This window comes from Pristiophorus japonicus, chromosome X (assembly GCF_044704955.1).
Source record: "Pristiophorus japonicus isolate sPriJap1 chromosome X, sPriJap1.hap1, whole genome shotgun sequence".
NCBI classification, from domain to species: domain Eukaryota; kingdom Metazoa; phylum Chordata; class Chondrichthyes; family Pristiophoridae; genus Pristiophorus; species Pristiophorus japonicus.
The window spans coordinates 2388667-2446077 of NC_092010.1; the positions used below are offsets into that span (position 1 = coordinate 2388667).

Sequence of the window (57411 nt, forward strand, 5' to 3'; positions counted from 1 at the left end):
CGCGGGGTCAAGCCCGCAATTGCAGGAGTCAGCAGCGAGGAAGGACTTCAATTTGTTATGTTGGAGTTCTGCGCATGCGCCACCCGGTGGCCAGGAATGGTTCTGGATAAGGGAGGTTCAAACTGTATCAGCAATGGTGAATGAAACGACTGGATTGTTGTTAAAAACCCATCTGGTTCACCACTGCCCCTTAGGGAGGGAAATCTGGCCTCTTAGTGACTCCAGACCCGCAGCAATGTGGGTTTCTCTGAACTGCCTTCCGAAATGGCCCAGCACTCAGTTGTACCAGACCGCTACGGAAATAGACCTTGACCCCACACGGACTGCAGGGTTTCAAGATGCCATCACATTCTCAAGGGCAATTAGGGATGTGCAATAAATGCCGGACTTGATAGCGATGCCCACATCCCGAGAATTAATTAAAAAGAAACTTGGTGGAATGGCAATTATATGAAACAAGAGTGAACCTATCAGAAAAATAACAAAGTAAGGGAACTGCACCGGTCTATGGAAAAATAACTTGTTAACACTAAAGTTATTGATAATGTCCATGTCAATTAAGTTGTATTTTAACGTATATTGGCATAATGCAGAATTGTGTGGATAGTCACATGGAGTGAGTGAGAGAAATGTATGCAACTGACAGTTTGTGATGAATCTTTGGTATTGTAAAAGCCTAAGATAGAGACCTCAGATCTCTCACACATTTCAAGCCCCAACCAAACTATCATCAAGATTTAAAGTCATTAGTCAAAGGGTTAGAGGGGTTTTGAGAATTTTTTTCACGCAGAGGACGGTGGGGATCTGAAGCTCGCTGCCTGAAAGGGTGGTAGAGGCAGAAACCCTCATCGCATTTAAAAAGTACTTGGATATGCACTTGAAGGGCCGTAACCTACAGGGCTACGGACCAACAGCTGGAAAAGCGGTTTAGGCTGGATAGCACTTTGTCGGACGGGACGGACACAACAGGTCGAATGGCCTTTCTAGTCCCATAAATTTCTATGATTCTAAGTGTGATAGTGAGTTTTATTTTTAAGTATGTTTAAGTAGCTGCGTACTTAATACATCCGTGACACCTGATGTTCATGGTATAAGAAGCTTATTACTCTTAATTATCCCTTTATTGAGCTTGAGTATAGAAGATTAAGGTGTGATGCAGTTGAGGTGGTTAAGATGATTAAAAGGAGTGGATAGGGTAGATGGAGAGAAACTGTTTCCTCTGGTGGGGATAGTCCAGAACAAAGGGGCAGAACCTTAAAATTAGAGACAGGCTATTCAGGGGTGATGTCAGGAAGCATTTGTTCACACAAAGGGGAGTGGAAATCTGGAACACTCTCCCCCAAAAAGCTATTGAGGCTGGGGGGGGTCAATTTCAAAGCTGAGATTGATAGGTTTTTGTTGGCTATGGGTATTAAGGGTTATGGAACCAAGGCGGGTAGATGGAGTTCCGATGCGAATCAGCCAAAATCGAAGTGAGTGGCGGAACAAGTTCGAGGGGCTGAATGACCCCTTTCCATTCCTATGATCCCATTGATTTGGGGAAGCAAATTATTGATCAGGACCCCGCCTCCTTAACAACTGTGAGTGCAGGAATGTGTTATGGCCGGATCGGGAACTGGCAGCACCAAGACGGGCCGAGATTGAAATGGGATCATAGTCTTAACTGCGATGCTGACCCCTGATGTGCAGATATTAATGAGGCATCCGTCCATTTCCTGAGGATCTCGGGCCACCTAAATTGAGGCTCCCCCCTGCCCGCAACATCTCCACACGAATTGGGTCCCACCATCACTGCGTGTCATACAACTACAACCAGGCTCGGCTTGGCTTTTAACAGGTTTATTTATGAGAATAAAAAGCATTTTATATTTCAATTCAGTGCAATTGATTCAGGGCAGACATGATTAAAAATAGTAGCACTCAACTTGCAAGGGCGCAGTGACTAAAAACAGTTTAATGGCTTCACCGGGTGACCTGAGGGAGGAGGTGTTATAACAGACCTATGATACGACGCAGGGATGGTGTGTATCGTAACCCAATGGTCACACAGTTCCACGCTTCACGTCTGAATGCTCCTTCCCTTGTGCACTTACATAGGAAGATAGGAACAGGAGTAGGCCATTCAGCCCCAAGAGCCTTTTCCAGCATTCAATGAGATAATGTCTGATCTGCGACCTAACTCCTTCTTGGCCTCGATCCCTTAATACCGTTGGGTAACACAAATCTGTCAATCTCCGATTTAAAATTAACAAGTGATCGAGCATCAATTGCAGTTTGCAGAAGAGAGTTCCAAACTTCTGCCTCTCTTTGTGTGTAGAAACGTTTCCAACTTCATCCTGAAAGGTCTGGCTCTTATTTTTAGACTGTGCCTCCTAGTCCTCGGTTCCCCAGCCAGTGGAAATAATTTCTCTCTCTCTCCCGTATCAATTCCACTTAATATCTTGAAATCTTCAATCAGATCACCCTTTAATCATCTAAATTACAGGGAATACAATCCTAGTTTGTGTAATCGCTCGTAGTAATTTAACCATTGGCGTCCAGGTATCATTCTGCATTTTACTCCACCTGGTGGATCCTCTCACCTACCGTCCTTCCTTGATTCATGTTCATGAGCTCACATGGTGAGTGACGCAGGGAGAGGGAAATGGATGTCGGGCAATTAATGGGCGATAGGCCTCACTGCCCGCCTTTGACCCCTTTCTCCCCCAGAACCCAACCCGATTTCACGGAGGAATGAGGAGGAGAATCCAGTCGAGAAGATGCCATTCAACTATTGAAAGAGCAGGGAGTGCTCCTGGAGTCCCGGCTAACATTCCTCTCACAACCAACACCTATCCAAACTGGTCATTTGTCTCATTGGTGTTTGTGGGAGCTTGCTGTACACAAATTGGCTGCCGCATTTCCTGCTTTACAACAGTGACTAAAATTTCAGACGTAATTCATCAGCTGCGAACTGCTTTGGGGTGTCCTTGTGCTGTGAATCAGTTTATCTGTTACCCACGCTCCCTCCTCCCTTTGTTGAAATCAAAACCTATGGGGTAGACCAGTCGTAGATCAGTGGGCAGCACCCTCACCTCTGAGTCAGAAGGTTGTGGGTTCAAGTCCCACTCCAGGAACTTGAGCACACAAATCTAGGCTGAAACTCCCAGTGCAGTACTGAGTTAGTGCTGCACTCTCGGAGGTGCCGTTTTTTAGGTGAGACTTGAAACCGAGACCCTGTCTGCTCTCTCAGGTGGACATAAAAGATCCCTTGGCACTATTTCAAAGAAGAGCAGGGGAGTTATGCCCGGTATCCTGGTCAATATTTATCCCTTAATCAACATGACTAAAACAGATTATCTGCTCATCCCTTAGATGGTACACACTGTGCCATGGTGCACCAGTATGGAGGGACTGGACGGTTAAGTGGTGGATAATCACATGGACTGCTATGGCGTGGGGCTTCTTGAGTGTTGTTGGAGCTGCACTCATCCAGGCAAGTGGAGAGTATTCCATCACACTCCTGATGTGTGCCTTGTAGATGTGGAAAGGTGGAAGTGTTGGATGATGTAAATCTCAAACAGTGAGAGGAATTAAAAAATCTAAAGGGGATGTAGAACTGCTCCAGTGATAATTAGTCCTGAACAGCCCAGCTTCACCTTCTGTCCTCCCCTATCTCTGTTAACTCAACCTGTCCCTTTCACGCACCGACTCACTTTCCCACAACTCTGTTTTTAAATTAACTTTTAGTTAGTTGTACGAGATGAGCAGAATCCCAGCTGGTTACTGCTGCCTAGACTCCACCCCCACCTCTGCGGGCAGCTTCTGGGTGAAACCGATGAGTTGACGAGTTCACCTTCGGTTTTAAGTCTTTGGTGAGCTTCAGAAACAGATGAATGGGTGTGTGATGGCTCGCCTCATCTCCTCCCTGAACTTAGCCTGGGTGAGAGCGTAAATGCAGGTGTTGGTGCAGGAGTTCAGGTACATCAGCATGTCGCCGACCTGCATGACCATGGGGCCTATGTGCAGCAACATCTCCTGGATCACAAAGACAACCACTCTGGTCATCCACAGCACGATGAAGCTGCCCGATATGGCGAAGAGCAGGATGATGGACCTTCTCCGGTTCTCCATCTCGGTGTCAACTTGCTTCCCATCGCCACCTTGACCCCGGAATGCCCTGCGGACCCGACTGGCCACGAGAACGTGCCTGACGGTGAGAACGTTGAGCAGCAAGATGCACACGTAGGGAATGAGAGGGGTTAAGACGGTACAGGCACAAAGGTATGCTGCCCAGGGGGTGTTTGTACAAAGTTAGCAGAGCCTGCAGACTGGGAACGGGCCGTGGGTGTCAACGGGTTCGTAGGTGAAGTAGCGCGGGATATTACGCAGGTAGCTCACTGTGCACACAGTCGTTATCACCCCGGTCGCTGTCCTCACCGTGCAGTATCTCGCTTTCCACTTCTGGAAACAAATGGCGACAAATCGATCAAGGGTGAAGGCCACGGTGAGCCAGACCGAGCAGTCCACCACCGCGGCATTCATGATGTTGTTCAGGCTGCATACGTGGTAATGGGTGAGCATCGAGAAGGGGAAGTAGAGAGATCCCAGATAGTTCAACATCACACAGAAGATGATGACCAGCAAGTTCACCGCTGCCATGGAGACCAGGTAACGGCCTGTGCATCTGGCGAGGCCACAGCTACCACGAGAGAGAATCACGATGGTCATTAAGTTAGCTGCCAGAGAGGGAAAGAGAGATGACAGTTAGTATAGGGCATGTTACATGAGGGAGAGATACCCTAGCCGAGCAACTGTTGAGAGTTCTCCCTTGCAACAGCCAGCATTCAAGATTGATTATGGCCATGGGATGTTGATAGTACTGCCTTAATAGTATGTTTAGATCATAACTTTTATGGTCACAACAACTCGGGCACTGCAGCTTATGTGAAAGGCTGTTGATGTTCGCATAATGTAGAGAAATGTAAACATGTGTGTGTAAGAATCAGCTGTGCATTGACCAGAGACTACCATGTAAAGATAATGAGTAGGAGACGGTGTGATGAAACATGGTTTCAACACAGTGAAGATGCAAAGAGGGAGTGAGGAAACTTGGTAGGAGTGGACATTTCTAAGTTATTTTAGAGACAGAGGTTGGAAAAAAGTAATGAGAGAATAATTGTCTATCAGTATAATAAATATTTATTAGATAGCCGTATAAACTATATGGATTCTATTTCCCTGCTAGCTCTCATTATCCAATGCTCACCGTACACGTAAAGAGCAGACATTGTCCATCACTCAGTGAAATACAATTGGTCCAACTCGGTCCATCGCTCAATCAGCACTCATTGTTCAACTCACTTCATGACTCAATGAGATCCCATTGTTCAACTCAGGCCCTCACTGAATGTGCTCTCATTGTTCAATTGTCTCCATCATTTAATGAACTCCTATTGTACAACTCTCGACCAGTCACTCAATGGACTTCCATTTTCCAACTCACTCCCTAACTCAGTGGCCTCCCATTGCCCAACTCTCTACCTTACCCAATGGTCTCCCAATATCCAATCACAACCAGTCACTCCATTAACCTCCCTTTTCCAACTCTCGACATCAGGGAGGGAAAACATCCTCTCTGCATCGACCCTGTCAAGCCCCCTCAGAATCTGATATATTTCAATAAGATCACCACTCATTCTTCTAAACTCCAAAGAGTATAGGCCCAACCTGCTCAACCTTTCTTCATAAGACAACCCCTTCATATCAGGAATCAACCTCTTGAACCTTCCTTGACCAGTACATTAATATCCTCCTGCAGTCCACAGCTTTCTTCTTCATTATCAACTGCACAGCTGATTTTAGCCTCATCTGCAAACTTCTTAATCCCTTAAATCTATTGTTATCAGCCTTGATTACACCCAATCACTGAGCATACACAGCACTCTGCGGTACAGAATTCCAAAGACTCACAACACTTTTGAGTGAAGTTTCTCCTCATCTCAGTCGTACATGGCCAACCAATTATCCTGAGGCTATGACCTCTAAATTCTCCAGTCAAACGAAATGGCCTCTCACCAATGACCCTGTCAAGCACTCTAATAATTATACAAATTTCAATTTGATCACCTCTCAATATTCTAAACTCTATAAAATATAGGACTCAATCTCTCATCCCAGGAATCAATCCAGTGAACAATCGTTACACCCCCAAGCATATCCTTACTTAGGTAAGGAGACCAAAACTGTACACTGTATTCCAGATGTGGTCTCACCAAATCCCTATATCATTGCAGCAAGACATTCTTATTCTTATACTCCAAGCCCTTTGCAATAAAAGTTTGCCTTCCTAATTGCTTGCTGTACCTCCATGTTAACTTTCTGTAATTTGTCTTCAAGGACATCCGAATCCCTTTGAATACCAACATTTCACAATTCTACTTTTCCATTCTACCTATAATTTCACATTTCCCCACATTATATTTCACCTGCCATCTTCTTGCTCACTCACTTCATCATTCCTATCCCCTTGTAGTCTCATTGCATCCTCCTCACAGCTTATTTCTCACCTAGCTTTGTATCAGCAGCAAACTTGGATATATTATGCTCAGTTCCCTCATCTAAGTCATTAACATAGATTGTAAATGGCTGAGGCCCCAGCACTGATCCTTGTCGCACTTCACTAGTTGTACCTTGCCATCCTGAAAATGACCTGTTTATTCCTACTCTCTATTATCTGTCCATTAACCAAGCCTCAGTCCATGCTACTCATATTACCCCCAACCCCATGAGCGCTAATCTTCGAAACATCGAAACATAGAAAATAGGTGCAGGAGTAGGCCATTCGGCCCTTCGAACCTGCACCGCCATTCAATGAGTTCATGGCTGAACATGCAACTTCAGTACCCCATTCCTGCTTTCTCGCCATACACCTTGATCCCCTAGTTGTAAGGACTACATCTAACTCCTTTTTGAATATATTAAGTGAATTGGCCTCAACAACTTTCTGTGGTCGAGAATTCCACAGGTTCACTACTCTCTGGGTGAAGAAGTTTCTCCTCATTTCAGTCCTAAATGGCTTGCACCTTATCCTTAGACTGTGACCCCTGGTTCTGGACTTCCCCACCTTTGGGAACATTTTTCTTGCATTTAACCTGCCTAAACCCGTCAGAATTTTAAACGTTTCTATGCGATCCCCTCTCATTCTTCTCAACTCAAGTGAATGCAAGCCCAGTTGATCCAGTCTTTCTTGATATGTCAGTCCCGCCATCCCGGGAGCACCAAGGCCCTGGATAACGGTAGCTACACCTCCCTGCCCCTGTACTCAAATCCCCTCACTATGAAGGCCAAAATGCCATTTGCTTTCTTAACCGCCTGCTGTACCTGCATGCCAACCTTCAATGACTGATGTAGCATGACACCCAGGTCTCGTTGCACCTCCCTTTTTCCTAATCTGTCACCATTCAGATAATAGTCTGTCTCTCTGTTTTTACCACCAAAGTGGATAACCACCCATTTATCCACATTATACTTCATCTGCCATGCATTTGCCCACTCACCTAACCTATCCAAGTCGCTCTGCAGCCTCATAGCATCTTCCTCGCAGCTCACACTGCCACCCAACTTCGTGTCATCCGCAAATTTGGAGATACTACATTTAATCCTCTCCTCTAAATCATTAATGTACAATGTAAACAGCTGGGGCCCAGCACAGAACCTTGCGGTACCCCACTAGCCACTGCCTGCCATTCTGAAAAGTACCCATTTACTCCTACTCTTTGCTTCCTGTCTGCCAACCAGTTCTCAATCCACGTCAGCACACTACCCCCAATCCCATGTGCTTTAACTTTGCACATTAACCTCTTGTGTGGGACCTTATCGAAAGCCTTCTGAAAGTCCAAATCCACTACATCAACTGGTTCTCCTTTGTCCACTCTGCTGGAAACATTCTTAAAAAATTCCAGAAGATTTGTCAAGCATGATTTCCTTTTCACAAGTCCATGCTGACTTGGACTTATCATGTCACCTCTTTCCAAATGCGCTGCTATGACATCCTTAATAATTGATTCCATCATTTTACCCACGACCGATGTCAGGCTGATCGGTCTATAATTCCCTGTTTTGTCTCTCCCTCCTTTTTTAAAAAGTGGGGTTACATTTGCTACCCTCGGAACTGATCCAGAGTCCATGGAATGTTGGAAAATACTGTCAATGCATCTGCTATTTCCAAGGCCACCTCCTTAAGTACTCTGGGATGCAGACAATCAGGCCCTGGGGATTTATTGGCCTTCAATCCCAACAATTTCATCAACACATTTTCCTTAATAAAAAGTATTTCCCTCAGTTCCTTCTTCTCACTAGACACTCTGACACTTTTCATATCCGGAAGGTTGTTTGTGTCCTCCTTAATGAATACCAACCAAAGTAATTGTTCAATTGATCTGCCATTTCTTTGTTCCCCGTTATAACTTCCCCTGATTCTGACTGCAGGGGACATACGTTTGTCTTTATTAACCTTTTTCTGTTTACATATCTATAGAAGCTTTTGCAGTCCGTCTTAATGTTTCCTGCAAGCTTCCTCTTGTACTCTATTTTCCCTGCCCTTATCAAACCCTTTGTCCTCCTCTGCTGAGTTCTAAATTTCTCCCAGTCCCCAGGTTGGCTGCTATTTCTGGCCAATTTGTATGCCACTTCCTTGGATTTAATACTGTCCCTGATTTGGCTTGATAGCCACGGTTGAGCCACCTTCCCTTTTTTATTTGTATGCCAGACACGGATGTACAATTATTGTAATTCATCCATGCGGTCTCTAAATGTCTGCCATTGCACATCCACTGTCAACCCCTAATGTATCATTCGCCAATCTACCCTCGCCAATTGAGACCTCATACCTTCACTGTTACCCTTTTTTATGTTCTGGACCATGGTCTCTGAATTAACTGTTTCATTCTCCATCCGAATGCAGAATTCCACCATATTATGGTCACTCTTCCCCAAGGGACCTCGCACAACTAGATTGGTAATTAATCCTCTGTCGTTACACATCATCCAGTCTAAGATGGCCTCCCCCCTAGTTGGTTCCTCGACATATTGGTCTAGAAAACCATACTTTATGCACTCCAGGAAATCCTCCTCCACCGTATTGCTTCCAGTTTGGTTAGCCCAATCTATATGCATATTAAAGTCACCCATGATAACTGCTGCACTTTTACTGCATGCACCACTAATTTCCTGTTTGATGCCCTCCCCAACATCACTACTACTGTTTGGAGGTCTGTAAACAACTCCCACTAACGTTTTTTGTCCTTTGGTGTTCTGCAGCTCGAACCATATACATTCCACATCAGGGATACAGATCCCTGACGGTAGCAGGCCAGGTAGATAAGGTGGTTAAGAAGACATATGGAATGCATGCCTTTATTCGCTGAGGCATAGAATATAAGATCCGGGGGGATATGCTTGAAGTGTACAAAACACTGGTTAGGCTACAGCTGGAGTACTGCATGCAGTTCTGGTCACCGCATTACAGGAAGGACATGATTGCGCTGGAGACCGTACAGAGGAGATTTACGAGGATGTTGCTGGGAGTGGAGAATCTTAGCTATGGGGACAGATTGGATAGGCTGGGTTTGTTCGGAGGATAAGGGGAGACCTCATTGAGGTGTATAAAATTATGAGGTGCCTAGATATAGTGGATATAAAGGGCCTATTTCCTTAAGCAGAGGAGTCAACAACCAGGGGGCATAAATTTAATGTAATTGGTAGAAGATTTAGAGGGGATTTGGGGGGAAGCTTCTTCACACAGAGGGTTGTGGAGGCCTGGCACTCGCTGCCTGAAAGGGTGGGAAAGGCAGAAACCCTCACCACATTTAAAAAGTACTTGGATGTGCACTTGAAGTGTTATAACCTGCAGGGTTACGGACCGAGAGCTGGAAAGTGGGATTAGGCTGGATAACCTCTTGTTGGCCGGAGCGGACACGATGGGCCAAAATGGCCTCCTTCCGTGCTGTAAATTTCTATGATTCTATGATTTTAATGGATCAAGGGATATGGGAATAGGGTGGGAAAGTCATTCAACCATGATCTTATTGAGTGGTGGAGCAGGCTCGAGGGGCCGTATTGCCTACTCCTGCTCCTATTTCTTATATTCTTCATTGACCAACTCACTCGATTACTCAGTGAGCTGCCATTGTCCAACTATCTATGGCACTCAATCAACTGCCACTGACCGGCTCCCACCAGCAATCATTCAGCTCCCACGTACAAGCTCTCCCAGTCACTGAATGGCACCCCCAGTATCCAATTCCCACCATAAATCAATGTTTCCAGTCTCCAATCTCCAACGGTCTCTGAATGAACCCCAATTTTCAAATTCCCACCAGTCAATCAATGTTCCAATTGCCCAACTCTTTCCCTCATTCCATGAGATCCCTGTATCTTTCTCACCACCTCACTCGGTGAGCACTGGTTGGCCAGCACTCTGCATCAGTCAATGGGCTCCCAATTGTCCAATTCTCTGCCCCTTAGGGAGGGAAATCTGGCCTGCAGTTGACTCAGACCCACAGCAATCTGGGTTTCTCTTAACTGCCCTCCGAAATGGCCCAGCACTTAGTTGTACCAAACCGCTACGGAAATAGACCTTGACCCCACACGGACTGCAGGGTTTCAAGATGCCGTCACATTCTCAAGGGCAATTAGGGATGTGCAATAAATGCCGGACTTCCCAGCGATGCCCACATCCCGAGAATTAATTAAAAAGAAACTTGGTGGAATGGCAATTATATGAAACAAGAGTGAACCTGTCAGAAAAATAACAAAGTAAGGGAACTGCACCGGTGTATGGAAAAATAACTTGTTAACACTAAAGTTATTGATAATGGACAAGTCAATTAAATTGTATTTGAACATATAATGGCATAATGCAGAATTGTGTGGATTGTCACATGGAGTGAGTGAGAGAAATGTATAAAACTGACAGTTTGTGATGAATCTTTGGTATTTTAAAAGCCTAAGATAGTGACCTCAGATCTCTCACACATTTCAATCCCCAACCAAACCATCATCAAGATTTAAAGTCATTAGTCGAAGGGTTAGAGGGAATTTGAGAATTATTTTCACGCAGAGGACGGTGGGGGTCTGAAACTCGCTGCCTGAAAGGGTGCTAGAGGCAGAAACCCGCATCACATTTAAAAAGTACTTGGATATGCACGTGAAGTTCCATAACCTACAGGGCTACGGACCAACAGCTGGAAAGTCGGTTGAGGCTGGATAGCTCTTTGTCGGACGGAACGGACACAACAGGTCGGATGGCCTTTCTGTCCCATAAATTTCTATGATTCAAAGTGTGATAGTAAGTTTTATTTTTAAGTATGTTTAAGTAGCAGCGTACTTAATACATCCGTGACACGTGATGTTCATGGTATAAGAAGCTTATTACTCTTAATTATCCCTTTATTGAGCTTGAGTATAGAAGATTAAGGAGTGATGCAGTTGAGGTGGTTAAGATGATTAAAAGGAGTGGATAGGGTAGATGGAGAGAAACTGTTTCCTCTGGTGGGGATAGTCCAGAACAAGAGGGCAGAACCTTAAAATTAGAGATAGTCTATTCAGGGGTGATGTCAGGAAGCATTTCTTCACACAAAGGGGAGTGGAAATCTGCAACACTCTCCCCCAAAAAGCTATTGAGGCTGGGGTGGTCAATTTCAAAGCTGAGATTGATAGGTTTTTGTTGGGTATGTGTATTAGGCGTTATGGAACCAAGGCGGATAGATGGAGTTCCGATACGAATCAGCCAAAATCGAAGTGAGTGGCGGAACAGGTTCGAGAGGCTGAATGACCCCCTTCCATTCCTATGTTCCTATTGATTTGGGGAAGCAAATTATTGATCAGGATCCCGCCTCTTTAACAACTGTGAGTGCAGGAATGTGTTATGGCCGGATCGGGAACTGGCAGCACCAAGACGGGCCGAGATTGAAATGGGATCAGGGATCTTAACTGCGATGCTGACCCCTGATGTGCAGATATTAATGAGGCATCCGTCCATTTCCTGAGGATCTCCGGCCACCTAAATTGAGGCTCCCCCCTGCCCGCAACATCTCCACACGAATTGGGTCCCACCATCACTGCGTGTCACACAACTACACCCAGGCTCGGCTTGGCTTTTAACAGGTTTATTTATGAGAATAAAAAGCATTTTATATTTCAATTCAGTGCAATTGATTCAGGGCAAACATGATTAAAAATAGTAGCACTCAACTTGCAAGGGCGCAGTGACAAAAAACAGTTTCATGGCTTCACCGGGTGACCTTAGGGAGGAGGTGTTATAACAGACCTATGATACGACGCAGGGATGGTGTGTATCGTAACCGAATGGTCACACAGTTCCACGCTGCACGTCTGAATGCTCCTTCCCTTGTGCGCTTACATAGGAAGATAGGAACAGGAGTAGTCCATTCAGCCCCAAGAGCCTTTTCCAGCATTCAATGAGATAATGTCTGATCTGCGATCTAACTCCTTCTTGGTCCCGATCCCTAAATACCGTTGGGTAACACAAATCTGTCAATCTCCGATTTAAAATTAACAATTGATCGAGCATCAATTGCTGTTTGCAGAAGAGAGTTCCAAACTCCTGCCCCTCTGTGTGTAGAAATGTTTCTAACTTCATCCTGAAAGGTTTGGCTCTTATTTTTAGACTGTGCCTCCTCGTCCTCGGCTCCCCAGCCAGTGGAAATAATTTCTCTCTCTCTCCCGTATCAATTCCCCTTAATATCTTGAAATATTCAATCAGATCACCCCTTAATCATCTAAATTACAGGGAATACAATCCTAGTTTGTGTAATCGCTCCTCGTACATCATTCTGCATTTTACTCCACCTGGTGGATCCTCTCACCTTCCGTCCTTCCTTGATTCATGTTCATGAGCTCACACGGTGAGTGACGCAGGGGGAGGGAAATGGATGTCGGGCAATTAATGGGCGAAAGGCCTCACTGCCCGCCTTTGACCCTTTTCTCTGCCAGAACCAAACCCGATTTCACGGAGGAATGAGGAGGAGAATCCAGTCCAGAAGATGCCATGCAACTATTGAAAGAGCAGGGAGTGCTCCTGGAGTCCCGGCTAACATTCCCCTCACAACCAACACCTATCCAAACTGGTCATTAGTCTCATTGGTGTTTGTGGGAGCTTGCCGTGCACAGATTGACTGCCGCATTTCCTGCTTTACAACAGTGACTACATTTCAGACATGATTCATCAGCTGCTAACTACTTTGGGATGTCCTTATGTTCTGAATCAGTTTATCTGTTACCCACGCTCCCTCCTCCCTTTGTTGAAATCAAAACCTATGGGTTAGACCAGTCATAGATCAGTGGGTAGCACCCTCCCCTTTGAGTCAGAAGGTTGTGGGTGCAAGTCTCACTCAAGTATCTTGAGCACACAAATCTAGGCTGAACCTCCCAGTGCAGTACTGAGGGAGTGCTGCATTATCGGAGGTGCCGTCTTTTGGGTGAGACTTTAAACTGAGGCCCTGTCTGCTCTCTCAGGTGGACATAAAATATCCCTTGGCACTATTTCGAAGAAGAGCAGGGGAGTTATGCCCGGTATCCTGGTCAATATTTATCCCTTAATCAACATGACTAAAACAGATTATCTGCTCATCCCTTAGATGGTACACACTGTGCCTTTTTATATCCGGAAGGTTGGTTGTGCCCTCCTCAGTGAACACCGAACCAAAATACTTGTTCAATTGCTCTGCCATTTCTTTGTTCCCCGTTATGACTTCCCCTGATTCTGACTGCACGAGATCTATGTTTGTCTTTATTAACCTTTTTCTCTTTACATATCTATAGAAGCTTTTGCAGTCCGTCTTACAGTTCCCTGCAAACTTCCTCTTGTACTCTATTTTCCCTGCCCTAATCAACCCCTTTGTCCTCCTCTGCTGAGTTCTAAATTTCTCCCAGTCCCTGGGTTCGCTGCTATTTCTGGCCAATTTGTATACCACTTCCTTGGAATTAATACTGACCCTGATTTAGCTTGATAGCCACGGTTGAGCCTCCTTCCCTTTTTTATTTTTATGCCAGACAGTGATGTACAATAGTTGTAATTCATCCATGCGGTCTCTAAATGTCTGCCATTGCCCATCCACTGTCAACCCCTAATGTATCATTCGCCAATCTATCCTCGCCAATTGACACCTCATACCTTCACTGTTACCCTTCTTTATGTTCTGGACCATGGTCTCTGAATTAACTGTTTCATACTCCATCCAAATGTAGAATTCCACCATATTATGGTCACTCTTCCCCAAGGGGCCTCGCACAACTAGATTGGTAATTAATCATCTCTCGTTACACATCATCCAGTCTAAGATGGCCTCCCCCCTAGTTGGTTCCTCGACATATTGGTCTGGAAAACCATACCTTATGCACTCCAGGAAATCCTCCTCCACCGTATTGCTTCCAGTTTGGTTAGCCCAATCTATATGCATATTAAAGTCACCCATGATAACTGCTGCACCTTTATTGCATGCACCCCTAATTTCCTGTTTGATGCCCTCCCCAACATCACTACTACTGTTTGGAGGTCTGTAAACAACTCCCACTAACGTTTTTTGTCCTTTGGTGTTCTGCAGCTCGAACCATATACATTCCACATCAGGGATACAGATCCCTGACGGTAGCAGGCCAGGTAGATAAGGTGGTTAAGAAGACATATGGAATGCATGCCTTTATTAGCTGATGCATAGAATATAAGAGCCGGGGGGATATGCTTGAACTGTACAAAACACTGGTTAGGCTACAGCTGGAGTACTGCATGCAGTTCTGGTAACCGCATTACAGGAAGGACATGATTGCGCTGGAGACCGTACAGAGGAGATTTATGAGGATGTTGCTGGGAGTGGAGAATCTTAGCTGTGGGGACAGATTGGATAGGCTGGGTTTGTTCGGAGGATGAGGGGAGACCTCATTGAGGTGTATACAATTATGAGGGGCCTAGATATAGTGGATATAAAGGGCCTATTTCCCTAAGCCGAGGAATCAACAACCAGGGGGCATAAATTTAATGTAATTGGTAGAAGATTTAGAGGGGATTTTGGGGGAGGTTTCTTCACACAGAGGGTTGTGGAGGCCTGGAACTCGCTGCCTGAAAGGGTGGGAAAGGCAGAAACCCTCACCACATTTAAAAAGTACTTGGATGTGCACTTAAAGTGTTATAACCTGCAGGGTTATGGACCTAGAGCTGGAAAGTGGGATTAGGCTGGATAACCTCTTGTTGGCCGGAGCGGACACGATGGGCCAAAATGGCCTCCTTCCGTGCTGTAAATTTCTATGATTCTATGATTTTAAAGGATCAAGGGATATGGGAATAGGGTGGGAAAGTCATTCAACCATGATCTTATTGAGTGGTGGAGCAGGCTCGAGGGGCCGTATTGCCTACTCCTACTCCTATTTCTTATATTCTTCATTGAAGAACTCACTCGATTACTCAGTGAGCTGCCATTGTCCAAATATCTATGGCACTCAATCAAATGCCACTGCCCGGCTCCCACCAGTAATCACTCAGCTCCCACGTACAAGCTCTCCCAGTCACTGAATGGCACCCCCAGTATCCAATTCCCACCATAAATCAATGTTTCCCGTCTCCAATTTCTAATGGTCTCTGAATGAGCCCCAATTTTCCAAATCCCACCGGTCAATCAATGTTCCAATTGCCCAACTCTCTCCCTCACTCCATGAGATCCCTTTGTCTTTCTCACCACCTCACTCGGTGAGCTCTGGTTGGCCAGCTCTCTGCATCAGTCAATGGGCTCCCATTTGTCCAATTCTCTGAGTCGTCCAATAAGCTCCCATTTTCGAACTCTCATCATCAATCAGAAATCAAGTTCCAACTCTCTTTACATCACTCAATCAGCCCCTATGAACGAGTTCCCGTTGTCCATCTCTCCCCTCACTCAATTATATTCCACTTACCAGCTCTCTCAGTCACTCACCGATCTCACATTTACTAACTTTCCTCACCAGTCAGAGCTCCAGTTGTCCAACTCTATCTTTCAGTCATTGGCGTTTCGTTGTCCAACTCTTTCCATCACACAATGAGCACCAAGTGTCCAGCTCTCCCCATCTCTCACTGAGCTCCCTCTGTCCAACACACACAAACAAGCACCCAAACTAGAATGCATTCACAAACACAGTTGCAAACACACACACACAGACACTGAAACAGGAACATACTCACGCAGTTGCACGCACGCACAATCACAGTAAAATACACAAACACTCGCATATACACACTCATAGACCAGTCAGCTTAACATCGGTAGTAGGAAAAATGATGGACAAATAATGGAATCCCTACTAAAGGAGAACATGGAAGAACATCTAGAAACCAAAAATGTAATAACGAATATTCAACCTGGATTTCAAAAGGGGAAGTCTTGGTTGACAACCTCATTTAATTTTTGTCGAGGTAACAGAGAGTAGACAATAGTGATGCAGTCGCTGTCATTTATCTAGATTTTCAAAAGGCCTTCGATGAGGTACCCCATAATCGACCAATGAACAAGGTCAGAGAATGCGGAGTCTGGGGACAAGTAGCAGTATAGATAGCTAGCTGGCTTCAAGACGGAAAGCAGAGAGTAAATGTAAAGGATAGCTATTCACAGTGGCAGAAGGTGGGTATAGGTGTTCCACATCGATCAGTGCTGGGACCACTGTTTTTCACAATTTGTATTTACGATTTAGACCTTGGAATCAAAAATACAATTTCTAAATTTGCTGATGACACCAAATAGAGGGGGCAGTCAATACTTAGGAGGACTGTAACAAATTACAGGAGAATGTTCATAAACTTGCAGAATGTGCATATAATATGGCAAATTATGTTCACACAGATAAATGTGGAAGGAAGAATAGGGAGGTCCCTAATGACTTGGAAGGCACAGGTCTAGGTGGGGTAGAGGAACAAAGGGATCTCGGAGTACAAATGCACAAATCGCTAAAGTATTGATACAGGTTAGCAAGGCCATTAAAAAAAGCAAACCAAGCCTGATTTCTCGAGGTGTAGAATGGAAAAGTAAGGAAGTTATGCTAAACCTGTATCGACTTTGGTTAGACCACACTTGGAGTACCGCATACAGTTCTGGTCGTCATATTATAAAAAGTATATCGAGTCACTGCAGAGAGTGTAGAGAAGATTTACAAGGATGATAAAGAACTGCAGGGGTAGACATATTAAGAAAGGATGAACAGGCTGGGTCTCTTTTCTCTTGAAAAAAAGGCTGAGAGGTGACCTGATAGAGGTCTTTAAAGCTATGAACGGTTTTGATAGGTTGGTACAGAGAGAACGTTTCCACTTGTGGGGAAGAGCATAACTGGAGGCCATCAATATAAGACAGTTACCAAGAAATCCAATGGGGAATTCAGAAGAAAATTATTTTCCCAAAGAGTGGTGGAACTCGCTACCACAGGGAGTGGTTCAGGCGAATAGTATCGATGCATTTAAGAGGAGGCTAGACAAGCATATGAGGAGAAGGGAAAAGAGGGTTTTGCCGCTACATTTAGATGAGGAAAGACAAGAGGAGGCTCGAGAGGAGCATAAACGTCGGCATGGACTGGTTGGGCTGAAAGGCCTGTTTCTGTGCCGTATATCCGATGTATTTTATCACCACACACTCACAAGACACAGACGGACACACGCAGGCACAAGTATACACACAGCCACATACATCTACACTTAGACTTTAAAACACACACACACTCACACAGTAGCTTGCATGCAGAAACACAATCATGTACACACACTAAACTGCACACGAGCACACACTCAGAAACACAGTCACACATATACTTACACGCATTCACACACTAGCATGCTCAAACAAATGCAGTCTCACACACACAGTCTCACACACATACACCCACGCAGCCACGCATTCACAGGTTGCCAGTCATTAAAGAGGAGTTCCCTCATTTGGTGACTATCTGCTACTCACATACCGGCCACACCGATGACTGCCAGGCAATGGTAGAACACGCCCTGCACTAGTAAGAATGCCAAGCTTCCCATCCTCGCAGAGAGTCCGTGACCTGTGTTGGAGCTGGAGACAGCAGCACACACTGACACACAAAGGCAGTGCTTTGGAAGTAGCCTCTATTATATACTCAGGCAAATCTCCCAGTGAGACATCAAACTCAGCGGGGGCCTGGTACCAGCTGCAGTCAATGCATCTGCACAATAGGTAAGGGACCTTAACTATCCTAATCCACGGGGAGAGCTTCCGTGGAGATTGCACTTTAATAACCTGAAACACACGCTGCAATAGCAGCGTCACCGAGTAATATTCAGAAGGTTCAGAGGCGGTTTCAACTAAATGGTATTATTTTGAGGCAGTTGCAGGAGAGTAGCAAGTCCTGGGCTGCATATTGACATATCCTTGAAGGTGGCAGGGCCACTTCATCAGGCTATTAAGAAAGTATATGAAGACTTGCTTTTATAAATAGGGACATTGGATTCTAAAACAAGGAAGGCTTGTTAACCCTCTACAAAAAACTGGTTAGGCCTCAGCTGGAGAATTGTGTCCAATTCTGGTCACCGTACTTTAGGAAGGGTGCAGAGGCGGTTTACAAGGATAACACCAGGGAGAGGAAGCTCAGTTACATTGAGAGATTTGAGAAGCTGGGATTGTTCTGCTTAGGGCAGAGAAGGTTAAGTACTGATTGAATAGCGGTATTGAAAGTTACGTAGCGTTTTGATAGAGCAACTAGGGAGAAAGGGCTTCCTCTGGCAAGAGGGCCAGGAACCATAGAACATAGATTAAATTAATTGTCAAAAGATTTAGAGAGGAAATGAGGAGACACATTTTAACACAGATGGTTGGTATGATCTTGAACACACTGCCTGAAAGGGTACTGGAATCAGATTCCATAAAACAAAATAAAAAGCAAGACTTGCATTTATATAGCGCCTTTCACAACCACTGCACGTCCCAAAGCGCTTTGCAGCCATTGAACTACTTTTGAAATGTAGTCACTGCTGTAATGTGGGAAACACGGGAGCCTATTTTTTGCACAGCAAGATCCCACAAGTAGCAATGTGATAATGACTGATAATCAGTTTCAGTGATGTTGATTGAGGGTTAAATATTGGCCAGGACACTGGGGAAAACTCTCCTGCTCTTCTTCGAAAGAGGACCACAAGATCTTTTACGTCAATCTTACAGCGCAGACAGGGCCTCGGTTTAACATCTGATCCTGAAAGACGACATTTTTGTGCTCAAGCCCCTGGAGTGGGATTTGAAGCTTGAACCCTCGGACCTTTCACAGTAACTTTCAAGCACGTAGAAAGCCTCTAAATTCCAGAGAAACAATCGAATACAATCACAACATCGCCAGCAGTAAAACCTTTCCTGTGTTTTTGCCGAGAGAAGCTGAGGGTCCCTTTGAAACACCGTCTCCCCACTTGCACTGCCCGTGGTGTGTGTGCAGGATCAGGAACTGGCAGCAATAACAAGGGCCGAGACAGAAATGGGGATTGGGGTCTTATCGTCATAGGCGGTCCATCGAATGAGGATGACTTGCTTCCACATGAGTTCATAGATGTTTCAATGAAGGACCCGATGTTCCCATCCTGAACTCCAATTGAGGGGGTGAAAGATTCCTGTGCATGGATTTTTTTAACGTGTGGTGACCATTGCACATTAGCCACCACCTGGGTTTGACAGAGCTCGGTCTTGGTCCAGTGGTAAGGGTTAACCAGGACGACTGGAGACCAGCTCTGCTGCATGGACCTAGTGTCGACACATGTCGCAGTGTGGGCCGACCCGTGCTACCCCTGGGCCCTCAGCTCTTCTGGGCCCCATACTCTAATTCGCCGCACCTGCAGCATGATCTCTTGCTGCTTCTCCACCGCAATCATTCGCCGCACCTCCGCCACAATTTATCGCCGCTCTTCCGTCATAAACATTCACCGCACCTCCGTACCAAACATTCACCAAACCTCCGGCACGATCACCCACCAAATCTCAACCATGATCCCTCATTGCTCCTCCACCCCGATTACTCGTCTCAAGTGTCATGTATGTATGCTTGGGTTTGCTAGCGACCAGGTGGTGCCACTGTTGGAGGTTATTCGGCTGTGGCCCAAATATAAAAAGCCAGCCATCTTGAAATGTAATCACTTTGGGCTTTAATAAAATAGAGGCAGGTGTGTACCTGTTTGGAGTTTACAGTATTCAGTCTATTGAGTTATTGCAGAAACAACATTTGGCGGCGAGGTAACAAGAACCTTCGCATGCAAAAATGAGTACAATTGGAATTCTGGAGCGATTTGTGTAGGGAGAAGATTGGGCAGACGTTGTAGCCTGCTTGAACCAGTACTTTGTGGCCAACAAAATGGAGAAAGAGGCAGACGCAGTTCAGCGCCGGGCGTTCCTCCTCATGGTTTGCGGTCGGAAAATCTATGGATGCATAAAGAATCTCCTCTCGCCCTTAAGTCCAACGGACAAGGATTATGAAACATTCTGTGCTTGGTACGTGACCATCTCAACCCAGAAGAAGCTGTCATCATGTATGTATGTAAATTTTATATAATCTGCACAGCCTCCAGAGTGTTCATGCCCTGGAGTCCCAAGGGATCCCATAATCCCTTTGGAGCACACGTATTTAATGAAGCCTCACAGGTTGGAGACCTGCAATGAAGGACTAAGGTCACACTTTACTTTGAGCTCAAAGTATCCAGTCAGACTCTTTCTTCATAAATAGCAACTGGCGACGAGATACAGATAGCGAACCCAAGGATGCAGACAACAGTGGGCATCCTGGAGAAATTCTCAGAGGGAGATGATTGAGAAACCTTTGTGCAGTGACTCGATCAATACTTTGTAGCCAACGAGCTGGAAGGAGAAGCGAACGATGCCAAACGAGGGGCGATTCTCCTCACCGTCTGCGAGACACCAACGTATGGCCTCATGAAAAATCTGCTTCCTCCAGCGAAAGCCACAGAGAAATCATACGACGTTTTGTGCACACTGGTCCGGGAGCATTTGAACCTGAAGGAAAGCGTTTTGATGGCGATGTACTGGTTCTACACCTACAAAAGGTCTGAAGGCCAGGAAGTGGCGATTTATGTCGCTGAGCTAAGACACCTTGCAGGACATTGCAAATATGCAGGACATTTGGAGCACATGCTCAGAGACATTTTCGTGCTTGTCATTGGCCATGAAACAATACTCCGCAAACTCTTGTCTGTAGAGACCCCAACTTTGATTTAGGCCTTAGCGATAGCCCAGGCGTTCATTGGCACCAGTGATAATACGAAGCAAATCTCTCAGCACACAAGTGCTACTACAAGAACTGTGAACAACGTGATGTTGTTTTCAAATCGCAATGTACAGGGCAGGCCCCCAAGCCTGCAGCTGCACATCTGCAGATGTCTCAGAGTCCGCCATCAAGGGTGATGAATGGAAGGCCATCAACACCTTGTTTGCGCTGTGGCGGTGATTATTGTTTCCATTCATGCCGCTTCAAAGTGTACGTTTGCAAGGGCTGTGGAACAATGAGACACCTCCAACGCATGTGCAGGTGAGCTGCAAGTCCTGTTATTCCTGCAAACCACCATGTTCCAGAGGAGGACAGATCCATGGTGGATCACGGCGAACCAGAGCCTCAGACCCAGGAGGCAGATGTACATGGGGTGTACACATTTACCACAAAGTGTCCCAAGATAACGCTGAATGTTGAACTAAATGGACTCCCGGTGTCAATGGAGCTGGACATGTGCGGGAGCCAGTATATCAACAGCAAAAAGACTTTCGAGAAATTGTGGTGCAGCAAGGTCTCAACGCTAGTCTTAACTCCAATTCACACAAAATTAAAAACTTATACAAATGAACTGATTCCCGTAATCAGCAGTGCCACTGTAAAGGTCTCCTACAATGGAGCGGTGCACAAGCTACCACTCTGGGTGGTACCGGGCGATGGTTCCATGCTGCTCGGCAGGAGCTGGCTGGGAAATATTCGCTGGAACTGGGACGATGTGTGAGTGCTCTCACCCGCTGATGATACTTCGTGTGCCCAGGTCTTAAACAAATTCCCCTCGCTGTTCGAACCAGGCATCGGGAAGTTCCAAGGAGCAAAAGTGCAGATCCACCTAATTCCAGCGGCGCAACCCATCCATCACAAGGCGAGAGCAGTACCGTACATGATGAGAGAAAGGGTAGAGATCGAGCTAGACTGGCTGCAAAGAGAGGGCATCATTTCACCGATCGAATTCATCGAGTGGGTCAGCCCAATCGTCCCAGTCCTCAAGGGAGACAGCACCGATGGAATCTGTGGCAATTACAAAGTAATTATCAATCGTTTCTCTCTGCAGGACCAATACCCACTACCAACGGCCGACGACCTCTTTGCAATGCTGGCGGGAGGAAAGACGTTCACGAAGCTGGACTTGACTTCAGCCTACATAACACAGGAGCTGGAGGAATCCTCGAAGGGCCACACCTGCATCACCACACACAAAGGTCTCTGAATTCCAAACGGGCATCTGTTATGAATGAAATCAGTGGCGGCGATATTCCAAAGAAACATGGAAAGCTTAATGAAGTTGGTTCCGTGCACGGTGGTCTTCCAGGACGACATCTTGGTCATAGGTCGGGACACAGTCGACCATCTGCAGAACCTGGAAGAGGTTCTTAGTCGACTCAACCGTGTGAGGCTCAGGTTAAAATGCTCGAAGTGCGTTTTCCTGGCGCCTGAACTGTAGTTCCTGGGGAGGAGGATCGCGGCGGACGGCATCAGGCCCATCAAAGGCAAAGGCAATCAAGAACGCACTGAAGCCACAGAACGTGATGGAGCTGCGGTCGTTTCTCGGAATCTTGAACTATTTTGGTAACTTCTTACAGCGTCTCAGCATACTGTTAGAACCACTGCACGGGACGGATGGGTATGGGGCAAAAACCAAGAACATGCCTGTGTAAATGCGAGAAAATTGTTATGCTCAAACAAATTGCTTGTGTTGTATGATCCATGTAAGCGTTTGGTACTAGCATGTGATGAGTCGTCATACGGTGCCGGGTGTGTTTTGCAACAAGCTTATGATTTTGGGATATTGCAACCGGTTGCTTATGCATCCAGGAGTCTGTCGAAGGCTGAGAGAGCCTACAGCATGATTGAAAAAGAAGCGTTAGCGTGTGTCAATGGGGTAAAGAAAATGCATCACTATCTGTTTGGGCTAAAATTTTAATTGGAAACTGACCATAAGCCACACATATCCCTGTTTTCCGAGAGTACACGGATAAATACAAACGCATCGGCCCGCATCCAGAGATGGATGCTCACGTTGTCTGCAAACAACTATGCCATCCACCACAGTCCAAGCACAGAAAACTGTGCCGATGCTCTCAGTAGGCTGCCACTGTCCACTACGGGGGTGGAAATGGCACAGCCCGCAGATTTAGTCATGTTTATGGAAGCATTTGAGAGTGAGTAATCACCCGTCACAGCCCGACAGATTAAAACCTTGACGAGCCAGGACCCTTTACTGTTCCTAGTTAAAAACTGTGTCCTTCACGGGAGCTGGTCCAGTGTCCCAGTGGAAATGCAGGAAGAGATAAAGCTGTTCCAGCGGCGTAAAGATGAATTATCTGTACAGGCAGACGGCCTTCTGAGGGGTAATCAGGTAGTGGTTCCCAAGAAGGGCAGAGAGACCTTCATCAATGACCTCCACAGTACACACCCAGGCATCGTAATGATGAAAGCGATAGCCTGATCCCATGTGTGGTGGCCCGTTATCGATGCGGACTTAGACTCCTGCATGCAAAGATGCAACACATGCTTGCACCTAAGCAATGTACCCAGGGAGGCGCAACTCAGTTTATGGTCTTGGCCCTACAAACCATGTCCATGTCGACTATGCAGGCCCATTCTTGGGTAAAATGTTCTTAGTGGTTCTAGATGCATACTCCATACTTCAAATGGATTGAATGTGAGATAATGTCGGCAAGCACGTCCGCTGCCACCACTGAAAGCCTGTGGGCCATGTTTGCGATGCACGGCCTGCCCGATGGCCTTGTGAGCAACAATGGGCCATGTTTTACCAGCTCAAAGAATTCATGACCAGCAACGGGATCAAACATGTTACATCTGCCCCATTTAAACCAGCATCCAATGGTCAGGCAGAGATAGCAGTGCAAAATGGGGATGGAAATGGTGCAGCCGCGAGATTGAAATCAATGATATTGTATTTGTATTGAATTATGGACAAGGTCCCAAATGGCTCCCGGCACTGTCGTGGCCAAAGAGGAGCGCAGGGTGTTTTGGGTCAAACTGTCAAATGGACTTATTCACCGGAAACACTTGGACCAAATCAGACTCAGATTCACCGACTATCCTGAGCAACCCACTTTTGACCTTACCTTCTTTGACCCACCAAAATACACACGAGTGGCAACCGACAACACGGTTGGCCATGAAGCAGAACCCATCATCCACAGCAACCCAGCAGAACTCACCACACCAGGCAGCCCAGCAAGGCCAGCTGCACAGCAGCCCAGCCCCAGCGAGGGACCAACAGACGACTCGTCAATACCAGCATTTGCCCCGAGTCGATCAACCAGGGCAAGAAGTGCCCCAGTTCGATTCACCTTGTAAATAGTTGCAATGTTGACTTTGGGGGGGGCGGTTACATTATATATGTAAACTTGAATATACTCTGTACAGCCACCAGAGGGCTCATCCCCTGGAGTCCCAAGGGATCCCATAATCCCTTTGGAGCACAGATATTTAAGGAGGCTTCACAGGCTGGAGAGGCACTCTGGAGACCTGCAATAAAGGACTAAGGTCACACTTTACTTTGAGCTCACAGTATCCAGTCAGACTCTTTCATCATACAAAACAATCATCTCATGATATCGATTCTACATGCACATTCGTTCTGAGGGCCAGGATGTATCAGAATTCGTTGCCGAATTAAGACGTCTAGCTGGACCGTGTAGGTTTGAAACTGCATTGGCAGACATGCTGCAGGACTTCTTCGTAGTCAGCATCAACCACGAGGTGATCCTGCGTAAGCTACTGGTGGCGGAGATGCTGGATTTGAGCAAGACCATCACGAATGCTCAATCATGCATGATGACAGACAAACGCTGAAAGCAGATATCATTGAAAAATGGGAACTCGGCAAGTACTATAAACAAGATAGTACCATCGTTTGCAGAGCTCCATATGGCAGGGCCTACCCGACTGCATATATGAAACCTGCGGCTGCTCAAAGTCCGTCAATGGGAATGAATCCGATATCACCATGTTGGCATCGTGGGGGAAATCATCGGTGTCATCTTTGTCGTTTTGAAGAGTATATTTTTAAAGGCTGTTCGAGAGTGGGGCTTATGTATCCACAACTGAGCAAGCGTGCTGCGATACATCACGTGGAGGATAGCGCGGATCCGGATATGCAATCTAAGATACCAGAGGAGGAAGTGTATGGACTTTATTCATTCCTAACAAAGAGCCAGCCGATAATGATGAATGTAAAACTTAATGGTGTGCCGGTACAAATGAAATTGGACGTGGGTGTGAGTCAATCAATAATGAGCCAGAGAACATTCGACAAGCTGTGAGATACGAAGGCTGTGAGGCCTAAGCTGAGTCAATGCCAGTCAATGCCAAGTTGCGTACGTACACTAACAAACTCATAACAGTGATTGGCAGTGCAGTAATCAAGATGCCGTATGATGGTGTGGTTCACAATGTACCATCATGGATTGTTCCAGGCAATCGTCCATCGCTCTTCGGCAGGAACTGGTTGGAAAAAATCAAATGGAACTGGAATCAGATCAAAGTGATGTTGTTGGAGGAGCATACTCCATGTGTTCAAGTGCTGAGCAACTCCCCTCGCTGTTAAAACCAGGCATCGGTAATTTCACAGGAGCCAAGATGCAGATCCACATGGACTCGGATGCAAGACCCGTCCATCATAAAGCTCGGGCAATTCCGTACACGATGAGGGAGAAAATCGAAATCGAACTGGACAGACTCGAGCTTGAAGGGAACCTATCACTCGTCAAATTTAACGGATGAGCCTTTCCCATTGTTCCCATGTTGAAAAGTGATGGCACTGTCAGGATTTGAGGAAATTACAAGGTTACGATCAATTGAGTTTCGAAACAGTATCAATACCCGTTACCGAAGGCTGATGACCTGTTTGCAACAGACTCGAGCGGCTGAATGACCTCCTCCTGTTCCAATGTTACGGACTCGAGGGGCTGAATGGCCTGCTCCTGTCCAACAGGCTCCAGGGGCTGCATGGGCATCCTCCTGTTCCTGTGCAACAGGCCGCAGGGGCTGAATGTGCCTCCCCCTGTTCCTGTTTAACTGACTCGAGGATCTCAATGGGCCATCTCCTGTTCCTGTGTAACAGGCTCCAGGGGCTGAATGGCCCTCCTCCTGTTCCTCTGCAACTGACTTGAGGATCTGAATGGGCCTTCTCCTGCCCCTATGCAACAGGCTAAAACTGCTGAATGAAATACTCCTGTTCCATTCCTGCAAGATGCGCTCTGCCCCTGTGACCCTGTCATCACTGTGAGGGTTAGTGCTCTCACACTGCACTGAGGGACAGATACCGTCTCTCTGCCCATCCCTGGCACCCCCCTGGCACTAGCTCAGGGAGCAGCTGTCACAATCCGAACGCATGAAACCAAAGGATCCCAGGGATGGCTGAAGGAGCTCCTGCAACTTAATTCAACCCAGAGAAATAATCCGTCTCACCGGGCCTGGAGGTGCTGATCAGCAGAGGTAGAAAGTCACTCCTTGCCTTCAAATATCTGTCAAGTAACAACTCGAATCCTCAACATTCTCACTTTAACCCCTCAACCTTAACTCTTCTTAACTCCCTCACCTTAATTCACAGAATCATAGCATGGCTACAGTACAGAATGAGGCTATTCGGCACGTTGAGACCATGTCGGCTCTCTGCAATAGCACCTCAGCTCGTCCCACTCCCCCGCCCTTTCCCCATAGCCCTGCGTTTTTTTTTTCCTTCAGGTACTTATCCAGTTCAGGTTGAGGAGCTACAGAAAAGTAGTTGAGCTAAAACAGACTTTTCAGACGGGCTGTTTAAGAATTTCCATGATTCGGACGAGAATTAAAGGTCAAAAGTTATTTTCTACATACAGGAGATCAACTTTGGAGACCAATTTCCTGCAGTAACTAATAGCTTCTTCTTGTACCCGAAGTAACCTTTTCAAATAGCAATTAAAATCTGAATGAATATATTAGAGTGCATTACAGTGCCACTACTGTATGGAAGCTGTCATTACAACGTGATATTAAGGAAGGATCTATTTGCCTGAGAGGCAGCGCAATGATGGTTAACCAGATGGATTCCTGGGATGAGAGATTTGTCCAGTGAGGCGCAATTGAGTAGAATGAGCCTATCTTCTCTGGAGTTTAGAAGAATGAGAGATGATCTCATTGAAACGTATAAAATTCTTGGAGGACTTGACAGGGTAGATGCTGAGAGGCTGTTTCTCCTGGCTGGATCAGTGCTTGGGCCTAAGCTGAATACAATCTATATCAATGACGTGGATGATGACAATGACAATGAGAACTGAGTGTAATATATCCAAGTATACTGACCATACAAATCTCGGTGAACGTTAGCAACGAGGAGGATGCAAAGAAGCCACAAAGAGATATAGATCGATTGAGCGATTTGGCTGGAAGGTGGCAGATGGAGTATAAGGTAAGGAAATGTGAGATTATTCACTTTGCTAGCAAGAATGGAAAAGCAAAATATTTTCTCTAAGATGAGAAACTGTGAAATGGTGATATTCAGAGGGTTTTGGGTATCCTTGAACACGACCACGGAAAGTTAACTTGCAGGTACAGCAAATAATTAGCAAAGCAAATAATTGGCTATCCTTTATTGCGAGAGTCTTGGAGTACAATCGTAAGGAAGTCTTGCTGCAATTATACAGGGCATTGGTGAGACCACACCTGGAATACTGTGCACAGTTTTAGTCTCCTTACATAAGGAAGGATATACTTGCCATAGAGGGGGTGCAACAAAGGTTCACTAGATGTATCCCTGGGACGAGACAGTTGTCCTATGAGGACACATTGAGTAGAGTGGTCCTTTACTCTCTGGAGTTTGGAAGAATGAGAGGTGATCTCATTGAAACATATAAAATTCTGAGGGGGATTGACAGGGTAGATGTTGACAGGTTGATTCCCCCTGGCTGGAGAGTCTAGAACCAGGGGGCACAGACTCAGGATAATGGGTCAGCCATTTAAGACTGAGATGGAGGAATTTCTTCACTCAGAGGGTGGTGAATCTTTAGAATTCTCCACCCCAGAGTGCCATGGATGCTGAATCATTGAATATATTCAAGGCACAGATTGATATATTTTTGGAAACTAGGGGCAACAAGAGATTATGGGGATTGGGCGGGAAAGTTGGGTTAGTGCAGAAGATCAGCTCGAGGGCCCATATGGCCTACTCCTGCTCCTATTTCTTAAGTTATTAAGGCATGTTTTCAATCGGTAGTTCCCATTATAAATGTGGGCATAATGGACAAAGCTAATGCAAACAGTGTGGCAACAATGTGACAAGAAGAAGTAAGATGTTTCAGACAAGAAATGCACTCAGATATAATATTTTTAATATATGAATAGTCAACCTCTTTTGGCATTGCTCAAGGGGTGTTGAGACCGAGTGTAACCTTCAGGTGAAGAGTGAGAGTTAGAGTCTCGGACACATAGGTATAGATCGATTCAAACAAAATGGTACTGAATCAAAGGCAGACATAATTACAATTACAAGTTTCACTGTGGGTACGGTAGCATAGTGAATATGTTACTGGACTAGTAATCCAGAGACATGAGTTCAAATCCCACCACGAAAATTTAAATCCACTTACTAAAATAAATCTGAAATAAAAAGCTAGTACAGGTCGCAACTCCCCTTATCCAGCATCCTCGGCACCTGGCCTGTTCTGGATAAGGGAATTTTCCGGACGAGGGGTGGTCATGTTAAATTGGATGGTACAGGTACTGAGCAAGGGTATATTGGGGCTGGCTGGCTTGGGGCTGGGAGTGCGGCAGAGAGATCATGGCGGGCGGTGGGGATGGGTGGGCAGTGGATCGCGGGGTCAAGCCAGCAATCGCAGGAGTCAGCTACGAGGAAGGACTTCAATTTGTTATGTCGGAGTTCTGCGCATACACCACCCGGTGGCCAGGAATGGTTCTGGATAAGGGAGATTCAACCTGTATCAGCAATGGTGAATGAAATGACTGGATTGTTGTTAAAAACCCATCTGGTTTACCACTGCCCCTTAGGGATGGAAATCTGGCCTATAGGTGACTCCAGACCCACAGCAATGTGGGTTTCTCTTAACCACCCTACGAAATGGCCCAGTACTCAGTTGTACCAAACCACTCCGAAAATAGACCTTGACCCCACACGGACTGTAGGGGTTCAAAACGGCGTCTCATCATCACATTCTCAAGGGCAATTAGGGATGTGCAATAAATGCCGGATTTGCCAGCGATGCCCACATACCGATAATTAATTTAAAAGAAACTTGGTGGAATGGCAATTTTATGAAACAAGAGTGAACCTATCAGAAAAATAACGAAGTAAGGGAACTGCAGCGGTCGATGGAAAAATAACTTGTTAACACTAAATTTATTGATAATGTGCAAGTCAATTCAATTGTATTTTAACGTATAATGGCATAATGCAGAATTGTGTGGATAGTCACATGGAGTGAGTGAGAGATATGTATAAAACTGACAGTTTGTGATGTATATTTGGTATTGTAAAAGCCTAAGATAGTGACCTCAGATCTCTCACACATTTCAATCTTCAACCAAACCATCATCAAGATTTAAAGTCATTAGTCGAAGGGTTGGAGTGGATTTGAGAATTTTTTTCATGCAGAGGACGGTGGGGGTCTGAAGCTCGCTGCCTGAAAGGGTGGTAGAGGCAGAAACCCATATCATATGTAAAAATACTTGGATATGCACTTGAAGTGCCGTAACCGACAGGGCTACGGACCAACAGCTGGAAAGTCGGTTTAAGCTGGATAGCTTTTTGTCGGACGGAACGGACACAACAGGTCGAATGGCCTCTTTCTGTCCCATGAATTTCAACGATTCTAAGTGTGATAGGAAGTTTTATTTTTAAGTATGTTTAAGTAGCTGCATACTTAATACATCTGTGACACCTGATGTTCATGGGAAAAGAAGCTTATTACTCTTAATTATCCCTTTATTAAGCTTGAGTATAGAAGATTAAGGAGTGATGCAGTTGAGGTGGTTAAGATGATTAAAAGAAGTTGATAGGGTAGATAGAGAGAAACTGTTTTTCTGGTGGGGATAGTCCAGAACAAGGGGGCAGCACCTTAAAATTAGAGACAGGCTATTCAGGGGTGATGTCAGGAAGCATTTCTTCACACAAAGGGGAGTGGAAATCTGAAACATTCTCCCCCAAAAAGCTATTGACACTGGAGTGGGGGGGGGGGGTCAATTACAAACCTGAGACTGATAAGTTTTTATTGAGTATGGGTATTAAGGGTTATGGAACCAAGGCGTGTAGATGGAGTTCCGATACGGATCAGCCAAAATCGAAGTGAGTGGCGGAACAGGCTCGAGGTGCTGAATGCCCCCCTTCCATTCCTATGTTCCTATTGATTTGGGGAATCAAATTATTGATCAGGACCACGCCTCTTTAACAACTGTGAGTGCAGGCATGTGTTATGACGGGATCGGGAACTGGCAGCACCAAGACGGGCCGAGATTGAAATGGGATCAGGGTCTTAACTGCGATGCTGACCCCTGATGTGCAGATATTAATGAGGCATCCGCCCATTTCCTGTGGATCTCCAGCCCCCTAAATTGAGGCTCCCCCCTCCACACGGATTGGATCCCACCATCACTGCGTGTCACACAACGACACCCAGGCTCGGCTTGGCTTTTAACAGGTTTATTTATGAGAATAATAAGCATTTTATATTTCAATTCAGTGCAATTGATTCAGGGAAGACATCATTCAAAATGGTAGCACTCAACATGCAAGGGCGCAGTGACTAAAAACAGTTTAATGGCTTCACCGGATGACCTTAGGGAGGAGGTGTTATAACAGACCTATCGTACGACGCAGGGATGGTGTGTATCGTAACCCAATGTTCACAGAGTTCCACGCTTCACGTCTGATTGCTACTTCCCTTGTGCACTTTCATAGGAAGATAGGAACAGGAGGAGGCCATTCAGCACCTCGAGCCTTTTCCAGCATTCAATGAGATCATGTCTGATCTGTTGCCGAACTCCTTGGCCCCGATCCCTGGATGCCGTTGGTTAACAAAAATCTGTCAATCTCTGATTTAAAATTAAGAATTGATCGAGCATCAATTGGTGTTTGCAGAAGAGAGTCCCAAATTCTGCCACTCTGTGTCTAGAAATGTTTCCTAACTTCACCCTGTTAGGTCTGGCTCTTATTTTTAGACTGTGCCGTCTAGTCCGAGGCTCCCCAGCCAGTGGAAATAATTTATCTCTATCTCCCGTATAAATTCCCCTTAATATCTTGAAATCTTCAATCAGATCACCCCTTAATCATCTAAATTAGAGGGAATACAATCCTAGTTTGTGTAATCGCTCCTCGTAATTTAACCCTTGGCGTCCAGGTATCATTCTGCATTTTACTCCAGCTGGTGGATCCTCTCACCTACCGTCCTTCCTTGATTCATGTTCATGAGCTCACATGGTGAGTGACGCAGGGGGAGGGAAATGGATGTCGGGCAATTAATGGGCGATAGGCCTCACTGCCCGCCTTTGACCCCTTTCTCTGCCACAACCTCACCCGATTTCACGGAGGAATGAGGAGGAGGATCCAGTCCAGTAGATGCCATGCAACTATTAAAAGAGCAGGGAGTGCTCCTGGAAACCCAGCTAACATTCCTCTCACAACCAACACCTATCCAAACTGGTCATTTGTCACATTGGTGTTTGTGGGAGCTTGCTGTGCACAAATTGGCTGCCGCATTTCCTGCTTTACAACAGTGACTACATTTCAGACGGAATTCATCAGCTGCGAGCTGCTTTGGGATGTCCTTATGTTGTGAATCAATTTATCTGTTACCCACGCTCCCTCCTCCATTTGTTGAAATGAAAAACCCATGGGGTAGACCAGTCGTAGATCAGTGGGCAGCACCCTCACCTCTGAGTCAGAAGGTTGTGGGTTCAAGTCCCACTCCAGGAACTTGAGCACACAAATCTAGGCTGACGCTCCCAGTGCAGTACAGAGGGAGTGCTGCACTATCGGAGGTGCCGTCTTTTGGGTGAGACGTTAAACCGAAGCCCTGTCTGCTCTCTCAGGTGGACATAAAAGATCCCTTGGCACTATTTCGAAGAAGAGCAGGGGAGTTATGCCCGGTGTCCTGGTCAATATTTATCCCTTAATCAACATGATTAAAACAGATTATCTGCTCATCCCTGAGATGGTACACACTGTGCCATGGTGCACCAGTGTGGAGGGACTGGATGGTTAAGTGGTGGATAATCACATGGACTGCTTTGTCCTGGATGGCGTGGGGCTTCTTGAGTGTTGTTGGAACTGCACTCATCCAGGCAAGTGGAGAGTATTCCATCACACTCCTGATGTGTGCCTTGTAGATGGTGGAAAGGTGGAAGTGTTAGATGAGGTAAATCTCAAACAGTGAGAGGAATTAGAAAATCTAAACGGTACGTAGAACTGCTCCAGTGATAATTAGCCCTGAACAGCCCAGCTTCACCTTCTGTCCTCCCCTATCTCTGTTAACTCAAACTTCCCCTTTGACGCACTGACTCACTTTCCCATAACTCTGTTTTTAAATTCACTTTTAGTTAGTTGTACGAGATGAGCAGAATCCCAGCCGGTTACCGCTGCCTAGACTCCACCCCCACCTTTGCGGGCAGCTTCTGGGTGAAACCGATGAGTTGACAAGTTCTCCTTCGGTTTTAAGTCTTTGGTGAGCTTCAGAAACAGATGAATGGGCTGTGTGATGGCTCGCCTCAACTCCTCCCTGAACTTAGCCTGGGTGAGAGCGTAAATGCAGGTGTTGGTGCAGGAGTTCAGGTACATCAGCATGTGGCCGACCTGCATGACGATGACCATGGGGCCCATGTCCAGCAACATCTCCTGGAACACAAAGATCACCACTCTGGTCATCCACAGCACGATGAAGCTGCCCGATATGGCGAAGAGCAGGATGATGGACCTTCTCCGGTTCTCATCTCCGGGTCAACTTGCTTCCCATCGCCACCTTGACCCCGGAATGCCCTGCGGACCCGACTGGCCACGAGAACGTACCTGACGGTGAGAGCGTTGAGCAGCAAGATGCACACGTAGGGAATGAGAGGGGTTAAGATGGTACAGGACCAAAGGTATGCTGCCCAGGAGGTTTTGGTACAAAGATTGCGGAGCCTGCAGACTGGGAATGGGCCGCGGGCATCAACGGCTACGTAGGAGAAGTAGCGCGGGATATTGCGCAGGTAGCTCACCGTGCACACAATCGTTATCACCCCGGTCGCTGTTCCCACCGTGCAGTATCTCGCTTTCCATTTCTGGAAAGAAATGGCGACAAATCGATCAAGGGTGAAGGCCACGGTGAGCCAGACCGAGCAGTCCACCACCGCAGCATTCATGATGCTGTTCAGGCTACATACGTGGTAATGGGTGAGGATCGAGAAGGGGAAGTAGAGAGATCCCAGGTAGTTCAACATCACACAGAAGATGATGACCAGCAAGTCCACCGCTGCCATGGAGACCAGGTAACGGCCCGTGCATCTGGGGAGGCCACAGCTCCCACGGGAGAGAATCACGATGGTCATTAAGTTATTGCCAGAGAGGGAAAGAGAGGGGAAAGTTAGTAATTACACCCACACCATGTGTTATAGGGCATGTTACATGAGGGAGAGATACCCTGGCCTAGCAACTGTTGAGAATTCTCCCTAGCAACAGCCAGTATTCAAGATTGATTATGGCCATGGGATGTTTATAGTACTGCCTTAATAGTATGTTTCGATCATAACTTTTATTTTCTCAACAACTCGGGCACTGCAACTTATGTGAAAGGCTGTTGATGTTCGCATAATGTAGAGAAATGTAAACTTGCGTGCGTAAGAATCAGCATTGACCAGAGACTATCATGTAAAGGTAATGAGTAGGAGACAGTGTGATGAAACATGGTTTCAACACAGTGAAGATGCAAAGAGGGAGTGAGGAAACTTGGCAGGAGAGGACATTTCTAAGTTAGGTTCGAGACAGAGGTTGGAAAATAGTAATGAGAGAATGATTGGCTGTCAGTATAATAAATATTTATTTTATAGCCGTACAAACTGCATGGATTCTAGTTCACTTATAGCTCTCATTATCCAATGTTCAGCATGCACGTAAAGAGCAGCCATTGTCCATCACTCAGTGAAATACAATTGGTCCAACTCGGTCCATCGCTCAATCAGCACTCATTGTTCAACTCACTTCATCACTCAATGAGATCCCATTGTCCAACGCTCTTCATCACTCAATGAGATCCCATTGTTCAACTCAGGCCCTCACTGAATGTGCTCTCATTGTTCAACTGTCTCCATCATTAAATGAGCTCCTATTGTATAACTCTCTAACAGTCACTCAATGGACTTGCATTTTCCAACTCACTCCCTCACTCAGTGGTCTCCCATTGCACAACTCTCTACCTTACTCAATGATCTCCCATTATCCAATCACAACCAGTCACTCCATTAGCCTCCCTTTCCAACTCTCTACATCAGGGAGGGAAAACATCCTCTCTGCATCGACCCTGTCAAGCCGCCTCAGAATTTTATACATTTCAATAAGATCACCTCTCATTCTTCCAAAATCCAATGAGTATAGGCCCAACCTGCTCAACCTTTCTTCATAAGACAACCCCTTCATCTCAGGAATTAACCGAGTGAATCTTCCCTGAACTGCCTCCAATGCAAGTATATCCCTCCTTAAATAAAGAGACCAAAACTGTACGCAGTACTCCAGGTGTGAACTCACCAACAGTTTCAGTTGTCACAGGACTTCTCTACTTTTATACTCCATCCCTCTTGCAATAAAGGCCCACATTCCATTTGCCTTCTTCATTATTTGCTGAGTATTTTCAGTATTTTCGGTTTTTAATTATGAAAGGGAAATCATGTTTGACAAATCTATTAGTGTTTTTTGAGGGTGTAACTAGCACGGTAGATAAGGAGGAACCAGTGGATGTAGTATATTTAGAATTTCAGAAGGCATTCGATAAGGTGCCACACAAGAGGTTGTTACACAAGATTAGGGCGCATGGGGTTGGGGGTAACATGAGTAGCATGGATTGAGGCTTGGTTAATGGACAGATCATCGAGAGTAGGAATAAACAGGTCATTTTCAGGCTGGCAGGGTACAACTAGTGGAGTACTACAAGGATCAGTGCTGGGGCCTCAGCTATTTACAATCTATATTAATGACTTAGATGGGGGGACTGAGCATAATATATCCAAGTTTGCTGCTGATACAAAGCTAGGTGAGAATGTAAGCTGTGAGGAGGATGCAATGAGGCTACAAGGGGATAGGAATGATTAAGTGAGTGAGCAAGAAGTTGTTGGGGTAAAGTATAATGTGGGGAAATGTGAAATTATAGGTAGAATGGTAAAGCAGAATTGGGAAATGTTGATATACAAAGGGATTCGGATGTCCTTGAACACAAATTACAGAAAGTTAACATGGAGGTACAGCAAGCAATTAGGTAGGCAAACCTTTATTGCAAAGGGCGTGGACTAGAAGAATAAGAATGGCTTGCTGCAATTGTATAGGGATTTGGTGAGACCACACCTGGAATACATTGCACAGTTTTGATCTGTTTACCTAAGGAAGGATATGCTTGGAGGTGTAACGTTGGTTCACTGGATTGATTCATGGAGTGAGAGATTGAGTCCTATATTCTCTGCATTTTCGAATGTTGAGAGGTGATAAAATTGAAATTTATATAATTCGTAGCGGGCTTGACAGTGTCATTGGTGAGAGGCCATTTCGTTTGACTGGAGAATTTAGAGGTCATATCCTCAGGATAATTGGTTGGCCATGTAGGACTGAGATGAGGAGAAACTTCTACAATCAAAGTGTTGTGATTCTTTGGAATTCTGTACCACAGAGGGCTGTGTATGCTCAGTGATTGGGTACAATCAAGGCTGATAACAATAGATTTAAGGGATTAAGAAGTTTGCAGATGAGGCGAAAATCAGCCGTGTAATGAAGAAGAAAGCTGTAGACTGCAGGAGGATATTATTGTACTGGTCAGGTGGGCAGAACAGTGACGAATTGAACTTAATCCAGAGAAGTGTGAGGTAATGCATTTGGGCAGAGCTGACAAGGAAAGGGAATACATATAAAATGGTAGGACACTGAGAAGTGCAGAGCAACAAAGGGACCTTGGAGCGCATGTCCACAGATCCCTGAAGGTAGCAGACCAGGTAGATAAGGTGGTCAAGAAGACATATGGAATGCATGCCTTTATTAGCTGAGGCATGGAATATAAAAGCAGGGGGCTTATGCTTGAAGTGTACAAAACACTGGTTAGGCTACAGCTGGAGTACTGCATGCAGTTCTGGTCACCGCATTACAGGAAGGACATGATTGCGCTGGAGAGGGTACCGAGCAGATTTACGAGGATGTTGCTGGGAGTGGACAATCTTAGCTATGGGGACAGATTGAATAGGCTGGGTTTGTTCGGAGGATGAGGGGAGACCACATTGAGGTGTATACAATTATGAGGGGCCGAGATATAGTGGATAGAAAGGGCCTATTTCCCTAAGCAGAGGAGTCAACAACCAGGGGGCATACATTTAATGTGATTGGTAGAAGGTTTCGAGGGGATTTGGGGGGAAATTTCTTCACACAGAATTTGTGGAGGCATGGAACTCACTGCCTGAAAGGATGGTAGAGGCAGATGCCCTCACCACATTTCAAAAATACTTGGATGTGCACTTCAAGTTTTATAACCTGCAGGGTCCTAGAGCTGGAAAGTGGGATTAGGCTGGATAACCTCTTGTTGGCCGGAGCGGACACGATGGGCCGAAATGGCCTCCTTCCGTGCTGTAAATGTCTATGATTCTATGATTCTAAAGGATCAAGGACTTTGAGGATAGGGTGGGAAAGTCATTCAACCATGATCTTACTGAGTGGTGGAGCAGGCTCGAGGGGCCGCATTGTCTACTCCTGCTCCTATTTCTTATATTCTTCATCGACCAACTCACTCGATTACTCAGTGAGCTGCCATTGTCCAACTATCTATGGCACTCAATCAACTGCCACTGCCCGGCTCCCATCAGCAATCACTAAGCTCCCACGTACAAGCTCTCCCAGTCACTGAATGGCGCCCCTAGTATCCAATTCCCACCATAAATCAATGTTTCCAGTCTCCAATCTCTAACGGTCTCTGAATGAGCCTCCATTTTCCAAATCCCACCAGTCAATCAATGTTCCAATTGCCCAAATCTCTCCCTCATTCCATGAGATCCCTTTGTCTTTCTCACCACCTCACTCGGTGAGCTCTGGTTGGCCAACTCTCTGCATCAGTCAATGGGCTCCCAATTGTCCCAATTCTCCGAGTCATTCAATAAGCTCCCATTTACGAACTCTCATCATCAATCACAACTCCAGTTCCAGCTATCGTTCCATCACTCAATCAGCCCTTATGAACGAGTTCCCGTTGTCCATCTCTCCCCTCACTCAATTATTTTTCACTTACCAGCTCTCTGTCACTCACCGGTCTCCCATTTACTAACTTTCATCACCAGTCAGAGCTCCAGTTGTCCAACGCTCTCTTTCACTCATTGGCGTTTCATTGTCCAACTCTCTCCATCACACAACGAGCTCCAATTGTCCAGCTCTCCCCATCTCTCAATGAGCTTCCTCTGTCCAACACACACAAATAAGCACCCAAAATATAATGAATTCACAAACACAGTTGCAAACACACACACACACACACACACAGACACTGAAACAGGAACAAACTCACGCAGTTGCACGCACATACAATCACAGTCAAATACACAAACTTTCGCATATACACACTCGTAGACCAGTCAGCTTAACATCAGTGGTAGGAAAAATAATGGACAAATAATGGAATCCCTACGAAAGGAGAACATGGAAGAACATCTAGAAACCAAAAATATAATACGACTATTCAACCTGGATTTCAAAAGGGAAAGTCTTGCTTGACCACCTCATAGAATTTTTTGAAGAGTTAGCAGAGAGTAGACAATAGTGATGCAGTAGATGTCATTTATCTAAATTTTCAAAGAACTTCGATGTGGTACCCCATAATAGACCGATGAACAAGGTCAGAGAATGCGGAGTCTGGGGCAAGTAGCAGTATAGATAGCTAGCTGGCTACAAGACAGAAAGCAGAGAGTAGATGTAAAGGATAGCTATTCACAGTGGCAGAAGGTGGGAAAAGGTGTTCTACAACGATCAGTGCTGGGACCACTGTTGTTCACAATTTATATTCACGATTTAGACCTTGGAATCAAAAATACAATTTCTAAATTTGCTGATAGAAACATAGAAACATAGAAAATAGGTGCAGGAGCAGGCCATTCAGCCCTTCTAGCCTGCACCGCCATTCAATGAGTTCATGGCTGAACATGAAACCTCAGTACCCCCTTCCTGCTTTCTCGCCATAACCCTTGATCCCCCGAGTAGTAAGGACTTCATCTAACTCCCTTTTGAATATATTTAGTGAATTGGCCTCAACTACTTTCTGTGGTAGAGAATTCCACAGGTTCACCACTCTCTGGGTGAAGACGTTTCTCCTCATCTCGGTCCTAAATGGCTTACCACTTATCCTCAGACTGTGACCCCTGGTTCTGGACTTCCCCAACATTGGGAACATTCTTTCTGCATCTAACATGTCTAAACCCGTCAGAATTTTAAACGTTTCTATGAGGTCCCCTCTCATTCTTCTGAACTCCAGTGAATACAAGCCCAGTTGATCCAATCTTTCTTGATAGGTCAGTCCCGCCATCCCGGGAATCAGTCTGGTGAACCTTCGCTGCACTCCCTCAATAGAAAGAATGTCCTTCCTCAAGTTAGGAGACCAAAACTGTACACAATACAGTTGTGGCCTCACCAAGGCCCTGTACAACTGTAGCAACACCTCCCTGCCCCTGTATTCAAATCCCCTCGCTATGAAGGCCAACATGCCATTTGCTTTCTTAACCGCCTGCTGTACCTGCATGCCAACCTTCAATGACTGATGTACCATGACACCCAGGTCTCGTTGCACCTTCCCTTTTCCTAATCTGTCACCATTCAGATAATAGTCTGTCTCTCTGTTTTTACCACCAAAGTGGATAACCTCACATTTATCCACATTATACTTCATCTGCCATGCATTTGCCCACTCACCTAACCTATCCAAGTCACTCTGCAGCCTAATAGCATCCTCCTCGCAGCTCACACTGCCACCCAACTTAGTATCATCCGCAAATTTGGAGATACTACATTTAATCCCCTCGTCTAAATCGTTAATGTACAATGTAAACAGCTGGGGCCCCAGCACAGAACCTTGCGGCACTCCACTAGTCACTGCCTGCCATTCTGAAAAGTACCCGTTTACTCCTACTCTTTGCTTCCTGTCTGACAACCAGTTCTCAATCCACGTCAGCACACTACCCCCAATCCCATGTGCTTTAACTTTGAACATTAATCTCTTGTGTGGGACCTTGTCGAAAGCCTTCTGAAAGTCCAAATATACCACATCAACTGGTTCTCCTTTGTCCACTTTACTGGAAACATCCTCAAAAAATTCCAGAAGATTTGTCAAGCATGATTTCCCTTTCACAAATCCATGCTGACTTGGACCTATCATGTCACCATTTTCCAGATACACTGCTATGACATCCTTAATAATTGATTCCATCATTTTACCCACTACTGAGGTCAGGCTGACCGGTCTATAATTCCCTGTTTTCTCTCTCCCTCCTTTTTTAAAAAGTGGGGTTACATTGGCTACCGTCCACTCCATAGGAACTGATCCAGAGTCAATGGAATGTTGGAAAATGACTGTCAATGCATCCGCTATTTCCAAGGCCACCTCCTTAAGTACTCTAGGATGCAGTCCATCAGGCCCTGGGGATTTATCGGCCTTCAATCCCATTAATTTCCCCAACACAATTTCCCGACTAATAAAGATTTCCCTCAGTTCCCCCTCCTTACTAGACCCTCTGACCCCTTTTATATCCGGAAGGTTGTTTGTATCCTCCTTAGTGAATACCGAACCAAAGTACTTGTTCAATTGGTCTGCCATTTCTTTGTTCCCCGTTATGACTTCCCCTGATTCTGACTGCAGGGGACCTACGTTTGTCTTCACCAACCTTTTTCTCTTTACATACCTATAGAAACTTTTGCAATCCGCCTTAATGTTCCCTGCAAGCTTCTTCTCGTACTCCATTTTCCTTGTCCTAATCAAACCCTTTGTCCTCCTCTGCTGAGTTCTAAATTTCTCCCAGTCCCCAGGTTCGCTGCTATTCCTGGCCAATTTGTATGCCACTTCCTTGGCTTTAATACTATCCCTGATTTCCCTAGATAGCCACGGTTGAGCCACCTTCCCCTTTTTATTTTTACGCCAGACAGGAATGTACAATTGTTGTACTTCATCCATGCGGTCTCTAAATGTCTGCCATTGCCCATCCACAGTCAACCCCCTAAGTATTATTCGCCAATCTATCCTAGCCAATTCACGCCTCATACCTTCAAACTTACCCTTCTTTAAGTTCTGGACCATGGTCTCTGAAATTACTGTTTCATTCTCCATCCTAATGCAGAATTCCACCATATTATGGTCACTCTTCCCCAAGGGGCCTCGCACAATGAGATTGCTAATTAATCCTCTCTCATTACACAACACCCAGTCTAAGATGGCCTCCCCCCTAGTTGGTTCCTCAACATATTGGTCTAGAAAACCATCCCTTATGCACTCCAGGAAATCCTCCTCCACCGTATTGCTTCCAGTTTGGCTAGCCCAATCTATGTGCATATTAAAGTCACCCATTATAACTGCTACACCTTTATTGCATGCACCCCTAATTTCCTGTTTGATGCCCTCCCCAACATCCCTATTACTGTTTGGAGGTCTGTACACAACTCCTACTAACGTTTTTTGCCCTTTGGTGTTCTGCAGCTCTACCCATATAGATTCCACATCATCCAAGCTAATGTCTTTCCTAACTATTGCATTAATCTCCTCTTTAACCAGCAATGCTACCCCACCTCCTTTTCCTTTTATTCTATCCTTCCTGAATGTTGAATACCCCTGAATGTTGAGTTCCCAGCCCTGATCATCCTGGAGCCACGTCTCCGTAATCCCAATCACATCATATTTGTTAACATCTATTTGCACAATTAATTCATCCACCTTATTGCGGATACTCCTTGCATTAAGACACAAAGCCTTCAGGCTTGTTTTATTAACACCCTTTGTCCTTTTAGAATTTTGCTGTACAGTGGCCCTTTTTGTTCTTTGCCTTGGGTTTCTCTGCCCTCCACTTTTCCTCATCTCCTTTCTGTCTTTTGCTTTTGTCTCCTTTTTGTTTCCCTCTGTCTCCCTGCATTGGTTCCCATCCCCCTGCCATATTAGTTTAAATCCTCCCCAACAGCACTAGCAAACACTCCCCCTAGCACATTGGTTCCAGTCCTGCCCAGGTGCAGACCGTCCGGTTTGTACTGGTCCCACCTCCCCCAGAACCGGTCCCAATGCCCCAGGAATTTGAATCCCTCCCTGCTGCACCACTGCTCAAGCCACGTATTCATCTGCGCTATCCTGCGATTCCTACTCTGACTATCACGTGGCACTGGTAGCAATCCCGAGATTACTACTTTTGAGGTCCTACCTTTTAATTTAGCTCCTAGCTCCTTAAATTCGTTTCGTAGGACCTCATCCCTTTTTTTGCCTATGTCGTTGGTACCAATGTGCACCACGACAACTGGCTGTTCTCCCTCCCATTTCAGAATGTCCTGCACCCGCTCCGAGACATCCTTGACCCTTGCACCAGGGAGGCAACATACCATCCTGGAGTCTCGGTTGCGGCCGCAGAAACGCCTATCTATTCCCCTCACAATTGAATCCCCTATCACTATCGCTCTCCCACTCTTTTTCTTGCCCTCCTGTGCAGCAGAGCCAGCCACGGTGCCATGAACTTGGCTGCTGCTGCCCTCCCCTGATGAGTCATTCCCCTCAACAGTACCCAAAGCGGTGTATCTGTTTTGCAGGGGGATGACCACAGGGGACCCCTGCACTACCTTCCTTGCACTACTCTTCCTGCTAGTCTTCCATTCCCTATCTGGCTGTGGACCCTTCACCTGCGGTAAGACCAACTCACTACACATGATACTCACGTCATTCTCAGCATCGTGGATGCTCCAGAGTGAATCCACCCTCAGCTCCAATTCCGCAACGCAGACCGTCAGGAGCCGGAGGTGGACACACTTCCCGCACACGTAGTCGTCAGGGACACCGGAAATGTCCCTGAGTTCCCACATGGTACAGGAGGAGCATAACACCCGACCGAGCTCTCCTGCCATGACTTAACCCTTAGATACACTTAAACTGGTAATAACAATGTTAAAAGTTACTGACCAATATAAGAAGAAAAAGAAAAACTACTCACCAATCACCAGCCAATCACTTACCCACTAGACTGTGACGTCACCTTTGTATCTTTGCCTTCTCCCTGTAGCTGCACCGGTACGCCTCTCGCCGACCCCGGACTCGCGCTGCTCCGAGCTCCCGCCTCCTCGACTGACTGCTCGAACTGCTCGACTCCCGCTGGCCTGTATAGGCCACTCGCCGACCCCGGACTCGCGCTGCTCCGAGCTCCCGCCTCCTCGACTGACTGCTCGAACTGCTCGACTCCCGCTGGCCTTTATAGGCCTCTCGCCGACCCCGGACTCGCGCTGCTCCGAGCTCCCGCCTCCTCGACTGACTGCTCGAACTGCTCGACTCCCGCTGGCCTTTATAGGCCTCTCGCCGACCCCGGACTCGCGCTGCTCCGAGCTCCCGCCTCCTCGACTGACTGCTCGAACTGCTCGACTCCCGCTGGCCTTTATAGGCCTCTCGCCGACCCCGGACTCGCGCTGCTCCGAGCTCCCGCCTCCTCGAATGACACCAAATAGAGGGGTCAGTCAATACTGAGGAGGACTGTAACACATTACAGGAGGACATTAATAAACTTGCAGAATGTGCATATAATTGGCAAATTAAGTTCACACAGATAAATGTGGGAGGAAGAATAGGGAGGTCCCTTATTACTTGGAAGGTGCAAGTCTAGGTAGGGTAGAGGAACAAGTGGATCTCGGAGTACAAATACACAAACCGATAAAGTAATGATACAGGTTAGCAAGGCCATAAAAAAAGCAAACACAGCCTAATTTCTAGAGGTATAGAATTGAAAAGTAGGGAAGTTATGCTGAACCTGTATCGAACTTTGGTAAGACCACACTTGGAGTACCGTGTACAGTTCTGGTCGTCATATTATAAAAAGTATATCGAGTCACTGCAGAGGGTGCAGAGAAGATTTACAAGGATGATAAAGAACTGCAGGGGTCTACATATCAAGAAAGGATGAACAGGCTGGGTCTCTTTTCTCTTCAAAAAAAGGCTGAGAGGTGACGTGATAGAGGTCTTTAAAGCTATGAAAGGTTTTGATAGGTTGGTACAGAGAGAATGTTACCACTTGTGCAGAAGAGCACAACTAAAGGCCATCAATATAAGACAGTCACCAAGAAATCCAATGGGGAATTCAGAAGAAAATTTTTTACCCAAAGAGTGGTGAGAATGTGGAACTCGCTACCACAGGAAGTGGTTGAGGCGAATAGTATATATGCATTTAAGAGTAGGCTGGACAAGCATATGAGGGAGAAGGGAATAGAGGATTATGCTGAAAGATTTAGACGAGGAAAGACAGGAGGAGGCTCGAGAGGAGCTTAAACGTCGGCATGGACTAGTTGGGCCAAATGACCTGTTTCGGTGCTGTATATCCTATGTATGTAATCCCCCCACTCACACAAGACACAGACCGACACACACAGGCACAAGTACACACACAGCCACATGCATATAGACATTAAAACACACACACACTCACACAGTAGCTTGCACGTAGAAACACAGTCACGCAGGCACACGAAAATGCACAATAGCACACACTCAGAAACACGGTCACACATATGCTTACACGCATTCACACACTAGCATGCTCAAACAAATGCAGTCTCTCTCACTCACACACACACACACACACACACACACACACACACGCTCTCACACACATACACCCACACAGCCACACATTCACAGGTTGCCAGTCATTAAAGAGGAGTTCCCCCATTTGGTGACTATCTGCTACTCACATACCGGCCACACCGATGACTGCCAGGCAATGGTAGAACACGTCCTGCGCTAGTAAGAATGCCAAGCTTCCCATCCTCGCAGAGAGTCCGTGACGTGTGTTGGAGCTGGAGACAGCAGCACACACTGACACACAGAGGCAGTGCTTTGGATGTAGCCTCTATTATATACTCAGGAGAATCTCCCAGTGAGACATCGAGCTCAGGGGAGGGGGGCTGGTACCAGCTGCAGTCAATGCAGCCGCACAATAGGTAAGGGACCTTAACTATCCTAATCCACGTGGACAGCTTACTGTAATAACCTCAAACACACCCTGCAATAGCAGAGTCACCGAGTAATATTCAGAAGGTTCAGGGGCGGTTTCAACTAAATGGTACTATTTTGAGGCAGATGCAGGTGAGCAGCAGGACCTGGGCTGCATATTGACAAATCCTTGAAGGTGGCAGGGCCACTTCATCTGGCAATTAAGAAAGTATATGAAGACTTGCTTTTGTAAATAGGGACATTGGATTCTAAAACAAGGAAGGCATGTAAACCCTCTACAAAAAACTGGTTAGTTCTCAGCTGGAGAATTGTGTCCAATTCTGTTCACCGTACTTTAGGAAGGATGTCAAGGCCTTGGAGAGGGTGCAGAGGCGGATTACAAGGATAATACCAGGGAGAGGAAGCTCAGTTAAGTTGAGAGATTTGAGAAGCTGGGATTGTTCTGCTTCGGGCAGAGAAGTTTAAGGACTGATCGAATAGCGGTATTCAAAGTTACGTCGGGTTTTGATAGAGCAACTAGCGACAAAGGGCTTCCTCTGGCAAGATGGCCAGGAACCATAGGACATAGATTAAATTAATTGTCAAAAGAGCGAGAGAGGAAATGATGAGAAACATTTTAACACAGAGGGTTGGTATGATCTGGAATACACTGCCTGAAAGGGTACTGGAATCAGATTCCATAAAACAAAATAAAAAGAAAGACTTGCATTAACATAGCGCCTTTTACGACCACCGGACGTCCCAAAACGCTTTGCAGCCAATGAAGTACTTTTGGAATGTAGTCACTGCTGTAATGTGGGAAACACGGGAGCCAATTTGTGCACAGCAAGCTCCCACAAATAGCAATGTGATAATGAGCTGATAATCTGTTTCAGTGATGCTGATTTGAGGGTTAAATATTGGCCAGGACACTGGGGAAAACTCTCCTGCTCTTCTTCGAAATAGTGCCACAAGATCTTTTACGCAGACAGGGCCTCAGTTTAACATCTCATCATGAAAGATGCCATTTTTGTGCTCAAGTCCCTGGAGTGGGACTTGAACCTGCAACCCTAGGAACTTTCACAGGAACTTTCAAGCACTTAGAAAGCCTCTAAATTGCAGAGAACCAATGTAATACAATCACAACAACGCCAGCGTTGTTTTGCCAAGAAATGCTGAGGGTCCCTTTTAAATACCGTCTACCCACTTGTACTGCCCGTGGTATGTGGGTGGGATCAGGAACTGCCAGCAACAACAAAGGCCGAGACAGAAATGGGGTTGGGGGTCTTATCGTCATTGGCGGTCCATCGAACGAGGATGACTTGCTTCCACATGAGTTCATAGATGTTTCAATGAAGGACCCGATGTTCCCATCTTGAACTCCAATTGAGGGGGTTAAAGATTCCTGTGTATGGATGTTTTTAACGTGTGGTGACCATTGCACATCAGCCAACACCCGGGATTGACAGAGCTAGGTCTTGGTCCAGTGGCAAGGGTTAACCAGGACGATTGGAGACCTGCTGTGCTGCATGGACGTAGTGTGCACATATATCGCAGTTTGGGCCGGCCCGTGCTACCACTGGGCGCTCAGCTCTTCTGGGCCGCATACCCTAATTTGCTGCACCTCCACCATGATCTCTTGCTGCTCCTTTGCCACAATCATTCGCCGCACCTCCGCCAAAATTTCTCGCCACTCTTCCGCCATGACCATTCACCGCACCTCTGCCACAATTTCTCGCCGCTCTTCCGCCATAAACATTCACAGAACCTCTGCACCAAACGTTCGCCGAACCTCCGCCACAATCACCCACCAAATCTCAGCCAGGATCCGTCATCGCTCCTCCACCTCGATTACTCGTCGCAAGTATCATGTATGTATGCTTGTGTTTACTAGTCACCAGGTGGCGCCACTGTTGGAGGTCATTGGGCTGTGCGCACGTGTGTGTGGCCCAGGTGTAACAAGCCAGCCATCTTGTAATGTAATCACTTTGGGCTTCAATAAAGTAGACCCAGGTTTGTACCTGTTCGGAGTTCACAGTATTCATTCCATTGAGTTATTGTATAAACAACATTTGGCGACGAGGTAACAAGAACCTTTGCATGCAAAAATGAGTACAATTGGAATTCTGGAGCGATTTGTGTAGGTAGAAGATTGGGCAGACATTGTAGCCTGCTTGAACCAGTACTTCATGGCCAACAAAATGGAGAAAGAGACAGACGCAGTTTGGCGCGGGCGTTCCTCCTTACGGTTTGCGGTCGGAAAATCTATCGACTCATAAAGAATCTCCTCTCGCCCTTATGTCCAATGGACAAGGACTATGAAACATTGTGTGCCCTGGTACATGACCATCTCAAACCAGAAGAAGCTAGCATCATTGTTATATATGTAAACCTGTATATACTCTGCACAGCCACCAGAGGGCTCATCCCCTGGAGTCCCAAGGGATCCCATAATCCCTTGGGAGCACAGGTATTTATGGAAGGCTCACAGATTGGAGCAGCTCTCTGGAGACCAGCAATAAAGGACTGAGGTCACACTTTACTTTGAGCTCAAAGTATCCAGTCAGACTCTTTCTTCATACATAACAACTGGTGATGAGATACAGATAGCGAACCCAACGATGCAGACAACAGTGGGCATCCTGGAGATATTATCGGAGGGAGATGATTGGTTAACCTTTGTGGAGCGACTCGACCAATACTTTGTCGCCAACGAGCTGGAAGGAGAAGCGGACAATGCCAAACGAAGGGTGATTCTCTTCACCGTCTGCGGGGCACTAATGTTTGGCCTCATGAAAATTCGGCTTCCTCCAGCGAAACCCACAGAGAAATCATTGATGATTTGTGCACACTGGTCTGGGAGCATTTGAATCCGAACGAAAGCGTTTTGATGACAAGGTAGTGGTTCTACACCTGCAAAAGGTCTGAAGGCCAGGAAGTGGCGAGTTATGTTGCGGAGCTAAGACGCCTTGCAGGACATTGCAAATTTGAAGGACATTTGGAGCACATGCTAAGAGACATGTTCGTACTTGACATTGGCCACGAAACAATACTTCGCAAATTCTTGACTGTAGAGACCCCAACCTTGATTAAGGCCACAGCGATAGCCCAGGCGTTCATTGCCACCTGTGACAATACCAAGCAAATCTCTCAGCACACAAGTGCTGCTACAAGTACCGTGAACAAAGTGATGTTGTTTTCAAATCGCAACGTACAGGGCAGGCCCCCACGCCTGCAGCTGCACATCCGCAGATATCTCAGAGTCCACCATCAAGGGTGATGAATGGAAGGCCATCAACACCTTGTTGGCGCTGTGGGGGTGATCATCATTTCTATTCATGCCGCTTCAAACGGTACGTTTGCAACACCGAAACATAGAAACATAGAAAATAGGTGCAGGAGGAGGCCATTCGGCCGTTCGAGCCTGCACAATCATTCAATTAGTTGATGGCTGAACATGCAACTTCAGTACCCCATTCCTGTTTTCTCGCCAAACCCCTTGATCCCCCTAGTAGTAAGGACTACATCTAACTCATTTTTGAATATATTTAGTGAATTGGCCTCAACAACTTTCTGTGGTAGAGAATTCCACAGGTTCACCACTCTCTGGGTGAAGAAGATTCTCCTCATCTCGGTCCTAAATGGCTTAAACCTTATCCTTAGACTGTGAGTCCTGGTTCTGGACTTCCCCAACATTGGGAACATTCTTCCTGCATCTAACCTGCCTAAGACCATCAGAATTTTAAACGTTTCTATGAGATCCCCACCCATCCTTCTGAACTCCAGTGAATACAAGCCCAGTTGATCCAATCTTTCCTGATATATCAGTCCCGCCATCACCTGAATCAGTCTGGTGAACCTTGGCTGCACTCCCTCCATAGCAAGAATGTCCTTCCTCAAGTTAGGAGACCAAAACTGTACACAATACTTCAGGTGTGGCCTCATCAAGGGCCTGTACAACTGTAGTAGCACCTCCCTGCCACTGTGTTCAAATCCCCTCGCTATGAAGGGCAACATGCCATTTGCTTTCTTAACCACCTGCTGTACCAGCATGCCAACCATCAATGACTGATGTACCATGACACCCAGGTCTTGTTGAACCTCCCCTTTTCCTAATCTGTCACCATTCAGATAATAGTCTGTCACTCTGTTTTTACCACCGAAGTTTATAACCTCACATTTATCCACATTATACTCCATCTGCCATTCATTTGCCCACTCAACTACATTTAATCCCCTCGTCTAAATCATTAATGTACAATGTAAACAGCTGGGGCCCCAGCACAGAACCTTGCGGTACCCCACTAGTCACTGCCTGCCATTCTGAAAAGTACCATTTACTCCTACTCTTTGCTTCCTGTCTGCCAACCAGTTCTCAATCCACGTCAGCACACTACCACCAATCCCATGTGCTTTCACTTTGCATATTAATCTCTTGTGTGGGACCTTGTCGAAAGCCTTCTGAAAGTCCAAATACACCACATCAACTGGTTCTTCCTTGTCCACTCTACTGGAAACACCCTCAGAAAATTCCAGAAGATTTGTCAAGCATGATTTCCCTTTCACAAACCAATGCTGACTTGGAACTATCATGTCACCTCTTTCCAAAAGCGCTGCTATGACATCCTTAATAATTGATTCCTTTATTTATCATCGATGTCAGGCTGACCGGTCTATAATTCCCTGTCTTCTTTCTCCCTCCTTTTTTGAAAGTGGGACTACATTGGCTACCCTCCACTCCATATGAACTGATCCAGAATCTATGGAATGTTGGAAAATGACTGTCAATGCATCCGCTATTTCCAAGGCCACCTCTTTAATTACTCTGGGATGCAGACCATCAGGCCCTGGGGATTTATCGGCCTTCAATCCCATCAATTTCCCCAACAAAATTTCCCGACTAATAAGGATTTCCCTAGGTTTCTCCTTTTTACTCGACCCTCTGATCACTTTTATATCCGGAAGGTTGTTTGTGCCCTCCTTACTGAATACCGAACCAAAGTACTTGTTCAATTGGTCTGCCATTTCTTAGTTCCCAGTTATGACTTCCCCTGATTCTGACTGCAGGGGACCTATGTTTGTCTTTACTAACCTTTTTCTCTTTACATATCTATAGAAGCTTTTACAGTCCATTTTAATGTTCCCTGCAAGCTTCCTCTATTTTCCCTGCCCTAATCAAACCCTTTGTCCTCCTCTGCTGAGTTCTAAATTTCTCCCAGTCCCCGGGTTCGCTGCTATTTCTGGCCAATTTGTATGCCACTTCCTTGGCTTTAACACTATCCTTGATGTCCCTTGATAGCCACGGTTGAGCCACCTTCCCGTTTTTATTTTTACACCAGATAGGGATGTACAATTGTTGTAGTTCATCCATGTGGTTTCTAAATGTCTGCTATTGCCCATCCACTGTCAACCCCTTAAGTATCATTCGCCAATCTATACTAGCCAATTCTCGCCTCATACCTTCAAAGTTACCCTTCTTTAAGTTCGGGACCATGGTCTCTGAATTAACATTTCATTCACCATCCTAATGTAGAATTCCACCATATTATGGTCACACTTCCCAAGGGGCCTCGCACAACGAGATTGCTAATTAATCCTTTCTCATGACACAACACCCAGTCTAAGATGGCCTCCCCTCTCGTTGGTTCCTCGACATATTGGTCTAGAAAACCATCCCTTGTGCACTCCAGGAAATCCTCCTCCACCGTATTGGTTCCAGTTTGGTTAGCCCAATCTATATGCATATTAAAGTCACCCATTATGGGAAATATACGCTGGAACTGCGACGATGTCCGAGCGCTCTCCCCCGCTGACGATGCTTTGTGTGCCCAGGTCTTAAACAAATTCCGCTCGCTGTTCGAACCAGGCATCGGGATGTCCCAAGGAGCAAAAGTGCAGATCCATCTAATTCCAGCGGTGCAACCCATTCATCACAAGGCGAGAGCAGTACCGTACATGATGAGAGCAACGGTAGAGATCGAGCTAGACCGGCTGCAAAGAGAGGGCATAATTTTACTGATCGAATTTAACGATTGGGCCAGCCCGATTGTCCCAGTCCTCAAGGGAGAGGGCACCGTCAGAATCTGTGGCGATTACAAAGTAACTATCAATCGTTCTCCCTGCAGGACCAATGCCCACTACCAAAGGCCGACGACCTCTTTGCAAAGCTGGTGGGAGGAAAGACGTTCACGAAACTAGACTTGACTTCAGACTACATGACGCAGGAACTGGAGGAATCCTCGAAGGTCCTCACCTGCATCAACACACACAAAGGTCTCTTCATTTATAACAAATGCCCGTTTGGAATTAAATCAGTGTTGGCGATATTACAGAGAAATATGGAAACCTTACTGAATTTGGTCCCGTGCACAGTGGTCTACCAGGACAACATCTTGATCACAAGTCAGGACACAGTTTAGCATCTGTAGAACCTGGAGTAGGTTCTTAGTCAACTCAACTGCGTGAGGCTCAGGTTACAATGCTCGAAGTGCACTTTCCTGGCACCTGAAGTGGAGTTCCTGGGGAGGAGGATTGCGGTGGATGGCATTAGCCCATCGACTTGAAGACGGATGCAATCGAGAACACACCAATGCCCCAGAATGTGATGGAGCTGCGGTCGTTTCTAGGACTGCTGAACTATTTTGGTAACTACTTACCGAGTCTCAGCACATTGTTAGAATCACTGCATGCCTTACTGCATAAAGGGGATGGATGGGTATGGGGCAAAAGCCAAGAAAATACCTGTGTAAAAGCAAGAAAATTGTTCTGCTCAAACTAATTGCCTGTCTTGTATGATCTATGTAAGCGTTTGGTACGAGCATGTGAAGCGTCGTCACACGATGTCGGTTGTGTATTGCAACAATCTAATGATTTTGGGACATTGCAACCGGTTGCTTACATATCCAGGAGTCTGTCTAAGGCTGTGAGAGCCTACCGCATGGTTGAAAAAGATGCGTTAGTGAGTGTCAATGGGGTAAAGAAAATGCATCAATATCTGTTTGGGCTAAGATTTGAATTAGAAACTGACCATAAGCCACTCATATCCTTGTTTTTGGAGAGTAAAGGGATAAATACCAATGCATCGGCCCGCATCCAGAGATGGGCGCTCACGTTGTCAGCAAACAACTACGCCATCTGCCACAGACCAGGAACATAAAACTGTGCCGATGCTCTCAGAAGGCTGTCATTGTCCACCACAGGGGTGGAAATGGCGCAGCCCACAGATTTAGTCATGGTTATGGAAGCATTTGAGAGTGATCAATCAGCCGTCACAGCCCGACAGATTAAAACCTGGACGAGCCAGCACCCTTTACTGTCCCAAGTTAAAAACTGTGTCCTTCACGGGAGCTGGTCCAGTGTCCCAGTGCTAAAGAAGGAAGAGATAAAGCTGTTCCAGCGGCGCAAAGAGGAATTGTCTATGTAGGCAGACCGCGTTCTGTGGGGTAATCGGCTAATGGTTCCCAAGAAGGGCAGAGAGAACTTAATCAATGACCTCCACAGTACCCACCCAGGCATCGTAATGATGAAAGCGATAGCCAGATCGCATGTGTGGTGCTCCGTTATCGATGCGGACTTAGAGTCCTGTGTGTACAGATGCAACACATGCTCGCAGCTGAGCAATGTACCCAGGGAGGCGCCACTCAGTTTATGGTCTTGGCCCTCGAAACCGTGGTCTACGGTCCATGTCGACTATGCAGGCCCGTTCTTGGGTAAAATGTTCCTAGTGGTTGTAGTTGCTTACTCCAAATGGATTGAATGTGAGATAATGTTGGCAAGCACGTCCGCTGCCACCACTGAAAGCCTGCGGGCCATGTTTGCCACGTACGGCCTGCCTGATGGCCTTGTGAGCAACAAAGGGCCATGTTTTACTAGTGCTGAGTTCAAAGAATTTATGACTCGCAACGGGATCAAACATGTCACATCTGCCCCACTTATACCAGCATCCAATGGCCAGGCAGAGATAGCAGTGTAAAACATCAAGCAGGGCTTGGAAAGGGTAATGGAAGGCTCACTGCAGACTCGCCTATCCAGAGTCCTGCTTCGGTACCGCAAGAGACCCCTCTCGCTAACCGGGATCCCACCTGCTGAACTGCTCATGAAAAGGGCACTTAAGACAGGGCACTCGTTATTTCACCCCGATCTACATGAACAGATAGAGAGCAGGTGGCCTCAACACAGTCAGTATCATAATAGCGCAAATATGTCAGCGAGATTGAAATCAATGATCTTGTATTTGTATTGAATTATGGACAAGATCCCAAATGGCTACCCGGCACTTTCATGGCCAAAGAGGGGAGCAGGGTGTTTCGGGTCAAACTGTCAAATGGACTTATTCACCGGAAACACTTGGACCAAATCAAACTCAGATTCACGGACTATCCTGAGCAACCCACTTTGGACCCTACCTTCTTTGACCCCTCAACATACACACCAGTGGCAACCGACACCACGGTTGGCCACGAAGCAGAAACCATCATCCACAACTACCCAGCAGAACTCACCATAACAGGCAGCCCAGCAAGGCCAGCTGCACAGCAGCCCAGCGAGGGACCAACAGACGACTCATCAATACCAGCATTTGCCCCGAGACGATCAACCAGGGCAAGAAGGGCCCCAGATCGACTCACCTTGTAAATAGTTACACTGTTGACTTTGGCGGGGAGTGTTGTTATTTATGTAAATTTGCATATACTCTGTACAACCACCAGAGGGCTCATCCCCTGAGTCCCAAGGGATCCCATAATCCCTTGGGAGCAAAGGTATTTAAGGAGGCCTCACAGGTTGGAGAGGCACTCTCGAAACCTGCAATAAAGGACTAAGGTCACACTTTACTTTAAGCTCACAGTATCCAGTCAGAATAATTTTTCATACAAAACAATCATCTTATGATATCGATTCTACATGCACGTTCGTTCTGAGGGCCAGGATGTATCGGGATTTGTTGCCTACCTAAGACATCTGGCTGATCCATGTAAGTTTGAAACTGTGTTGGCAGACATGTTGCGGTACTTCATTGTGATCGGCATCAACCACGAGATGATCCTGTGTAAGCTACCAGCGGCGGAGGCACTGGATTTGAGCAAGACCATCACGAATGCCCAATCATGTGTGATGGCAGACAAAAGCTAAAATCAGATATCATTGAAAAATCAGAACTCGACAAGTACTGTAAACAAGATGGTATTGTCATTTGGCAGAGCTCCGTATATAAGGGCCTACCTGACTGCATATGTGAAACCTGTGGCTGCTCAACGTCCGCCAACAGGAATGCATCTGATATCACCATGTTGGCGTTGTGGGAAAAATCATCAGTATCATCAGTGTCAGATTAAACAGTGTATTTGTAAAGGCTGTTCGAGAGTGGGGCATTTCCAGCGCATGTGTCCTCAACTGAGCAAGCGTGCTGCGACACACCACATGGAGGATGACGGTCAGTCTAGCATGGATGCAGATATGCAATCCGAGATATCAGAGGAGGAAGTGTATGGAGTGTATTGATTCCTAACAAAGAGCCAACCGATAATGATTAATGTAAATCTTAATGCTGTGCCGGTATCAGTGAAATTGGACACAGGTGCGAGTCAATCAATAATGAGCCAGAGGGCATTCGACAGGCTGTGGGATACGAAGGCTATGAGGCCTAAGCTCAGTCAATGCCAATCAATGCCAAGTTGTGTACGTACACTAAAGAACTCATAACAGTGATTGGCAGTGTAGTAATCAAGGTGTCGTTTGATGGTGTGGTTCACGATGTACCGTTCTGGATTGTTCCAGGCAATGGTACAATGCTGTTCGGCAGGAACTGGTTAGAAAAAATCAAATGGAACTGGAACCAGATCAAAGCGTTGTCGTCGGAGGAGGATACTCCATGAACTCAAGTGCTGAGCAAGCTCCCCTCGCTATTTGAACCAGGCGTCGGCAATTTCACGGGAGCCAAGGTGCAGATCCACATGGACTTGGATGCAAAACCCGTCTCCATCATAAAGCTCGGGCAATTCCGTACATGATGAGGGAGAAGGTCGAAATCGAGCTGGACAGGCTCCAGCATGAAGGGAGCATATCACCGGTCAAATTTAACGACTGGGCCAGCACCATTGTTCCCGTTTTGAAAAGTGATGTCACTGTCAGGATTTGTGGAGATTACAAGGTTACGATCAATCGAGTTTTGAAACAGGACCAATACCCGTTACGGAAGGCTGTTGACCTGTTTGCAACGCTAGTCGCGGGGGAAGTCGTTCTTAAAACTGGATCTGACATCGGTATACATGACACAGGAGCTTTTCAACACATCGAAGAAACTTACATGCATTAACACTCATAAAGTTCTGTTTATCTACAACAGGTGCCCTTTTGCAATTCGCTCGGCTGCAGCCATTTTGCAGAGGAACATGGAGAGTCTACTGAAGTCTGTCCACAGAACCATCATGTTCCAAGATGACATATTGGTCCCGGGATGACAGGACTGACATATGAAGAAAGACTGGATCGACTAGGCCTATATTTAATGTAATTTAGAAGAATGAGATGGGATCGCATAGAAACATATAAAATTCTGATGGGATTGGACAGGTTAGATCCAGGAAGAATGTTCCCGATGTTGGGGAAGTCCAGAACCAGGGGTCACAGTCTAAGGATAAGGGATAAGCCATTTAGGACTGAGATGAGGAGAAACCTCTTCACTCAGAGAGTTGTGAGCATGTGGAATTCTCTGCCACAAAAAGTTGTTGAGGCCAGTTCGTTAGATATATTCAAAAGGGAGTTAGATGTGGCCCTTATGGCAAAAAGGATCAAGGGGTATGGAGAGAAAGCAGGAATGAGGTACTGAAGTGCATGATCAGTTATGATCATATTGAATGGTGGTGCAGACTCGAAGGGCCGAATGGCCTATTCCTGCAACTCTTTTCTATGTTTCTCTGTTTCTATAGTCACAGGTCGTGACTCTGCCGAACATCTGAAAAACCTGGAAGCGATACTACATCATCTGCACAAAGTGGAACTCAGACTGAAACGCTCGAAGTGCATCTTCATGGCACCAGAAGTCGAATTCCTGGGGAGGAAAATTGCTGCTGAGGGTATCAGGCCTACGGACCGAAAACCAAGGCCATCAAAAATGCACCTAAGCCTCAGAATATGACGGAGCTGCGTTCGTTCCTTGGTCTACTCAACTACTTCTGTAATTTCTTACCTAGATTGAGCAACTTATTAGAGCCACTGCACATGCTGCTAAGAAAAGGTGACAGCTGGTTTTGGGGTGCATGTCAAGATAGAGCTTTTGAGAAAGCTACTAATCTACTTTGCTCTAATAATCCCAATTCCTGTGGGATCTCCAGCCACCTAAATTGAGACCCCCTCCATCCTGCGCGTAAATCAGGAAGGGTGAACAACCAAAGGTAAATCAGAGGACCAATTCTCCACGCGGGTTGGGTCTTACCATCGCCATGTGTCACACAATTACTCCCAGGCTCAGCTTGGTTTTAAACAGATTTATTTATGAGAATAAACAACATTTTAGATTTAAATTCCTCAACACAATCTGAGGAGAGAATGGCGGGGGCTGATTTGTAACGTTGGGTGATATCGAACCGGATTATCATTATACATCCCGCCCAATTCTCAATTCAGTTAATAGAAAAGACTGATTTGCCTTTATGCCAATAAAGTTCATTTTAAAGTGCTGTCACTGTTGTAATGTAGAAAACACGGCAGCCAATTTGCGCACAAACAGCAATGTGATAATGACCAGCTATCTTTTTTTAGTGGCGTTGGCTGAGCAATAAATATCAGCTCCAGGACATCGGGGATAACTGCCCGGCTCTTCTTCAGAATATTATCATACGGTCTTTCACGCTCACCTGTGAGGGCAGATGTGGCATCAGTTTCGAGTCTCATCCGAAAGATAGCACCTCCAAGAGTGAAGCACTCCCTCAGTACTGCCCCTGCAACAGTGCAGCACTCCCTCAGTACTGCCCCTCCGACAGTGTGGTGCTCCCTCAGTACTGCCCTTCCGAGATGCGGTGCTCCCTCAGTACTGCCCCTCCAATAGTGCAGCACTCCCTCAGTATTGCCCCTCCGACAGTGCAGCGCTCCCTCAGTATTGCCCCTCTGACAGTGCAGCACTCAATGCTCTCTGAAGCGGCCCAGCAAACCACTAAAAAATCCCATTATGAAAATCCAATCAATGTCTTGCCACCATTTTTTCAAGGTAGATGGGGTTGGGCAGGAAATGCAGCCACATCTCCAACTATTTATCTCTATCTATATAACAATTTTACCCTCGGCCATGGCAATCACTGATGGGAAGAAAATACAGAAAGACTTGCATTTATATAGCACCTTTCAGAACATGAAGACGTCCCAGGCATTTGACCGCCAATTAAATACTTTTAATGAGTAGATGCTGTTGTAATTTTTGGAACTGCAGCAGTCAATTTGCATACAGCAAGATCCCAGAAGCAGCGAATTGATAAAGACCAGGTTTGCCCACAGAATAAACGTACTAGGGCGGTGAAGCAGTTTGGGACACCCTTGGGATGAGATAAGGTGCTGGCAAATATCCTGCTGATGTCACGAATTGATGCAGTTCCAATAATTTGGTGCAAATATTACTCTCCCTGCATTGTGTATACCTCTGGGCACCACACTGTAGGAAGGATATCAAGGCCTTGGAGAGGGTGCAGAAGAGATTTACGAGAATATACCAGGGATGAGGGACTTCAGATTAGCGGAGAGGCTGGAGATACTGGGGTTGATC

General features: G+C 46.1%; 2 pseudogenes; both read right to left on the reverse strand.

Annotated features, from left to right (window-relative positions):
* Positions 1 to 3861: 3861 nt before the first annotated feature.
* Positions 3862 to 25272, reverse strand: LOC139240772 (probable G-protein coupled receptor 139; annotated as a pseudogene).
* Positions 25273 to 32890: 7618 nt separating this feature from the next.
* On the reverse strand, positions 32891 to 33849 carry LOC139240773 (probable G-protein coupled receptor 139; annotated as a pseudogene).
* Between the last annotated feature and the right edge of the window lie 23562 nt (positions 33850 to 57411).